This window comes from Mustela nivalis, assembly GCF_964662115.1.
Source record: "Mustela nivalis genome assembly, chromosome: 13".
NCBI lineage: Eukaryota > Metazoa > Chordata > Mammalia > Carnivora > Mustelidae > Mustela > Mustela nivalis.
This window is the reverse complement of record NC_139032.1, coordinates 3,550,326-3,621,356: the sequence shown is the minus strand read 5'-3', so window position 1 is coordinate 3,621,356 and position 71,031 is coordinate 3,550,326. Positions and strand designations below refer to the sequence as shown.

The 71,031-nt window shown below is 46.8% G+C and overlaps 1 protein-coding gene across 20 annotated transcripts; it reads left to right on the top strand.

The window, feature by feature from the left end:
* The first annotated feature begins 12,587 nt into the window (after positions 1-12,587).
* PTPDC1 (protein tyrosine phosphatase domain containing 1) lies at positions 12,588-66,035 on the top strand. 20 transcript variants are annotated; one of them, XM_082695132.1, is made up of 10 exons: positions 12,588-12,714; positions 36,494-36,581; positions 49,041-49,212; positions 51,208-51,288; positions 51,506-51,624; positions 52,650-52,787; positions 55,072-56,312; positions 59,367-59,481; positions 61,550-61,660; positions 64,203-66,035. In XM_082695132.1, exons 2-9 carry the CDS (start codon positions 36,500-36,502, stop codon positions 61,645-61,647), a joined length of 2,046 nt encoding a protein of 681 aa, XP_082551258.1. In that variant the 5' UTR covers positions 12,588-12,714; positions 36,494-36,499; the 3' UTR covers positions 61,648-61,660; positions 64,203-66,035. The 20 variants fall into 20 exon arrangements, 17 of the variants coding, with proteins under 17 accessions (XP_082551258.1, XP_082551254.1, XP_082551252.1 ...); XM_082695128.1 differs by having other exon boundaries at positions 59,296-59,481; XM_082695126.1 differs by having other exon boundaries at positions 59,296-59,481; positions 64,200-66,035.
* Positions 66,036-71,031: the final 4,996 nt, after the last annotated feature.

The window sequence follows — 71,031 nt, the reverse complement described above, 5'->3', positions numbered from 1 at the left end:
CCTTCTGGGATGCTGGCGGTAGAGTCCTGCGGGTTCAGTGGCTGGACGTTGTTCAAGACTCCAAGTTCTGTGCTCGCTTCGGCAGCACATATACTAAAAAAAAAAAAAAAAAAAAAAAAAAAAAAAGACTCCAAGTTCTACACTTTGACGAGCGCATATGATTCCTGTAAGTTATGCCACAATAAGGCTATTTTTAAAAAGTTAGCGGGAAAGGATGGCCTCAGGAAAAGCAAGACTCCTAGGAATGCAAACTATCCGATCAGGGGGCGCGGATCCCACCCCGAGGGCCGGCTGACAGCAGAGAACATGCCCGGGGCGGCGGGAGCTGACAGATGCTGACTCTGGCTTCGGGACCAGCCGTTCAAACGAACACCGTCAACGCACACCTCTTGGTGGCTTTCCTTCTGGGGCGGGGTGTGTAAACCGAGTTGTCCTCCTCCTACTGTTTACTCGGCAATTTTGGCTGTGATGAATTTCCATGACTTTTGGAGGGGAGTCACAAAATTTCCAGCTAGGACTTTGAGCTAGAACAGGAATGAGCCTCCAGACGTTATTATGGGGAGTAATGGGGCTTTGTGCGTCCCCTCCTGGGCGTGAGAAGGGAGAGTCCCCCACAAAGCGTGACCATGTCCTGTTGGAAAAGTGTGAGGCTTCTATTCTTTGTGGATCACAATTTGGACACAGGTGGTGGGTGGTCACGATGCTGTCACTGTGGCCCACCCCTGCGTCCTGACGGAGGTTGCTCTGCAGGGCGAGGGGCATCGCCGTGCTCCCAGGACCCCAGGGAGGGCAGGGCAACTCTGCATCCCAGCACCTGTCCGGAGAGTGGATGGTGGTCCCAGAGCAGGAGCGATGGCGACCCCTGGGGTCCTGGTTATCGCTTCTTCCTTTTTGCTCTTCTAGACCTTCTACCTCACTGGTAACCAATTCTCTGTATGAATGTTTCTGTGTAAACTCCTGCTGGGGTTTCTGTTTTCTTGATAAGACTGTGGCAAATACAGCGTCAAAAACAGTGGTCCTACATTACAGGGCCGGGTGGAGATGCGCTGATGACCTGATACCATTTAAATGGGTGGTTTTAAAGTATTTGTTCAACACTTACTTAGCAGGAAGGCTGAGCATGCTAACTAAATGAAGGCAGGGCCCAGAAGGAAGAAAGGCTCCAGGTGGGGCCCCTCCAGCCTGTCCCCGCCTCCAGAGAATTCATTTTTGGCCCCGAATCTGCAGTCTCTCCTTAGTAAAGAAAGCCCTGCGAGGAAGGGCAGCACCCTCTCTGGAGGTGACCTTCTCCTCCCCTGCTCTCCCCTGAGGGCAGATCTGGAAAAGATGCTGTCTCTGCCTTGCTGCCGTCTTCCCTGACTTGGGCTGCTCTGCCCTGGCTAAAAGGAAACATGGTTTTTCCTAAGTGAAAGGGGTGGCTTGGCCCTGCATGTCCCTCGCACCACTCCTGACCCCCCGCCCCCGACGTCCCCATCGTAACCATTTAGGCCGTGACACAGAAGGCACACAGAAGTTGGAAAAGAGCAGAAACAAAGGATTTGAATAAGAACCAGCGTCTTGGAACATATTCATTTGTTCAGAGTATAATAGAAAACCACCAGTTCAACCAAGAGCCAGGCAAATCTCGACGTCATTGAGAAAAGACAGTGAACAGAATCCAACGCTGAGCGGACACAGATGCTGGAATTATCCAGCAAGGGTTTTAAAGGAGCCATTGCAGAAATGCTCCAGGGAGCAAGTAGGAACCTGCTAGCGACCAATGCAAAAAACAGAAAGTCTAAGTAAAGAGGTGGAAGGTGTAAAGAAGAATCAGAGGAGACATTTAGGCGTGAAACCTACAAATGAACGACTCAGCGGACGGACAGTGGCAGGTGGACAGGAGAGCACGGAGGAAAGGGTCAGTGAGGTCAGAGGTGGAAGGACAAATTTCCTGGCCCCAACGATGAGAAAATGGATCGGAGAAACACATGAACAGAGGCCCCAGCGGAACGATGACAAAAGTCGCCCAGGGACATACTGGCATCTCACCTGGAGAAGGAAGGTGGGCTGAAAGATGCTCAAGGAAATCCTTGCTAAAATTCCCCCAATTTAGCAAAAAACGTTAACCTGCAGGTGGGGGAAGTTGAGGATAATACAGGATAACCTCAGTGAAACCCACACCAGAACCCGTCACCATCAGACGGAAAACAGAAGCAGAAATCTCAGGCGGCCGGAGAAAGGAGACCTCGTCTGCAGAGTGAGCAGGCCGCCTGCCGGCTGACTCGCTGCCAGAAACAGCAGCCGCTGGGGGATGCGGCGCGTCTCCCCGTGAGCGGGGACAGAAGACAGCTGGGGGCCCGGAATCCTGCCCCACCCCTTGTGGGGACACCTGTCAGGAACCAAGAGGACAGTGAGACGGGCTCCGAAACAAGGAAGACCCAAGTCAGTCCCCAGCAGATTGCTCTGAAAGATCTTCTCGAGACTGAAATGACAAAGAAGGATCTTGGAAACAGCGGGAAGGAGCCAGAGAGACACAAACGGTGAAGGTTTGGGCAGATCCAGCGTCTTCGCTTCTCCCCTCGAGCCCTCTCAGTCATGCTTGGTGGTTGAGGCAGGTCGGTGTTGGGTGGACCGGGGAGCAGGAGCAGCCAGGCGAGTGGTGCCTGGCCCTCGAGTGGCTTGCATGTGCGACGTGGCCCAGCGTCCCCAGCAACGCCTGATGCTCTAGGAAGCAGCGCGGGTCGGTAGCTAAAGCAGGAGATGTGAGAACACAGCACAAAGCCAACAGAAGGCCATCCACTGGCAAAAAAGATTAAATCCTCCTGTTTTCTCCCATAAATGTGGCAGCAAAGTACAGGGAGGAAGGGCTTCGTGGTCAGGAAGAAATCCGTCCAGTGCTTCTGTTCTCAAGCGGCCAGAGTCAAGGTGGTTGGGAAACCTTCAGGGAGGGGCGGGTTCTTCCTGGCCTTCCCCCTCTGCCCTCCATCACCCGCCGGGTCAGAGCTCCAGCGTCTAGCAAGATTTTCTCCCCATCACCCCATTTTCTGTCCTGAACACACTTTGACCCAAGCTCCCACTTTGGAACATCAGGAAAAGGCTCTGTTTGCTGCCTTTTTCATCTGTTAACACTAATTATGTTGTGAGCAACGTAATCAACAAAGTCACTGGTTAATTGGCTTTCATTTCTTCCAGAAATGTCAGGAGAAATGACATTTTTCAGAGCATCAAATGCATTCCTCAAATGGGGAATGAAATCTGGGTCTGGGCCACAGAAGAAGGTTTTTCTGCTGAGGTCACCTGGTGGCTGTCATTGAGCCTTTGGCTCATGTCATGATCCCAGTGTCCCGGGATCGAGCCCCGCATCAGGCTGTCTGGTGGGCCAAGCCTGCTTCTTCCTCTCCCCCCATTTGTGCTCCCTCTCTCGCTCGCTCTCTGTCAAATAAATAAAATCTTAAAAAAAAAAAAGATTTCCTGCTGGGCCAGGTGAGAGTAAATTGGACAGACCGGGGTGAGAGCCGGTCAAGAAAGAAGCTGTCTCTTACGGCCCCATTTCCTTGATGGGGTCTGTTTCACAGCGGGGAGGGGACAAGTCTGCGCTGGGAGACCTGTCACTAACGAGCTGTGGAACCGTGGGCAGGTCAACTCCCTGAGCTTGCCCACACGGTGGGTACAAATCCACCCGATCTTGCCTTTGCAAAGAAGTAAAAGTATACAGTCAGCTGCAACGCACTACAACGATACCTTCCTTTTCAGAGGCTGGAGCACGCGCACAAGTGCAGAGGTCCAGTCACGGAGCTGAATCACGAAGCAGGAAAGGAGAGGGGACGTCTTTGGCTTGGAGAGCAGCACGGCGAAGGTGAGGAGGGGCAGCGCGCACCTGGAAGACCGCCTGGAGTTGGCACGGCCAGGTCTGAGGGCACAAGGGAATGGGCAGGAGGGGAGAGGGTGCTGGCATGGGCAGGCCAAGGCCACGAAGCCCTTCTCGTGTTGCCTGGGAGCAGCAAGGGCTTGGAGATGTGATCCACGCATCTGAAGAAGGCAAGGACCACATCAGAAAGTGGCTGAAAACCCTGTCCCCAGGAGGAGGTCCCGGTGTTCTGATGCGCTAAAGTAACTGGAGGGCGGGTCAGGGGACTTCTGTGCAGGCCCCCAGCTTCAGTCTGGCTCAAATCGCTCATGCACGGGCGTGTCTGGGGGAACACTTGGCCTTGTGTCTCCCTGGGAGCTGCTCGTGCTGCAGAGCAGACCCGTTCTTTCCCTGCTCTGGTCCCTCCTCCTCGGCCCTCACAAGACACCCTGGTCAACTCCTGGGATCACTGCCTTCCAGCTGGTGCGGCGAGGCTCTCCGTCCAGGGCTCCCCGAACTGCCCGCCCTCATGTCTCAGGATTTCTTTATAAAAGAAAACGAAAGAGGAACATCAACATCAAAAGCACATTTTAGACAGTTTAAATCTTCATCTTGCATGGTTCCGTTTGAAAACTCTGATTCCCAACCATCCGTCCCAAGGATTCTACTGCCCCCGTATGCTTTTCCGGGCCGGGGGTCCTCGGTCACGTGTCCCACGCCCCCCAAGGCTTGCAGGCCAGGATTTCCATCCACATCGAACCCGCCGTCTCTTTAGTCTGGCGAAGCCTGTTGCTTCTGGTTCTTGTCTTGATTAGCAACCGATGAATTTCTTGCCATAAGATGACATAATAATAGTTCATAGCTTTAAAGTGTGTTGGACTCTTTCAGACATCGATACAAAATTTAAGGTGTAGTTGTGAAGGTGTTTCCAAATCTCAGCCAGCAACGCCCTTCTTTCTGGGTTTCCCTGCCCCTCAATGAGGGACCGAGTACTCGGAGTGGCCCAGCAGGTCCAGCCTTGTGCTCCCGCCTCCCCTCAGCCACTCCTCGCTACCCCCCTCCCACCCCGGGCTGCGCTGCACTTCTGGGGGGCGTGGGGCCTGATTTCTGTGAACTGCTTCTGTATAATGACAACAAATAAGCTGACATCCATTTTAAAGATCCAGGGCAGAAGTGGGGTCCCAACCTTTCTCTCGGGTCTTGGTTCCTCCGTCCACAACGCTGGACTGGACTGGAGTTGGGCCCCAAGATCGGGACCCGGGATTCCCAGGGAGCCTCGGAGATGGGAGCAGTTGGCAAACGGCACACAGCACGGCCGGGGGAGGGACTGGCCCTGCGCCCCGGGCTCGCGTTTCCTTAGTTACACCTGAAGGAGCGGCTACTCTACCTGTTGGGCCATTTCCACGTTCAGAAGGAGAAATTGTCCACAGACGTGAGATGGGGTTCTACAAGCAGAGCTGGGGTTCTGCGAGGCCGAATAGAACCAAAGCCATGTTTCTCTGCTTTTAAATGGAATTCTGTCGATTTAATAATGTGACCGAATCATCCAGGCAACAGGGCCGAGAAAGGAAAAAGAAGTGTACTCTGGCCTTACAGATACCTTTCAACACATGGCCCATCCCGGGAGGTGGACACCGGTGCACATTCTTCTGCTGAAGATGGAAGCCAGTGGAGGAAGCTCAGGAAATACTGAACTCGAAGAAAACCCGCACGCAGTGTGCGCACACCATGGTCACGGCCCTCAGTGCTCCCGTGCTCCTGCCTTCACTCAGAGCGCTCATTTCCTTTAAAAACTTCAGTCTTGGTCGTTCTCTGTATTAAGGATGAGCTTACATGTGTGCGGTGAATCCTTTGACCTGGAGGCACCCCCAGCCTCCCCGCGATCACTCACATTAGTAAGAAAACCAGTGAGCCCCACCCAGACCTCCCACTCCCCATCCACTGCTCTTTCTAGTACATTCTGTTTCCCCCGTATTGGCTGGTGGCCTTTTGAACAGATTTAATAAGGATCAGGCTCTGGCTAAATTCGAGAGTGCCAGCACCCACAGCCACTCGGAATCCCAAGCTAGCCTGTCAAGTTCACGCCGTGTCTGGAAGCAGCCACGGGGCCGAGAAGGAAGCAGCCCACCGAGCCTGTGCGGTCCACCCTCGCCAGCCGCCGAGCTGAAGGAACGCGGAAGAGTAAGGAGCTCTTGCTGGCTCACGGGGTCTCGCACCATCTGTGGGTGTGGGTCTTGTCCATTCTGGAACGTGAACACCCTCCTGAAATGCCTCAGGTGTGCCCACGGCTGAATGATGGCCGGAGTTTCCCGGCCACAGTGATTTGTGAACTTTCCAGAGGCTATAAGGGAGCGTCGGGAAACCGAGTGGGCTTTGTAATCAGACCATCCCAGGTTTTAGACCTTGATTCCTCCACTTAATCGGATAACTCGGTTCCTCTGGAAGCTTCATCTGTCTGTGTAAAAGGGAGCGATCCTAGTATTCTTATCTCGTGGGGCCTGAACGGATGAAGTGTGCAGAGCACTTACTCAAGGAGCAAGCACTCCACAAATGGGCTCCTTTGATTGTTGGAATGCCACTAAGCTCCCTCTTGAAATACCTACACATTGATTTCCTCAACCCATCAATCACTTATTCCATAAACATTCACTAAGTGCCTAAGAACACGCCAGTCGCGGAGCTGCGAGCCAGGGGCTGAGACCGGCAGGAGGATGGGGCGGGGGGACCTCACACGGCGCTAAGTGCTGAGGGTCCCGGAAGATAAGCCCCAGCATCAGACTTTTGTATTCGCTTTCCTCCTTCTTTTCACACATTCATGCATCTAAGAGGCAGCAAGGCTCACAGGAGCTCTTGCTGCTTTCTGGTCTCCAGAATTTCTTATAGAATCAGGGTTCTCAGGAGAGTGGCCCCCGGGAGACCTGCTCTGTTCTGCAGCCTCCCCCCCGCAGAGAGAAATAACCGTGTTCGCGGACAGTCTCAGTAGTACCGAAAGCGGTAGTGCTGTGGCAAGATCATCCTGGCCTCTTATGGAAAGGCTGCTGTGGTTTGGTACTTGTCCCCGGTCGTCCTGATCTGTCATGTTGGTTTATTCCTGTTGTCAGTCCTGTCAACAAGTGTGTCCTCATGCCTCATGTTATTACAGCAGAAGTGACACACATAAAATTTCAGGGAAAAGTGCGTATTACTGGAAATCAAATTACTCAGAGACCACAAGTTGGAGACATTCCACCGCGCTAATTTGTTCTGTTTTCCCACAAATCTGCAGCCACGAGTGACTCATCTTCAGAACAGCTCTGGAGTTGCTCATCTGGAATAACTCGAGAAAAAAAAAACCCAAACCTTGTCATGGTCATCACTGAAGCAATCGATCTTACGGCACAATCATCCCAGGACAGTTAAAACTTAAAATGTGACATGAAACCAGAAGAATTTTAGAATCACAAGGTGTGAAGATTTTTACACTTCTGATGTGGAAAAGGTATTTCTAAGCATGACGTCAATGGCAAAAAGCATTAAGAAAATGACTAATAGAACTGGTTTCTGAGAAAATCTTAAAACTTTTAAAAAAGATTTCATTTATTGGAGATAGAGCACGAGCAGGGGGAGCAGCAGAGAGAGAGGAGGAAGCAGGCTCCCCGCTGAGCAGGGGGTGCAATGCAGGACTCGATTCCAGGACCCTAGGATCACGACCCAAGCCAAAGGCAGAGGCTTCACTGACTGAGCCCCCCGAGGCATCCCAATCTTAAAACTTTTCTATGACCAATGATTCCCCCAAATAGTGACGTAAATTAGGAAATAAACAAAGTGCTTTCACAATTGCAAAATGAACAAGTCATTTAAGGACAGTTCATAAAGCAATGTCCAATAAGCATAAACATGTTTGACCTCACCAACCAAAGAAATACAAATGAAAATGATGAGATATAATTTTTTACCATTAAAATGGCAAAGCTTACATTTATGGATAAGGCCGCTGTTGGCAAGTTTGTGCACAAACCTGCACTCTCGCCCATTCTTAGGGGAAATATAATGGGAGTAACTTTCTGGATGGCTATTTTCTAAATATAAAGAAATTTTATTTATTTTTAAAATTGCACTTAAGTTTGAGTCAATTCATGGAAAAAACGTCTTGGATGATATAAACTTCTATGTGTATTCCCCATGCTCTTCTGCCTTTCTTGAAATTTCTTTATTTACTTAATAAAGATTTAATTTATGAGAGAGAGAAAAAAACACTCTTGAGGACACACAGTGCAAGCAGGCAGGGGGGGTGTGGGGGAAGGAGTAGAGGGGGAAGGGCAGAGGGAGAAGCAGACTCCTCACTGAGTGCAGAGCCCAACATGGGGCTCCGTCCCAGGACCCCCAAGATCATGACCCAAGCCTAAATCAAGAGTCAGACGCTTAACTGGCTGGGCCACTCAGATGCCCCCACATTTGTTTTTTTCAATGAACATGTATTTTATAATTGAAGATAGATGTATTCCTACTTTTAAAGAAAAACTATATTCAAGAGCTTGGAGCAGAGTTTACCTATTATGGTGTCATTTTTGTGTCATGATGATATAACTTTTTTTTTTTTTTGCCTTGGAACATATTGACATTCATGTATTTAAAGATAATGTGACATATTTGTGTTCGTTAAGGTAGTCTGTCGATAGAGTTAAACATGAATGCCCATCGTATATAAAGAAATAAAATGAAAAAAATTGCAATCAGAGCTTTTGCACTGCTAAAAATTGCTCATATTAAATTGAGGAAATTGCGTTATGGCTATTTCAAACACAATTGCAATGACTATAAGGAAACGAAATCACAGCTTGGATGACTGCTGTGCCAGAACATTCATTCCACCTAAAAAAGGACATTGGAGCTGAGCTAACAGTCATCTGCTTCAATACAAGCCCTCTGTTTGTTCAAGAGTGATTGTCCCTTCATCTTCCCCCATTGCACTGGGGAGATGCAGAGAGGCGGGGAAGCAGTGAGTACAGTATATACTTCAGAAGAACATAACTGGAGATGATGCTATGCAATAAGCGGTTTTCATATTTTTTAAAGATTTTATTTATTTGAGTGAGAGAGAGAGAGATCATGAGCAGGGGTAGGTCAGTGGGGCAGGGGCAGACTCCCCACTGAGCAAGAAGCCTGACATGGGGCTCGATCCCAGGACCCTGGGATCATGACCTAAGCCAAAGGCAGAGGCTTCACCGACTGAGCCACCCAAGTGCCCCTAAACTGCTTTAATATTAACCAAAGAATGCATATGGTGGAAGGTTGCAAATATGGCTTAAAGATTCATACTTACATCAGAATTTTCTTATTAATGCTGTAATTCATCCACCAGGCTACTGACTTACTCCAGCCAATCACTAATTTTCAAAGATTCACATCTGGAAAGCAACAACAGCAACAACAACAAAACCCAAACAGCAGAAGTGGGGATTAAAATAAATGGAAATGCTAAAAAAATGATCATTTTAATGTAATCTAATTTGCAACTTTTTTGATGCCCTAAGAAAAAGCATTATTTTGAAGGTGTCACCGGAGACACAGTATCACATATCAAAGCCAAATTAAAGAGTTTCCTTGCAAGTGGCTCTAATTAGTGGCCCTCCTGGAACTTAACCGAGCTGTGTCTTCATTCCGTACCACCCACGCTGTCGTCTTATCTCAACTTTACTGCTCTTTATCCGAGAGCACTGATAGGGCTCCCGTGTTTCAAAGTGAATACCCATTTGTCTGGGCAGGGTTTCCTCTTACAGAAGAATAATTAAGAAGCTTCACTGATGGATCATTAAGTCATTTTCACGCACACCAGGAAGTTGCTAGAGAGATGAGAAATAACCTTTTCATCTGCATCCTCAGAATTCTGTGTGTGATAGGCTTCTCACAAAGATACTTTTACTCTAGGGTAGCAGGGAAAAGGTAAGAAAGTGTATGTTAATGCATGTCAGTTCTAATCGACATTCACCATCAGAAAATGCATCTGCGCATAAAATCTACAACTTTATTTGCTGGGAAAGAATGACTCAGGCTCATGGGACTACATTGAGTTGATAACTAATTCTCTGATTGTGTTTTTCTTCCTTTATCAGTGTTTTGACTAGAAAGCCGGTATTATTTGCTGAGAAATGTCAAAGTGCTTATAATCAGGGTTTGTATGTGGTAACCTATTATCTCACTTTTTAAAAAGTAGAATGTGCCTTGAATTTTAAGGCATCATAAGTGAAGTGCATGGACTCCAGCCTAGTTTCTGCGCCCACAGTCTCACTGGGGAGGACAAAGGACAGAGTGAGATCTTGCCATCCCTCTTCCAGCCCACTGAGGGGCGTCTTGGTGTGGTAGCCAAAGTGACCAGGCACGCACGGTTTCCGGTCCATCGTCCTGGCTGCAGCTGTGGAAACTACTTCCCACATCCTCTCAAAGCTAGGTTCTCAGTGTAAATTAGGATTATGGGATTTGGAGGAGAAGAGAGCCTGGAGCACAGCTACCAGCTGTGTCTTGGAATCACAACCCTAGTGTGTCTCCAAGGTCGTTCTCCTGGACAGTTAGTTCTATTTCCTTCTGGGTGGGAGGCTGCAACCGTTTTAAGCCCTTAGAAATTTACAAACCTAAAGAATTTGTGGGTCATGTAAATAATGCAGTAGCCATGTTTCCACTAGAGAAACTTGCTTTTCCGTCGAAACCCGGGAAAAGTTGTCCAGAGAACATAGAATGAGGGTGAAATTGGATGGGGCATTTGCACATATTGGTCAAAGAAAATTTTTGGTGGAACACCCCATCCGAATTGTCACAGAGAAATGATGTCTATGTAGTCCAGACTTTCCCTAACAGTGCTGATTTAAAATACTAAGTATTTAATTTTGGGTTGCAAAACATGATCAAAGTAAGTACATCTTTCCAAGGACTAAAAATATAGTCTTCATAGCCAGTCCTGAGATGTGAAAATGAACTGAGACTACAGGTTACTACTGAGTGGGCTGAAGAAACAGCCCACACGATGCCTTACCCTCTGTGGTGCTCTCCATCCCAGTTTGTACACTTTTCATGAACCCATAAGGCAGCCCCCTCGCCTGCTCTCCAGTGGGGATGTTTCAACCCCTGACTCCCCATCCCACTACTTCCCCCTCTCACTTCTGGTCGACCATCCAACTAGCTTACCTTGAGTCAACTGCCCATCCATTGGCTGGGAGAGCAGAGAGTATCTCAATTAAGAATGCCACTAAGACTGCACACAAGGTAGAGTAACTCCCCCCAAAGCAAGGAGGGACCTACACTGGTGGCCATAGGAGGCAAACCCCTTAGCATACATGACCCATCATGACAGGGCACCATCTGACGCTTCAGGATGCCCTTCTAGTCCTCTGTTCATACCCAGCTGTCATATATGCGACACCCTTTCCCCTACATACTTTTGTACTATCATTCCCTACACTTAGCCTGTCCCCTCCGGTTCATTTTCAAGAACCCCATTCAGTTATCACCTCTTGCGGCCTTCTCTGATAACTCCCTCCTTGTCTCCCCTCTAGGATGGACACGTTCCCACACCATTCAGGGTTATCCTGATCAGTTCAGGTCCTCTGTGCTCCTAACTTTCTCCCCATAGACTGTGGGCTCCCTACAGGCAGGATAATGTCCAGCTTCCCCGACTAACCGCCAATGCTTACTGCAGCATCAAGTAGCGGAGAGCCATGGAAACCAGTCCTCTTGCTTATTAATAAACCCAGTATGGGTACTCTCCCTTGGACAGTGCTGAGAAAAAGCAAGCTCAGCCGCTCAACTCTCCTTCAGACCCTACTGTTTGTCCAAGACCATTCCTTTCACAATGTTACTATATTGTTTAGCCGTTGACCATATTTGTGAGGTCTGCTTCTTGAGCTAGAAGAGTGGCCTTGGCCTCATCTTGTTACCGTTGTCAGCCCTAGAGCTGCGTGGCCCTCCTCTATAATTATATTCCTTAGTCCCTGTGCTTGTGACGCTGCACAGCAGCGGATACCGGGTCCCTGGGTAGATGTCAGAGCCCTCTGCGTTCTGGTTTGCCACCAGGTGTCTGCACCGCGGGGCTGGTAATGCCTGTCGCGGGCGTGTTGGGAGTTCATCAGGAAAACACACGTAAAGCAGCTAGTACGGGGTCAGCCCCAGAACATGCCCTCGCCCAGGACGGAATCCAGCACGTGCCGGAGAAGGGCTTGTGCGTGCTGAGCTGCGAGATCCGGGACCGAACAAGCTGCCCCACGAGACCCAGCGACCCGCTGCTCGTCTGTCCACCGCATCCTTCCCTGCTTTTCTGGAAGATCTCCCTGGGGACAGACACGTGCTCGGACCCCCTTTCCCAGCTAAGTGGAGGCTGCCAGGCGGGGCTTCCGCAAGGCCGAGCTCCCAAGTCTCGCCCCCGATCCGCGGTGGGAAGCGCAGCCGCGAGGCCCGCGCGGAGACAGCCCGGGGCCCCGGGTCCCGGGTCCCGGGGTCCCGGGCTGACCCTTCCTCTCAGGAGGGAGAGAGGCCGCCTTGCGGTAAGGCTCGGGCCGGGCGTCCCCGGGTTCTGTGACACGGTCCCGCGTGTCGGCAGCAGGTGCGGGGCCGAAGCCCGGACCCCCGCCCCTTCCTTTCGGCCGCCGCCCCGCCGCCGCCGGCTTTGAAAGCGCGCAGAGTCGCTGGCGGCCTCCCGGGCCGCCTTGGGCTGCCATTGGCTGGTGCGTGTCACGTGCGGCGGCGCGCGGCGGCGATTGGCTCGGGGCGGCGGCGAGGGCGGGGCGGCGAGCGCGGCCCGGGAGCGACTCTCGGCCCTGGCGCCGGCGGCCGCGCGGGCGGGAGCGGGCGGTTGAGGGGGGAGCTGGGGGCGCGGCGCGGGGCGGCGGCGCCGGCGGCTGCGGAAGCGTCCTCTCTGCGCGGTGAGTGCGGCAGGGCGCGGAGGGAGGGCGGGTGGGCCTGGCGGGTCTCGGGAGAGATGGAGGTCGGCGCTGTGCCGCCCCAGCCGGGATCCCGCCGCGTCCGCCGCGGGTGGAAAGCGGGTGAGGGGCAGGGGGGCCTGACGTGCGGCGGGGGTCGTTCCGCCATCGGCTCCCGGCGAGCTGACGCCGGGATGGAAACCCAAGCCCGCCGTCTGCCGCCCCGGAGCCCCCTGCGCGCGACCCCGCCGCGGGCGCCTTGGGACCGCGCCGCCCCTCGGCCCTGGTGCTGGGGCCTCACGTGCAGGGGCTCCCAGGTGTGCGTGTCCTCAGGTGCGGGGGTCTCCGGTACGGAGGCCCCCAGGTATGGATGTCCCCAGGTGTGGGTGTTCCCAGGTGCGGAGACCCCCAGGTGTGGGTGTCCTCAGGTGCGGGGACTCTCCCCCTCGAGGGTCCCCAGGTGCAAGGCACCCCAGAAGCGGGGACCTCCAGGTGCCCGGCCGGGGTGCCAGGCCGGCGCTCAGGGGCGGCATCTGTCCCCTGGCCTGGCGGGGACGCCGCTGCGGGCCTCGCGGGGGACCTGAGTAGGCGCGCGAGGTCTGGGAAAGCGCTCTCGGGGTGCTCCCCGCCTCCCTTCCCTCCAGGGTGCGTGGCGCCTCCTCCCACGCTCCTCTGACCCTCACAGAAAAATCCAGGCCCCAGGCGGCTCTCTCCAAGTTCGCGTCGGACCGCAGCCCTGGAAGCCACTGCTCACCCCGAGGCCGCCCGTCTGGCTCAGACATTTGCGCGCCCTGCCGCGTCGCTCTGCTGTAACGAAGTCGCCTTCAGGGTCCCAGGAAAGTGTCAGCCAGAAATCTGGAAATGGGGGCGCCTGCCTGGCTGAGTGGGTTGAGCCTCTGCCTTTGGCTCAGGTCATGACCTCAGGGTCCTGCGCGGAGCCTGCTTCCCCCTCTGCCTGCCTCTCTCCTACTTGTCATCTCTGTCAAATAAATGAATAAAATCTGAAAAGAAAAGAAAAGAAATTTGGAAATTATCCTGAGGACAGACCCTAAATTACGGTTTTCTTTAAGGCACATCTCATCCTTTTTGCCAACGAAAAATGCCTCAGAATCGGAAGCTTTTCTTTAGCTTTGAAGTAAGCTGTACAGTAGGTGTGAAAATGTACACGTTGGGGTGTCTCTTCTCTAGTGACTTCAGCTGTTCTTTCTCACATCGCTTCAGTCTTACCAACAGATATATTGAATCATTTACTCACCTTTCCTAAAAAGTTGAATAATCAAAATTTTTCTTTGCAGATATAAACTCTGTCTGTTAATGCGCTTAATGTGTTGTTACTGGAAAAAAAAACAATAGGTTATTTTTTTCTGGTTCCTGTGAGGCAGCACGGAGTAGAGGAAATAATGCGGGTTTGGGTTTAAGGAAGAACTGATCTTCTCATCTCAGTTCCAACACTTGCTTGACTTTGGGCCCTGGAATTGCTGGAGGATTCTCACTTTGCTCATCTTGAAGATGGGGCAGTGTCTCCAGGGTTTTATCTGAGACAGTGGGTAGAAAACCCTTGGAGAATACTAAGACGACTGTTTTTCTACTGTTCTCTTTCTCCTTCACTGTTTTTAGGGCAGATTTGTGAGTTCCAATCGTGCTATAATATTCAATGTCATTTTCATTTTCAAAAAATATGCAAGTTATTTTTGAGAATCTGCTCTGTGTGAGGCAGTAAAAAAATCCATAAAAATAATAAGGAGCCACCTTTTATATTTTTCATAAATTAGAGGGCATGGACTATTAAACTCCTAATCGCTTTCCTTTCTATGACTAAAATCACCCATTTGTTAGTAAATACATAGGAACACTTTTTAGTATCTGGTCTTATGTTAAGTGGAGGGGATATATGGATGAGGAAGGCAAAGAAGGTCCCTGATCTTACAGAAATAGGGGGGGAAAACCAATAAAACAAGGTAATTGCAGATTGAACAATAAAACTGTACAGCCTCTGAATGTTAACATGAGGAGGAACCGTGTTTCTCACTGAGTTTAATTTGTAACAAAATAGTGGTTGGAAAATTCTAAAAACTCTTGAATCTCAATTAAGGTTGTAACAAGTACTTTGTGTGGGATGCCTGGGTGGCTCAGATGGTTAAATGTCTGCCTTAGGCTCAGGTCATGATCTCAGGATCTGGGATCTAGCCCCACGCTGGGCTCCCTGCTCAGAGGGGAGTCTGCTTCTCCCTCTCCCTCTGCCTCTCCCCTTGCCTTGTGCTCTCTCTGTCTCTCTTTCTCTCTCAAATGAATAAAGTTTTAAAAATCTTTTTTAAAAATTGCAATTAAAAACATAAAAGTAGTTTTTGTGTTAGAAAATAGGAAACTCTAGGAAAATAAATGAGCACAACTGAAGATTTTTAGGTCTGAAGTATTTTTACAGTTGATCTAAGAGACGTAACTTATGCTTGTTCCATAAAAATGTCAATGCTTTGATAGTTCTTTGGCTTAATTTCTAAGAAGTTATAATGTTATTCTCTCTTGGAAATCATTTCCTTTAATGTCCATTAGAATGGACACCTAGAAAATTGTAACCCCAAAAATCTATCTTTGTGGTCTCTAAAATTATCTTTTTTAAAAAATATATTTTATTTGTTTATTTAACAGAGATCGCAAGTAAGCAGAGATGCAGGCAGGCAGAGAGGAGGAAGCAGGCTCCCTGCTGAACAGAGAGCCCGATGCGGGGCTCCATCCCAGGACCCTGAGATCATGACCCGAGCCGAAGGCAGAGGCTTTAACCCACTGAGCCACCCAGGCGCCCTTCTAAAATTATCTTGTTAGAGGTTTATTTATTTATTTTAGAGAGCATGTGAGCAAGGGGAGGGGCAGAAGGAAAGGGAGAGAAGCAGGGTCTCTGGATCTTTTTACTGGAGAATGGTATTAAAATCCAGGATTTGCTCTGATGTGCTCATTGCTACTGGGCTGTCATTGTTTTTAGATCCTATGAGTGAGAAGAGCTAGGAAATAAACATATGTATATTTATTTACCTGTGTGTGCATACATTTCTATTATTTTTACTTTTACTCATCAGTTTCTGTAGTAAGCTAAATAGAAGTTTCCAATGATGTCTCAGACTCTCATTCAGAACTCCACAGTTCATTCTAGCCTTTGCCCCTTTACTTACTGGTTATCTGTAACCTCCTACTCCCAGCAGTGAAAAACCTGGCTTTTGCCATTCACCATGTTTTTACTTATTTTTTCAGCCCCATTATATGTGTTCACTATCAAAATCATTAACCAGCACCTCCATGAGAAACAGTGTTTCCAACTCTAGTGGGAAGGTATAGTTCCTTTTGTTTTGTCTTTCAGTTTCCAGTCTTTTCCAAACTACACAGGTCCCTTTCTCCTGTGGGTTTATGTCATATATTTATATATTTGAAATACAATTAAATTCTTTTTTTTAAAAAAGATGTATTCATTTATTTGAGAGAGAGAGAAAGCGAGCATGTGCACACATGAGCAGGGGAGGGCAGGGCTGGAGAGAGAGAATCTGAAGCAGTCTCCACGCTGCATATGGAGCCTGACTCAAGTTCAATCCCGTGGCCCTGAGACTGGCCTGAGCTGAAATCAGGAGCTGAACACTTAACTGACTGAGCCACCCGAGTGTCCCATAATACAATGAAATTCTTTTGTCATAGTCTGCCTCCCCCTTCTCTTCACTCCCCAGTTGATTTTTTAATTTGCATTTTAAAATATTGCATTAAAGGGCGCCTGGGTGGCTCAGTGGGTTAAGCCGCTGCCTTTGGCTCAGGTCATGATCTCAGGGTCCTGGGATCGAGTCCCGCATCGGGCTCTCTGCTCAGCAGGGAGCCTGCTTCCCTCTCTCTCTCTCTCTGCCTGCCTCTCCATCTACTTGTGATTTCTCTGTCAAATAAATAAATAAAATCTTAAAAAAAAAATAAAAATAAAATAAAATATTGCATTAAAGTTTATTCTTCATGCTCTAAAATAGTTCTGGGGGTTTTGACAGATGGATAGCATCACGTATCCATCACTGTAGCTGCCTTCCGAATGGTACTACCGGGCCGCACTCATTCCCACCAGCAGGGAAAGAGGGTTCCTGTGGCTCTCCATCATGACAGCATTTGATATTGCTGGTTTTCTTGAGTTTTTGTTTTTTGTTATTCTAGTAGATGTATAACGGTATATCATTATGTTTTTAACTAGCTTCCCCGAAATGAGAATCTTTTTATATGCTTATTTTCATCTGTAGATCTTTAATAAGGTATCTGTTCAGGTCTTTTGCCCATTTTTTTTTGTTTCAGTAAAATAAAATAACAAGGTTTTATTTTTAATTTCAAAGTAAAGCTCAAACAATACAGAAGTGTATAAAGGAATAAAATAAGACACACACTTGCTTTCTTGGTCCAAATGTAAATCTTTTAAAACTGGTGTTAGCCGATTGACCCGTGTGCTGCCAGTTTCGCCCTATGTTTCTAATTCACAAATGCATTTTTCTATCATTTTGAAAATTTTTAGAGATAAATGTAGCTAGACTAAAATTATTACCCTGCATTTGCTTTTGTTTTTTAACTTATCACTGTATTACAGTCAATTTTCCAGCTCAGTACATGTAAACCTAACTTGGTGGAAACGTAACTGGTTTGTATTCCATGAGAAATATTAGAATGTGTTAGAATTTGCACAACCATTTCTTACTCTCAAAAGAATTCAAATTAATACCAGTTTGTTTTCTATAAGAAAAATACTACAGCAACCACAATTTATAAACACTGATGGCCTTTCAGGTTTTTGTCTTAAATAGAAATACTATATGTAGATACCTATAATATCTCTAATTACCCAACCAATATATGAGCAGGAAACAGTAGTAGTTAGTCCTCCTGCAAATGTTAAATTCATCTTCTCTCTATCCTGGAACCTGTCCTTCCTGCCACCATGTTCTCCTTCCCACCCCCGCCCTCTCCCCTTACCCTCTCTCTCATTGTGCCAATTTGGAAAAATTGAGTTTTCTTATTATTCAGCCTTAAAAGTTCTTGAAATATGCACTGGGTGCATGTCCTTTATCAAATGTGGGATTTGCAGATATTTTCTCCCAGTGTGTCTTCTCATCCTCTTCAGTGGCTTTCACAGAGTTCAGGGTTTTCATTTTAATTAAATCCAACTTGAAAGTTTCTTTGTTCATAAATTTGCTTTTGCTTTGTACTTAAAACTCATCATCAAACCCAAGATCATGCAGATTTCCCCCTGTGTTTTCTTCTAGAAATTTTATAGTGTCTGCATTTTACATATAGGTCAGTGATCTGTTTCGAGTTAATATTTGTGTGAGGTTTAGTTTCTTGCCTATGTACTTCCAGTGTCTGGCATCAATTGTTGAATGGCTGTTTTTTCTCTATTGATTTGTCTTGGCACCTTTGTCAAAATGGACTGTTTTTGTGGGTCTGTTTCTAAGCTCTGTTATGTACCGTTGATGGATGAGTCCATTCTTTTGCCCCTTTGTGGTCATTGCTTTATGTAAGTCCTGAAATCAGGTAGTATGAGTCCTCCAGCTTGGTTCTCCTTTTCTAGAATTGACTTGGCTGTTCTCATACCTTTACTTGTTCATATAAATGTTAGAATAAGGTTAAGTATGTTTCCAAAAAGCTGGCTGAGACTTCAGTAGGAATTGCATGAAGCTAAGGGAGAATTGACATCTTTAGTATGTTGGGTCTTCCGATTCAAGAACGCTGATTCTGTAAATTATTTTGTTACCTCTGCACCTAGGAACTTCATTTTGGGGACTGCTATTATAAATGTGTTGTTTTTTAAAATTCATATTCCGGGGCACCTGGGTGGCTCAGTGGGTTAAGCCGCTGCCTTTGGCTCAGGTCATGATCCCAGGGTCCTGGGATCGAGCCCCACATCGGGCTTTCTGCTCTGCAGGTAGCCTGCTTCCTCCTCTCTCTCTGCCTGCCTCTCTGCCTACTTGTGATCTCTGTCAGATAAATAAAGAAAAAATCTTTAAAAAATAAATAAATAAATAAATAAATAAATAAATAAAATAAAATAAAATTCATATTCCAAGTATTCATTGCTGGCATATAGAAAAGCAGTTGACTTTTAGATCACGATCATGTACTTTTCAACTTGGCTAAATTCACAGGAATTATTTGGTAGATTCTTTGGGGTTTTCTGCATAGACAGTTATGTTGTTTGTGAATAAAGACAGTTGTATTTCTTTTGTGTACCTCTTATTTTTTTTTCCTTGTGTGATTATACTAGCTAGGACTTTTATTATGAAGTTGAATTAGAAGTGGTGAAAGAGGACATCCTTGCCTCATTTAGGGAGAAAACTTAACCTCACTATTTAGTATGATGTTAGCTGTGATTTTTAAAAATAGTCTTAATATATTAAGGAAGTTCCCTTCTAAGTTTTTTGAGAGTTTTTATCATGAATGGGTTTTGAACTTTCTGCTGCATATATTAATATAATCCTATCTTTTTTATTTTTTAATTTTATTATTATTATTTTTAAAGATTTGATTTATTTGACAGAGAGCAGGAGAAAGCACAAGCAGGGGGAGGTGTGTGGGGGGCAGCGGGGAGGCACGCTCCCCAGGTCATGAGCTAAAGGCAGACACTTAACTGACTGAGCCGCAGAATCCCAATCCTGTCTTTTTTTCATTGAGTCCATTAATATGATGAATCACATTGATTGCTTTACAATGTTGAATCAGCCTTGCATTGGAATTAACCCCATGTGATCATGATGTTTTACCCTTTTCATGTAGTCAGTTTGTTGGATTCAGCCTGAGCCAAAGGCACATGCTTAACCGACTGAGTCACCCAGGTGCCCCTCATTTCCCTCTTTTCATCGACATCTTTCCCCCAAAGCAGCGCTGGTTCCGAGTCAGGTTTTCTGTATTTAGTGGCTTTGTCCCTTGGTGCCAGGGAGGACTTTCCCTGGTTGTCCTGTCCTATATCAGAGGGAAGGTGCTTAGCATTTGGAAAGCACTTAAGGCCATAGTTGAGTAACAAGGAAGGTGAGGAGGGAGAAACTCTCAGGTATTTCCCATCTAAATTCTGTCTTCTCAAGGTTGTAAGTATTGGAAATCATCTTGAAGCTTGAGCTAGTGTCACCTTATTGGGCACATCGTTTTTGCAAAAGTTTAACAGGCAATAAAAGGCAAAACTTGGGGCACCTGGCTCAGTTGGTGGAAGGTCCAACACTTGATCTCAGGACCTGATTTCAGGTTTGTGAGTTCAAGCCCTCATGTTGCATGTGGAACCTATTTTAAAAAATGCAAAACTTAAAAATAATTATACACAACAGAAAAAGTAATATGGCAACTACAAATTATATTATGGTCTCCACACATGTTCCCAGCGGAGACTCCATGACACCATCAGTGAGTGCAACAAACTCTGAGCACTGAGGATGGTGGACACAGGGCAAGTGTCATAGCGCCCGCCGACAAGGCAGATCTGCCGAAGCTCCTGCCCAATAAAAGAGGTTCCCTGATGCGGGGACATTGGAGAGGGGTCCCCAGGTAGGGATTCTCTTTCTCACGGAATTTTAGCCACACGAGAAGCAGTGGCCTGTCTACAAGGGAACGTTTTGGTCCGGTGACCAAACATACAGACCACAACGGAAATGTCTGTCTGTTGCTGAGATAGGGAGGCTATAGGGGATCCCCTTGGCAAACTGGAGTGGCCCAGCAGGTGGTCCAGAGTCTGGGAGCAGAGCAGTTTCCCCCGAACTGGGCTCGGAATGGGTGGGACAAGCAAAGTAGGCACTTTCTGTGGCCCTATTAGCTCTTCCCTCCCCAGTACTGGTTCGTGAATGCTGTTACGGTGTCAGGAGATCAGTGGTTTAAAGCATGTACAGTGGTAAGTACTGGGAATTTTGGAACTTCTGGTGGACAGATTGTTATTTGGCCCAAACCAGAGTTCTCCCTTTTAATCAAACCAACAATTATTAGATTTACAATATTGTTTTTCCTTTTCTGGGGCCAATTTTTGAGATCTTGGGTTAGTTTTTCCAAATTATCATTTGGGAGACTATTCCTTTGGCCCATGATAGAGGTCTGGCTGTTGGTTTCCTTGAGAGCAGCTCCCCCTCACCCAAAATACCAGTGAGGTGGTTTCCTTTGGCCTCCAGGGAGTCATATGCAGAATGTCCAGGAATATTAATAATGGCCAGAGCAGCCAGTGGAAATATGTCATGTAATAAATTTTGGATATAGCCATTTAAAATTTTATCTCCATTGAAGGTAAACCTCACTGTTTCTATAGTATTTCAAAGTCAAGAGTTGCTGGAAAGCATACCAGCTCTTGATGTAAATGCTTGTTATTTTACCCTTGGCTAGGGTATCAAGTCAGGGGGTATAATTCAGCCTGTTTGGCTGAAGTAGCCAAAGGTAAACGTGCTGCCTCAGTGACTTCAAAGGGAGTTCCCCTGGCCGACCCAGCACGATATTTAACAGTTTCCCTTTAAATAAGAACCATCAGTAACCCATTAAAAATCTGCATTTGATCTGCAGAGAAATTCCTGTAAATTGTCACAGGGTGTCAAAAGGTGATCTGTCAGCATTAAGCAGTCACGAGGGAGGGGAGAAGTGTAACAGGATTAAGTCTATGCAGTGAGGAAGAGTAACATGGGCAGCATTTAGCAGGAGGATGTCAGGAGGCGAGGTGACGGGCTGAAAATCACTGAGTGTGAGGAGAATTCAGGAGGGCTTCTACTGCATGGGGCAGGGATGGTTAGAGGGGACCCTGTGACTGTTTCTGCAGTGGCCTTGACTACGAGGGCAGCGGCAGGAATGGCTGGGAGGCGAGGGGGGTTATACTCGAGCCATAGTCAGGGAGCCATAGTCAGGGTCCCGTTGTTGGCTGTAATGCCCTACAGGGCGATGAGGGTCCCCAGTGGGGTGAGCGCTCCAGGGGGCATTCCTTCCTTCTCACAGACAAAGAGGAGAAAGGGAAGTTGATGGTTAAGATGTCCAAAGGCAGGGGCCTTATTAGGCTTTTCCTTGAAGTCGCAAAAGCTCTGTCATTCTGATCTTTCCAAATAACAGGGTCAGGTTTGTTGATTTTTCAGTAAAGCAATAGAGGTTGAGCTGTAGGAGAAAGTTTGGGATCCAGTGTCGACGGCAGTCAGCTAGTCCAAGAAAACCTCGTCATTGGGGTTCAGTTTTAGGTTTAGGCATGTTCAGGAAGCCTCGAGGTCTCCCTGGATCCAAATCTAGTCCTGGTCCCGAGATCAGGGGCCCTGAGTATCCAACCTGAGTTTGAACACACTGCAGTTTTTCTTCAGAGGTTTTATGTCCCTTTAAAGGCAAAAGTTTTAACAGATGAACATTCCCTTCCTGTGAAGAGTCTGAGAAGCAGAGCAGAAGAGCTGATCATTTCCATACTGGAACAAAGTAGAGCCTGCAGAAAACCTTCTGTCGTCCGAATCAGCTTTTAAGGTTTATAACAGTAAGAAGGACTCTGAGAAGTCCCAGGGCATAACTGTCCAGATGGATCTTAATTCTTCCTAAGTGAAAGCAAAAAGATTTTGGTTATCCTTATCTACTAGAATACTAAAAAAAATGCACTGCATAGATCAGTTACAGTGAACAATTTGGTTTCAGTGGGGTTGGGTGTCAGTATGTGAGGTATTAGAACAGCAGGGTGCTGAGGGATACCGGTGGTATTTGTTGCTCAGGTTCCTGACAGAGCTTCATCCTCAGCCACTGAGTGTTCTTACAGGTGAGCTAGAGATACTACAGGGTCTGGTGCCGGAGATAATGAGGCCCTGATCCTCGTGATCTTCTATGATGGACTTGATAACTTGAAGGGCTGCTTTACTTATGCAGTATTGGCTGGTTCTGGGGAGAGATTCGGAAGAAAGTGCACTGTGGATTCTGCCAATATCTGTTGGAGATTTTGCCTGTAAGGAGAATGGCAGCTGATCTAATCGGGACAAATGGTTAGTATCTTTGGAATCAGTTCCAATTAGCTCAGCGATGGAGCAGAGAAGAGATGCTGAAGGGGCATTTGATTTACTTCATGTAAATGGAGTTACCTGCATGTACTGTTCTCTGTCTGCCTTGTTTTCTTTAGTAATTTATTTTATCTTGCTTTTGCATCTTTGTCAAAAATCAGTTGTCCTGCAGGTGTGGGTGTATTTTTGGAGCTTCTTTTTTGTCCCATTGCTCCATTTATCTGGCTTTAAGCTCCTACTTCACTGTTTTTATTACTGCTGTTGGAAGTTAAGTAGTGTTAGATGGACAACTTTTTCTTCTTTTTCAGTGGTGTTTTGGCTACAGGGGATCCTTTGTATTTCCATATGTTTCGTGATTGGCTTTCAATTTCTACAAAAAGCTTTATGGGATTTTGGTTGGGATTGTGATGGCTCTCTTGGTCATTAGGGAGAAAACTGGTATCTTAACTAGTCTTCTGAACTATGAACACGGTAGATCGAGCCCCTCCCCACCCATTTTTCTTAGTAGTGCTTTATCGTTTTCAGTATACAAGCTTATCTCTTTTTTCGGATATATCCCTAAATACTTCATATTTTTCCAGCTAATGTGTGTTTTTAATTTTAATTTTGTTATTTGTCCTCATTGCATAAGAATGTGATCAATTTTTATATATTGATATGTATACCATAGCCCTGCTAAATTGGCTTACTATTTTTTTTTTTTTAAAGATTTTATTTGTTTATTTGACAGACAGAGATCACAAGTAGGCAGAGAGGCAGGCAGAGAGAGAGGGGGGAAAGCAGGCTCCCTGCTGAGCAGAGAGCCCGATGCGGGACTCGATCCCATGACCCTGAGATCATGACCTGAGCCGAAGGCAGAGGTTTTAACCTACTGAGCCACCCAGGTGCCCCTTGGCTTACTATTTCTAATAGGTTTTTTTGTGGATTGCATCAGATGTTCTATGTAGATAATATGTCATCCTTGAATAAACATAATTTTACTTTTTCCTTTCCAGTATGAAAGTCCTTTACTTCTTTTTCTCGTATTATTGCTCTGGCCTCCATAGTGTGTTAAATAAAAGTGACAAGACTGGATGTGCTTGTCTTGGGGAAGATACATTGAGTTGAACAAAATCTCAACATATCAAAAATTTGTGGGCCTGGGGCGCCTGGGTGGCTCAGTGGGTTAATAAGCCTCTGCTTTCAGCTCAGGTCATGGTCTCAGGGTCCTGGGATTGAGCCCCGCACCGGGCTCTCTGCTCAGCAGGGAGCCTGCTTCCCCCCACCTCTCTGCCTACTTGTCATCTCTGTCAAATAAATAAATAAATAAATCTTTAAAAAAAATCTGTGGGCCCTCTAAAGCAGTGCTAAGAGAAGGTACGAGGATGGTTCAATATTTAAAAATCATTCAGAGTATCCACTGTGTCAACAGGTTAGAGACAAAAATCATATATGTATATCAATTGATGAAGAAAAGCATTTGGCACAAGCAGTGATACATTATTAAAAACTCTCAGAAAATTAGGAGTAGAGGGAACTGATTCAACTTGAAAAGAGCATAAAACTATACTTTAATTCAAGCTACAGAAATAAAATTGTGTTTATGTATCAATCTTCTATCTTGCCAACTTGCTGAACCTGCTTATCAGTTCTGTATTTTTTTTCGTCAGTTCCTTAGAACTTTCTAAATACAACATCCTATCTACAAGTAGAAATAGTTTTACTTGTCAGTACAGAAGTCTTTCACTCCTTGTTCTTCCATTATCGCACTGACTGAAGCCTCCATTACAATGTTCAGTAGATATGGTCAGAGTGCATATCCTTACCTTATTCATGATCTTGGGAAAAAGCCCTCCATCTTTCTGTGAATCATGATGTTAGTGGTGGATTTTTCATAGGTGCCCTTTATCAAGTTGAGGAAATTCCCCTCCTACTGCTAGTTTATTGAATATTTTTACTGTGAGAGAATGTTGGATTTTGTCAGGTGATTTTTCTGTCTGTTGAGATGATTGCATGGATTTTGTTTTTATTATTGATACATTACATTGATCTTAATATTGATATGTTACATTGATTTTTTTTTTTAAAGATTTTATTTATTTTATTTGACAGAGAGAGAGATCACAAGTAGGCAGAGAGGCAGGCAGAGACAGAGGGGGAAGCAGGCTCCCCGCTGAGCAGAGAGCCCGATGCGGGGCTCGATCCCAGGACCCTGAGATCATGACCTGAGCCGAAGGCAGCGGCTTAATCCACTGAGCCACCCAGGCGCCCCATGTTACATTGATTTTTGAATGTTAAACTAACCTTGCATTCCTGAGATAAATTCCACTTGCTCATGGTGTGTATATATACTTTTCTATATGCTGTTGGATTCAGTTTGCTAACACTGAGGATTTTGCCTCTGTATTTAAAAGAGACATTGGTCAACAATTTCTTTTCCTGTGATAGCTTTCTCATTTTAGTATCAGTGTAATACTGTACTCATAAAATGAATTATGACATGTTCCCTCCTCTTCTATATTTTGGAAGAGTTTGAAAAGTGTTGGTATTAATTCTTTTTTAAATGTTTGGTAGAACTCACCAGTAAAACCTTCTGGGCTTGGTTTTTCTTTGTGTGAAGTTTTTGAAATTATTTAATTTCTTTACTTGTTATAGATCTGTTCAGATTTTTCTATTTCTTATTTTTTGAAGGGCACCCTGATGGCTCAGTCGTAGAGCGTGTGACTCTTGGTCTTATTTTTTGGTAGTTTCTGTTTATGTAGTAATTTATTTCATCTTATGTATTTTTTTTTTGCATAGTTTTCTTCATAGTATTTTCTTATCCTTTTTATCTCTATAAGGTTAGTTATAGTGTCCCTTTCTACTCTTTTTTTTTTAAAATTTTTATTTATTTATTTGACAGAGAGAGATCACAAGTAGGCAGAGAGGCAGGCAGAGAGAGAGAGAGGAGGAAGCAAGCTCCCTGCTGAGCAGAGAGCCTGATGCGGGACTCGATCCCAGGACCCTGAGATCATGACCCGAGCCGAAGGCAGCGGCTTAACCCACTGAGCCACCCAGGCACCCCAATGTCCCTTTCTACTCTTTAATAATGTGAGTTTCTTCTTGGTTAGTCTAGCTAAAAATTTGCCAATTTTCTTGATCTATATTAAAAAACCAAATTTTGTTTTTTTAATAGATTTTACTTATTTGAGAGAGACTGAGCAAAAGAGAGAGAGAGAAGGAAGAGGGTGAGGGACAGAAGAGTAGGGAGAAGCAGACTCACTGTTGAGCAGGGAACCCAGCAAGGGGCTGGATCCCTGAACTCCAGGGTCATGACTTTAGCCAAAGGCAAGCACTGAGCCACCCAGGCACTCCTGGGAAGAATCAAATTTTGGGTTTGTTGATTGGCTCCATTATTTTTTGTCCTCTTTCTTTTATTTATTTCCTCTCTACTCTTTTTCATTTCCTACTTTCTGCTTACTTGGGTTCATTTTATTCTCTTTTTCCCGTTACTTAGGGTGAAATGGTAGATTATTGATTTAAGTTTTCTTCTTTCTTTCTAAGAAGGTACTTTGTATGTTTTAGTTCTTTTTAATTTGTCGAGGTTTGTTTTATGACTTAGCATATGGTCCACTATGAAGAATATTCTTTTTTTAAAAAAATACATACATATATAATTTTTTATAAACATATAATGTATTTTTATCCCCAGGGGTACAGGTCTGTGAATCGCCAGGTTTACACACTTAAACAACACTCACCATAGCACATACCCTCCCCAGTTGTCCATAACCCCACCCCCCTCTCCCAAACCCCCTCCCCCCAGCAACCCTCAGTTTGTTTTGTGAGATTAAGATGAAGAATATTCTTTGTGCACTTGAGAAGAATGTGTATTCTGCTCTTGTTGGGCTTAAAGTGTTCTGTAGATGTCTGCTACAACGAGGTAGTTTATAGTATCCTTTAAGTCTTCTGTTTATTTGCTGGTCTGTTTGTTATTGAAAGTGGAATGCTGAAGTCTCCAGCTATTGCTGTTGCTCTGTGTATTGCTGTCTTCAGGTTTTCAGTTCTACTGTGTGTATTTTGGGGTTCTGTTCTTTTTCTTTTAAGGTTTTATTTGTTTGAGAGAAAGAGAAAGCACGAACGGGGGAAGGGGCAGAGGGAGAGGGAGAAGCGGACTCCCGGCTGAGCGGGGAGCCCAACACAGGCCTCCATCCCAGGACCCTGGGATCATGACCTGAGCTGAAGGTAGATGCTTAACCGACTGAGCCACCCAGGCGCCCTGGAGTTCTGTTCTTAGGTGTATGGATATTTAGTCATTATATCCCACTGGTGAATTGATTTCTAACCATTGTAAAATGTCCTTATTGTGTCTATAGTAACAATTTTTGTCTTACTCTATTCTATACAGTATATAGCCATCTTGGCTCTATTTAGGTTACTGCTTACTTGGTATCTATTTTGACACCTTTTTTTCTTTCAGCCTGTGTCATTGACTCTAAAGTGTGGTTTTGTAGACAGCATATATTCAGGTCATTTTTAGATTCAAATGGAATCCAATTTATATTTTTCTTTATGCTTTTGTGTCCATTTTTAAAAAGTCTTTATTTTTTTAGGGAAGTTTTAAGTTTACAGCAAACTAGAGAGGAAGGGACGGACATTACCCATATATCCCCTGCCCACACACATGCACATGTGATCAACCTCACGCACCAGAATGGTTCCTTCGTTACCAATGATGAACCTACATTGACACCTCATGGTTACCCAGACTGCTTACCTTAGAGATCACTCTTAATGTTCTGTGGATTTGGACATCCTGTAGATTTGGACAAATACATAATGACTTTATCCATCATTATAATACTAAGAACATTTTCACTGCCCTAAAAATCTGTGCTCTACCTATTAATCGCTCCCTCCTTCCCCCAGCCCCACTGATCTTTTTATTGCCTCTGTAGTTTTGCCTCTTTCGGAATGTCATATATTTAAGTCATATATCATGTAGCCTTTCAGATTGGCTTCTTTTACTTAGTGACAGGTTTTGAAGATTTCTCTGTCTTTTCATGGCTTGGTAGCTCACTTTTTTTAGTGCTGAATAATATTGTATTATTTTAACGTACCATAGTTTATCTATTCACCCATTGAAGAGAATCTTAGCTGCTTCCAAGTTTTATGAATAAAGCTGCTGTGAACATCTATGTGCAAGTTTGTGTGGACATAGTTTTCAACTCCTTTGGAAAAATAGAAATGCAATTGCTGGATTGTAGAGTATATTTAGTTTTCTAAGAAACCACCAAACTGCCTTCCAAAGTGACTGTACCAGTCTGCATTCTCACCCACAGTGTATGAGAATTCCTGTCGGCTCCACATCCTCATCAGCATTTGGTGTTGTCTTTGCTCCACAGTTTTGTTGTTCCAGTAGGTGTGAAGCTGTATCTCAGTGTTTTCATTTGCATCCTGGTGGCATATTATGTGAAGCATCTTTTCACATGCTTATTTTCCATCTGTATATCTTCTTTGGTGAGGTGTCTGTTACGGTCTTGGGCCCATTTCTGCAATTAGGTTGTTTGTTCTCTTACTGTTGAATTTTAAGAGGGTTTTTTTTGTATATTTTGGATAACAAGTCATTATCAGATTTGTCTTTTGCAAATATTTTCTCCCAGTCTCTGGCTTATCTTCTCATTCTCTTGACATTGTCTTTGCAGAGCAGAATTTTTAAATCAAGTCCAGCTTATTAATTATTTTCTTCATAGGTTGTGCCTTTGGTGTTGTATCTAAATGGGCATCACTACACCCAGGCTCATCACGGTTTCTCCTGGGTTACCTTCTAGGACATTTGCAGTCTTACATTTTATGGTTATGTCTGCCATCCATTTGAGTTAATTTTCATCAAAAGCGTAAGGTCTGTGTCTAGTTTATTTTTTATGTGGGTGTCCAGTTGTTCCAGCACCATTTGTTGAAGAGACTGTCTTTGCTCCATTGTGTTGCTTTTGTCTTTGATCATTTGACTTTGTTTATGCGGGTTTATTTCTGGGCTGTCTGTTCTACAAACGTATATTTTTGTGCTTTGGCCAATTCTACACTTGGTTACTGTAGTTTTGTAGTAAGTCTTTTTTTTTTTTTTTTAAATATTTTATTTATTTATTTGACAGAGAGATCACAAGGAGGCAGAGAGGCAGACAGAGAGAGAGAGAGGAGGAAGCAGGCTCCCGGGTGAGGAGAGAGCCCGATGTGGGGCTCGATCCCAGGACCCTGAGACCATGACCCGATCTGAAGGCAGAGGCTTTAACCCACTGAGCCACCCAGGTGCCCCAGTTTTGTAGTAAGTCTTGAAGTTGGTTAGTGTCAGTCCTCCAGCTTTGTTCTCCTGAAGTATCGTGTTGGCCGTTCTAGGTCTTTCCCCTCTCCATATGAATTTCAGAATCATTTTAATGATGCCTATAAAAGAACTTGAACTACCTGTAATTGAAAAAATTTTTTAAATAATATGTCATGGAAATGTATTTAAATGTGAACATAATTATGTATCCACAATATTTATATACTTAGTAAAAGGAATAATTAACAAATATTTGTTGGTTGAGATTCCAAATTATGCTGTCCAAAATGGTGTGGTATCTGGTGCTTGACCCAAAAGTAGCTGCTGTAGGGAGTCTTTCTTCCTGCTGATCCCACCTGCAGAGCAGTGACCTGATTCCAGGTGATCACTTGGTCCAAAATAGGATTTGGGGAGCAACATTAGTACCCAGGTCTCACCCAGGAATATGAAGCTTTTTCTAGGTTTGATTGATGATGTGGGGCTTCTTAATGCATTCTGGGATTTTGTGAGGATCGACTAAGGAATTGTAAAAGGCAGGTTTTATTATTTGCCAGCTGAAGAGAACCCAGGAGACACACCTTCACAGTGACCTGTACGAACACTGGCTGTTAGTTAAATGCAAATGGCTTGCCTAATACAGCAGTTCTCAAAGCATCACTGGAAAGCAGGTAGAAATGCAGATTCTCAGCCCCACCTAGACCTACTAAGTGGAAATTCTGTGAGTAAGGCCCAGCAGTCTGGTTTTTTAAGAAAACCCTTTTGTTGAATCAGTAACTGCTGACATCTTGATGAGTTCGAAGGATCTGTGGTGGTGACACTGATGTGGGGTGGGTTCAGACCTGTAGGAATGAGCCTCGGTGGCTGTGGGGAGAGCACAGGGATGGTGGAAACCTTGCTTGCAAAAATCTGCTACCCCTACTGTTAACATTTTACCCATTTGTTCTATCATAATGTGTTTTCTGAAGACTCTGAACCAAACAGCACGTTTCTTTAAATGATGAAAAAGAAGATCCTGCTCTGGTGTTGTTTTTCCCTGATCTGTGATGAGTCTCCTGAGAGCCCAGGGGCCTTCCCTGAGGTGCATTCAAGGTGTGAGATCACAGAAGCGGGTGAAGTTCATAGCAAACTGTCAGACATCAGTATATAGAAGGCAGCCCTTAGTCCTTTCTGTGAGGACTTAGCTTGCTAGAAAGGCTGGAGTGATGTCAAGAAAGAAAAAGCATTTTTAAAAAATATTGCCTGCCTGCCCCCAGGGGTGATTTCAGGAGGAAAAGAATTTTATCTGGTTTCCTCATTTATTTTTGAGGTGCAGATTCAGAAGGGAGGATGTTTCCATTTAAAAGATATTTGCGGGGGGAGGGGGGTTTGCCTGGGTGGATCAGTTGGTTAAGCATCTGCCTTCAGCTTAGTTCTTGGTCCCAGGGTCCTGGGGTCGAGCCCTGTGTCGGGTCCCTGCTCAGGAGGGGTGTTAGCTTCTTCCTCTCCCTCTGCCTCTGCTCATGTGCTCTCCGGCTTACTCTTTCTCTCAAGTAAATAAATAAAATCTTAAAAAAAGAAAAAAATTTTTAAAAAAGAAAAATTGGGATTTTTGTTTGTTTATTTTTTTATTATTTTTTTAAAAGATTTTATTTATGTATTTGACAGACAGAGATCACAAGTAGGCAGAGAGGCAGGCAGAGAGAGAGGAGGAAGCAGGCTCCCCGCTGAACAGAGAGCCCGATGCGAGGCTCTATCCCAGGACCCTGAGATCATGACCTGAGCCGAAGGTAGAGGCTTTAACCACCCAGGAGCCCTGTTTTTTTATTACATGTGGAATCGTAAAGATTCCTTAAGGACAAAAAACCTAGTGTGTTATCAGGAAGCTAGGTTTTATAACACCGGAGCCACTAGGTAAATCTTTAGTCAGCCCTACGTGATAAGGGGATGTAAGAGAATGGATAATTGGTATTAGGAAAGCCATCCTAAAGCAGAGAAAATCTGGGCAGAGTTGAAATTAAACAGACCCACCCCTCAGTGAATTAGAAGGAGCACACGTCTGTCAGGTTGAAGACCTGCAAGAAGTTGGAGATACACATATGATCAGAAACATTAAGATAAGGAACGTACCACTCCTTGCCTTCGCATGGTGGTGCCGTCGTGTCATTCCGTGGTCTCAGCAATAGCCTTGGCATAGGGAAGGCATGCTTACTGCTTCCCCTTTGCAGATGAAAAGGCTGAGGTTTGGTGAGATTAAACAGTGGGTGGTAGCGGCAGCTGCCTGGACTGAACAGGAATTTGTGCATTCCTTCCGCACCTCTTTACTGAGGACCTGCCGTGTGCCAGGCCCTGTTTTATACAGAAGCTGACAAAGTAGACAAAACTCTATGCCTTCCTGGAGCTGACCTTCTGGTCATGGAAGGCAGACAATAAAAGGGATAAATCAGTAAATTATGTGCCATGTTAGATGTGTTTTCTTCAAAAGTCCTGAGGGGCACAATGAAACAGGGAAGGGGAGCTGGTTTGAATTAGAAACAGGGTGGGTAGATGGGTTTCGAAGAGAGGGGAGCATGACCTGGCTGCAGTTAACAAGGAGACTCTGGCTGCTCTGTAGAGGAGGGACTGAATTCCATTACGGTCAGGCCCAGAATGAGTCTGTGCGCGGACTTGCAGGTCACCTTTGCAATGACTGTGGGCAGATGTGAGGCTCGGAGATGTTGGCAAATGTGCTTAAGATCATAGAGCTGGTAAGTGCCAACTGCTCTGTCCATGCGTGTGTGGATTCATGACCATACAGTCGGACCAGCTGCATTTCTGTTAGAAGGAGGAGGCCAAAATGTGTAAAGGGAGTTTGTTCTTGACTCTTGTCTTTGGGGCAGCAGTGACTTAAGATTTGGATAAAGGATTAACAAAGTGCACAAAGCAGAACAAATTTGAAAATCTTGCTGTGGATAGAGAGGCCTGAAAAGTTTCTTGCAAGCTAAGGAATTATCAGTGTAGCAGAGTTAAAATGCATACAGTGATACTGAAATTTCTTTTATCCAGTTTGAGTCTTTCCTGTTGAGAGGCTGTGTGTGTGGTGGTGGAGAGCACAGATTCCGGAGTGAATGGTGTGAATTCAGAGCCCAGCTCTGCTATCTAACAGCTGTGTGACTGTAGGCAAATTATCTAACTTCTCTTTGCCTTCATTTTCTAATCCGTAAAATGGGAATAATGTATGAAACTAACCACATTTTTAGCACATGGTTCAGCAGTCATACTCCGTGGTGTTCCCGTAAGAGCTGAAAGACCTATGCACACGACACCCGCACGTGAGTATGCATGGCAGCTTCATTCACAACTGCAAAGCCTTGGAAGCAAGTTTGATGTCTTTCAGCAAGTGACTGGTAACTAAACTGTGATTCCTCTAGATAATAGACTATTATCCAGCACTAAGAAGAAATTGACTGCCAGGCCATGAAGATGTGTAGAAACCTTAAATGTATATCACTAAGTGAAAGGTGCTAATCTGAAAAGGTGACATGCCATGATGCCGCTAATTTGACATTCTGGAAAAGGCCAATCTGTGGAGACAGTGAACAGATCAGGAGTTGTTGGCTTGGGACAGAGAAGGGGGTGACTGAGCAGCAGAAATTCTCTGTGTGATCCTGTGATGGCAGGTGCATGTCCTTATACATTTATCCACATCCCATAGAGTTCCAGCACCAAGAGTGCTCCCTAAGGTGAACTGCGGACTGTGGGTGATGACAAATGTGTCTGTGTGGGCTCATCCGCTGTGTCCAGTGTGCTGGCGGGTGCGGGGGTTGATGGTGAGGGGGTCTGTGCGTGTTGGGGTGGGACAAAGGGTACAGAGGAATCCTCTGTACTTTCCACTTAGTTTTGCTATGAACCTAAAACTGCTCTAAAAATACACTGTCTGTTTTCTTTTTTAATTGGAATAATAGTAGTACTCCCCACACGGCGGTGTGGTGAGGATTGAGTAAGGCAGAGAAGGGACTTGGAACACTGCCTGGCATGGAGTAAGCTTATGTGTTTTAGTTATTATTAATGTATTATTTGTGGACATAAAAGTATATAGCTTTCGTAAGTTCACTCACATACTTGGAGATCTCTATTTTTGCCCACACAAACTTAAATTTTTCAACCTCAAATTCTTCTACCACGATTGCCATGGAGAAAGCAATCCCGTTGGACTGTATCTTTAATGTGGGCAGAGGGCCTCTTGCAGCGGGAGGAGGTGGAGGGTAGGTTGACTCCTTCCCAGATGTCCCACTCAGACATCTTGAGCCTGATGGCCGCGGAGCGCAAGTGATCTGCGGAAGGAGGCTGCTGCGCGCCTCCCTGCAGGCACGTCTAGCACGGTCCCCACCCACTACGCCCAAAAGTACACGTGCAGGCTTTTTGTCTGGAAGGGGGAAGGGAAGGCAGTGTCCTCAGAACTCTTCAGGTCACTGCAAAGCCTGTCTCTCGTGTGAAATGGCTTTTTTATGAAGGAGAACATTCTTTTTGTCAGACTCTTACTTCGTGATGACTCTACAGTATGAGTGATCGTCCATTCCTGTTCTGAGTTTTAAGTATTGGGTACTAATTAGTGAGCCTGTGATTAATCCTAAATGTTGAGTCATTTTGAGGAACATCTTGGGATGAAAGCAAATTGTAGGATAGAGCGAGCAAAATATCTGTCATTAGCAGCAGGAAATGAAATTAAAGATGATCGTGCAGTGAAATGACAGGATTACTGTTCAAACCCCGTTTCTCCTGACTCTGCAACCAGGCACATGAAATGAATTCAGTTGTGAATGAAGTTGATGTTTCATAAATCTTCTTGAGAAAGTCAACCATTACTACCAGCAGGACTGTTTTCTAGGTAGTCAAGGGACTACTTTACAGTCTTACAAAATACTCTGATGCTGGTTTGCAAATTAAAATAACAGTAATATATTGGATACGTGTATGCCAGAAATACACACGCAATTGTTCTTTATCCTCACAAGAAGCTGAGAAGGATACGATAATCCTCATTTTACAGAAAAGAAAATTGAAAGCTCAAAATGGTTCATACCGCTGGCAATGAACAGAGTCAAGGTTTAAACGCAGAACTTCTGACTGTACGATACGGCTCTAGCCTAGCGGAACCACGTGTACTCGGTCCGTTACCCACAGCTGGGCGACACATCCCTGCTTTCACGCAGAGTCCATGCGCAGAGAACACTCGCAGACTTCCTGTGGATGCCAGTTATGCAGAGGCGGCCAAGGGGGTTTCTGCTTCCAACCACAGGGAAATCGCAGAGACCAGGGTTACACTTTTGCCTTAAACAACTAGAAAACCAGATAAAATATATAAAAATGGGGTTTTGCACAGTGGAAAGCAGGCAACTTAGGACAGTGATCCCTGAGAGGAGAGAAAAGACGTGGTGAGCCCCAGACTGCACTGTCTGCCTCCCTGGAAGCAGTTTGCACTGCCGCGTGGGAGGACACCTAGAAGGAGCCTCAGATGCGCCGAGAGCCAGGGTGAGATGAAGGGCACCGGGGAGAAGAGGGTGGCACCGGAGGGCCGTGGACACACGCAGAGGGCCTGCAGTCTCCGCCGGCCTTGGAGTTTGACTGAGGGCTGGTCTGTCACACTACTCAAGCCGGGGACAGACGCAGGGAAGAGTGCACAGTCCCATTCTCAGGGCTCTCAGAGGGGTGGGAGTGGCTCATGTTCCCACCAGCCAGAGAAGAAAGGCCTCGTGGTCCGCAGAGAGGCAGGTAGAAGCCTCGGAAAGATGTCACGTTAGTGATGGGACTAAATCAGCTTACAGGGAAGGCTGCTGTCGAGCTGCCGTGCCACACTGGCCACAGAATTAGTCTGAGGAGACAAGGGAGAGAGTCAGTGGTCGAGGTCTGCTGGCTGAGGAGTGGGGGTTTCCCGGAGGAAGCTGGAACGGGCCGCGGGACAGGAGTGGGGACTGGCGCTTGGTCAAAGCGGAGGGCTGTTTACTGTGTCGGGCAGCGGAGCTGGGGGGCTGCGACACTGTTTAGATCAAAGCCGGTGGTGACACCTGCAAGGAGTAGGAAGAGGAGCCCGCACTGATGCTTTCGAGTTGTTGTTTTAACTCGGAGACTTTGAAAGGTCTGGAAGTCCCGTTTCCCAAACCGATGTTTATGAGATGTCACAGATCTTTGAAAATGAATAGTTTAACTCTAAGCATATATTAACTCTCAGGTAATTAGACCATTAAAGAAAACTCCATTTTTCCACTGTTTTCTTAGTGTAGAAGAATTACTGTTTCATAAAAAGCATGTATTCGTGTTATTTTATTAAATTAAAATTTAATATTTAAACAATACAAATGTAAATGCTTTACAAATAAACATAGCTTTTACTATTTTTAAGATGACTTTTATAGTAGTATAGTCACATTTGGATACATGTGATTTTTTTTTAAGATTTTATTTATTTATTTGACAGAGAGAGATCACAAGCAGGCAGTCAGGCAGAGGGAGAAAGAGAGGGAAGCGGGCTCCCTGCTGAGCAGAGAGCCTGATGTGGGGCTCGATCTCAGTACCCTGAGATCATGACCTGAGCCGAAGGCAGCGGCTTAACCCACTGAGCCACCCAGGCTCCTCTACATATGATATTCTTTGAAGATGGGCCATCTTTAATTTTGTAGATTAACTATTATGTTTTAGCAATACTGTCAGCCTGCAACAAAGGGATGGCATTTATCTATTACCTATTATTAAATTGGGATTTACATGTTACTTTGGAGAAACTCTCCTTTTTTAAAAAAATATATTTTTTTTATTTTTATTTTATTTTTAAAAAGATTTTATTTATTTGACACAGAGAGAGAGAGATCACAAGTAGGCAGAGAGGCAGGCAGAGAGAGGGGGGGAAGCAGGGTCCCCACTGAGCAGACAGCCCAATGCCGGGCTCGATCCCAGAACCTCGAGATCATGACCTGAGCCCGAAGGCAGAGGCTTAACCCACTGAGCCACCTAGGCACCCCTCCTTTTTTTTTTTTTTTTTTTTAAAGATTTTATTTATTTGTCAAAGTGAGAACAAGCAGGGGGAGTGGCAGGCAGAAGCAGGCTCCCCACTGAGCAATGAGCCCGATGTGGGACTCGATCCCAGGACCCTGACTGTGATCATGACCTGAGCTAAAGGCAGACACTTAACTGACTGAGCCACCAGGTGCCCTAGTAAGTTTTAAATTTTAATTCCAATAGTTAACACATAGTGTTATATTAGTTTCAAGTGTACAATACAGTGATTCAACACTTCCATGCATCACCCAGTGCTCATCATGACAAGGGCAGTCCTTACTCCCCATCACCTGTTACCCCATCCCTCCCCCATGTCCCCTCGGTACCACCAGCGTGATGTCTGTAGGTAAGAGACTGTTTCTTGGTTTGTCTCTCTCTTTTTCTTTGCTCTTTGTTTCTTAATTTCGGCACAAGATTGCATTCTTTTTAATGGCTGGATAGTACTCCACTGTGTGTGTGTGTGTGTTCATAAATGAACATCCCATAGGCAAACTCTCAGAAGCTACTCTTTTTTTTTTTCCCCCAACAGACTACCATGCCTGCAGGAATCGTACCTGGAAATGAAGAACCGTATTCCACTTTAGTGAGTAGCAGTGCATATGCTGCAAACATGAAAGGTGAGAGTGCTTTGACACACTTGTTGCCTCTTTGTGCAAAGCGCCATCTAATACAATGGTGTGAGTAGACATGACAGAAGGCTCGAGGCCTTATACTGGGAACCCAAGTGCAGCTGCTGTTTATGGCTTTTGTTTATTTCTGCCTCCCTGTTTTGACCTGTTGGAATTCCTTTTCAAAATCTGGAATAACGGGTCTCTTGAGAAGGAATGTTGCAAACAGTGTCTCCTGCATCGTCCTCTCAGACTGAAATGATCTGTTCCTGTCATCCAGCACCTCATTGTGAGTCACGCTTTCCTTTCTTTCCTCTCTCCTTCCTCGCAAATGTCACTAGACGCCCATGCAGAGGCGTGGAACCCTGTGCCTCCCGGTCTGTTTTCTCTCCTCTGCCCCATCCTGGGGTTTTGGTCTTTTCATGGTAGCCCCGGGAAGGGAGGGTGCTGACTGGGGCTCTTGCTGCCACACGTGCCCTCACTCCTTCGCGCTGCCACAGGTGCTAAACTGGGGGCACACCCTGACTTCCTGCCACGTTGGCCCCGCTGGTCCTGCTGCTACCACCAGCAGTGAGCCAGATGTTGAGTCATTTTTCTTGGCAGTGCCCTTTGCATGATTTTCCTGCTGCCTCCTCTAGGTTTTCGCTGTTCACTTCAGTGTTCCTGTGCAGGGAACTTTGACGGACTGACCCCCGAAGTGGCATTAGATGATGTGAGGATCTGAAGATAGTAACTGGCGCTGGGTGGCTTGTGCTCTTGTAAAAATCCAGCCACGCCACCAGGGGGAGCTGTCGTTTTACCAGGAAAAGGAGTGTCTCCTGAGACCTTGCCCAAATGCCAGGTCCTCGCAGGTCCTCCTTCATCTGTCCCTGCTGTGCCTGACTCTGGGGGCACCAGGGCGACTGTTGACTGCCTTTTGTGGACAGCGTCTGTGTGCCAGACTTACCGTGTGTCAGCTTCCGTGGTTTGAGAAGGAAGCACTGTCTAAAACCAGTGCAGGAACAGTGCCGACTTGCTGCTTCCTTTGTAGAGTGATGTGTTTTCTTCTAAGGGACTCTCCAGCTAGCGAGCCTAACAGTCAGACAAACCTTTCCGCCTCTCCCTTCTTCTGTTGAAATGTCCCCTCTTAGCCGGGGTTTCCCACCAGGGATTCTCTTGGCTTCTGAAGCAGGGAAGTCTTCAGTGTACAGGAGAGCGCCGGGTGCAGCAGACCGCATCCCTGCATCCCCCGTGGCATCCAGTCGTGCCCCAGACTGCAGTGACCGCCAGTGAGCCTGACACGCTTCCAGATGCCCAGGGAGGGCTGTACTGCCTGGGTGCGGTCCTCTCACTGAGCCGTTTTACCTTTCCTAAAACCGTCTTTGTCATTGAAATTTTTCCCATTGTATTCATGTAGCAAATTTTTAATTAGGAAAAATCTGAAAAAATAAGAAACTTTACATCTAACTTTTTTTTTTTTTTTAAGATTTTATTTGTTTATTTGACAGACAGAAATCACAAGTAGGCAGACAGGCAGGCGGGGGCGGGGGAGGAGCAAGCTCCCCGCCGAGCAGAGAGCCCAATGCAGGGCTGGATCCCAGGAGCCCAGGAGCATGACCTGAGCTGAAGGCAGAGGCTTAACCCACTGAGCCACCCAGGCACCCCTGCATCTAACTTTTTTAGAGTGAGTCTCCTCTATAAAGGTAGTCAGTTATACTCTATTGGGTTAACATTGGGATGGGAAGTATTTTGTTATTATTGGCTAATGAATCTTGGAGAAATTAGGGGATATGTAAGTAAAGTTTTTAAATTATTTGTAAAGGAAAGTGGAAAACTCAGCAGGAACTATCTTTGGAATGAGACAAACCTAGATTTAAATCTTGGTTCTACTTTTCGAAAAAAAAATTGTGGGGAGGCAGAATTTCAAACATGAAACTATATAGAATACTATATGTGGAGGTCCTGATCTTTTTGGAGGTACCACCCCCACACGTGGGTGCCATCCCCCATGGAGATGCCACCCTGCCACCGAGGTCCCCTTCCCTCCCATGTGCCGTCTCCCAGCTTTAACATTTCTGCTCACTCACTTCTTCCCCTCCTTTCCCGACTTCCTATTACTTCATTTCATTCCTTAACCATATCACCATTACCATAATTTTAAAAATTTAGCACTTGCTTAGCATTATCAGTATCTAAACATTGCGCAAATTTCTCTCTCATAGATGTGTGTGGTTTTGTTCACTTCAGACCCCAATAGAAGTCAGTATTTTAGAATTGGTTGGTATGTATCTTACATCTCTCTTGCATGAGGGTTTCTCATTCTTTCCTTTAATTTATTTGTTAAAGAAACCAGGGGTTTTTTGCCCTATGGAGTTTGCCGCAGTCTGTATTTTGTTGATTATATTCACACGTTGTTTCCTATAAACTGAACCGGCAGAGGGACATAGAGTCCAATCAAGTTTTCTTTACTTACAACCATATTTGATGAAAGGTCTATATTCTTCCATCAGAATGCCCGTGGTGTCTGGTTGTCTCTCTTGTGACGTTAGTTCTTTTGAAATAGTTTCAAAATCACAGAAAAGCATAAAAAAATTTCCCATATACTGTTTACCCAGAGACCCTCATTCAAGTTTTATAAACTGTCCCAATAATATCCTTTAATAGCAAGAGGACACTTGTCATGTGTTTTCAGTTCCTTGCAGTGATCGGATGCTGCTGGTTCTCTCTGGACCTTCAGGAAAATTCCAGGCCAGTTCTGTTGCGGTATGTTGCTCACTTGGCGTTTGTTGGCTCTTACACTGTAGTAACATTAAGATCATACATTTTTGGCAGAAGCATCCCAGAAGTGATCTCGCTGCATCCCATCGGGAGACCCAGACAGTCCCTGGAGGCGTTAAGTTTGATCACTCAGAACAGTGGCGTCTGCTGAGATTTATGCGTTATGAATCGTGCTTTTTCGCTCACAGCTCCTATTTTGTGGCAAGGTCTTGGAGAGTGTCACCACCCCGCTTTGTCCAGCTCTTGCTCGGCGCTTTGAGGCTCCTCCTGAATTAACCATCCTGATGGTAGATAATGAAGTGGGGCGTTCCTGATTCTGGCATTGCTTCTGTGTGTCTCGGGCGGCACTTTCCTGTAGGGAGGAACTTTGTCCTCCCCTCTCTGGGTCCGGTTGTTTCTCCATTGCAGTGTGGATTTGTGTTCTGGTCAGGGAAATGGATCAGTTACTGTCGTTTGTTTTCACGTTCAGCTGTACCACACTTGGCCCGGAAGAGCCCCTCCCGGCAGAGCCGTCTCTGCGTGCCTGCTTCCTGGCCCAGCTCCCTGTCCTTTCCCTGTCCTAGCCCTGAAGTCACCTCTATCTGCAAGGAGCTCTGGTCCTTTCAGTGGGGAAACCCAAAATTTGCTCACTGCTGCAAGGACGTTGTAGTTGCTGTGCTCCCTGGCGGACAGAGCTAGGAAGTGTGCGTTGGTGAGTGTGCACAGATGTCTGCCTGCTTTTACATGTGTATTTGTTTGCATGTGGTGGAAACTCTGAGTTCGTTCTGGTACTTCCCATTCTCTTCCGACACTATACCATCATCCTAGCCTTTCCCATTAGTAAGTTTATAACTCCCTTCTTCAGGAATGAGAAACCTCATTGTCATTAGCCCCAGCTTCCTTCTTACCTCAGGCCTCCTTCTCTTGAGCAGTCTCCCAGCCCTGGATGGCCTGCCATGGCTTGCCTCAGCTCGCCCGCACAGTCTGCAGCCCGCCAGGCTGCGTGCCGTACTCTGCGGCGGTTGACCCTTGGGCACATGGGGGTGGGGAGCACTGACTGCAGCGCGGAGGCAAAGCCACAGATAGCTTCTGGCGGCCCAAGAACTTACCTACTAACAGCTGCCTGCTGACTGGGAGCCTTACTGATAACCACTGATTAACACACATTTTGTGTATCACATACTGTATTTTTACAATAAAGTGGAGAAAAAATATTAAGGAAATCACAGGGAAGAGAAAATACATTTACGACACTGCACTGTATTTACCCATAGACGTGCGTATAGGTGGACATGTGCAGTTCACACCTGAATCGCACAAGGGTCGCCTGTAGTTACCTTCCTTGTGTTGGGGCTGCCCTCTGGTACATGACCCTCACTTAGGCCTGCCTCAGAGCTGTTTTTGTTTTGACTATGTATACACTTTTAATTAAAATTTTGAGATAATGGTACAGTCACATGCAATTGTCAGTCATAGTAAAGACCCTTCACTCAGTTCCCACGACTAGTAACATCTTACAGATCTCTAGTGCCATATCACAGCCAGGATGTCGATGTTATTTCAGTGAAGATACAGGACAGCACTTTGGGGGGCCCAGTCAGTTACGTGTCTGATTCTTGGTTTCAGCTCAGGTCATGGGATCGAACCCCATGTCGGGCTCTGTGCTGGGCATGGAACCTGCTTGCAATTCTTTATCCCTCTCCCTCTGCCCCTGCTCACTCATCACTCAGACATTCTCCCTCCCTGTCTTTAAAAAAAAAAAAAAAAGAAAAAAGGATGCAACAGAACTGTTGATACAAGGAGCCCTCCTGTTGCCCTTTTATTGCCGGACCCATTTCTGCCTGTGAGTCAGGCCCCTAACAAGTACTGTGACAGCAAAAGTACAATCAACACAAGAAAGAAAGAGATAAATCAGACTTCATCAAAATCTAAAACTTTTCTGCATCAAGAGATGCCATCAGCAGAAAGGAAAGTCATTCTGCAGAATGGGAGAAACTGTTTGCAAGTCACATATCCATCTAATTAGGGGCTAATTTCCAGAATATAAAAACAATCCTAGAACGCAGTGAGCAAACACAACCTGATCCAGAAATGACCGGAGTAGATGCTTCTCTGAAAGGACCCAGAGAGGTCCAATATGGACCTGAGAAGCTTATTTTAACCATTGTAGACATGCAGACCAAAACCACGATAAGATTCCACTGCCTACCCGTTTGGATGGCTGTTACCAAACAACCAGACCAGAAAGAACAATGTTGGGAAGTAGGTGGAGAAACCAGAGTCCTAGTATGTTGCTTGGCATAAATGATGCAGCCACTGTGGAAAACAATATGGCAGTTTCTCAAAAAATTTAATAAAGAATTACTCCGGGTATGCCTGGGTGGCTCAGTCGGTTAAGTGTCTGCCTTTAGTTCCAGTCATCCCAGGATCCTGGGATCAAGCCCCGCGTTGGGCTCCTTGCTGCACAGGAAGCCTGTTTCTCCTTCTGCCTGCCTCTTCCCCTGGTTCTGCTCTCTCTCCCCACCCTTGCTGACAAATAAAATCTTAGAAAGAAAGAAAGAAAGAAAGAAAGAAAGGAAGGGAGAGAAAGAAAACAAAAAAATAATTACTCCATGACCCAGCGGTTCTACTTCTGGGTATATACCGTAGGACAGAAAGTGGGGACACATGCCAGTGTCTGTGCACCCACATTCATAGCAGCATTCGCAATAGCCGAAAGTGGGAACCAGTGCACAGAGGTGGGCACATACATGCAGTGGTTGGGATTCAGCTCAAAGAAGCCGGACGCCTGCTTCACGTGGAGGGACCTTGAGGACACTACGCCGAGTGAGATTAGCCAGACACAAAAGGATAAATACTACATGAGCCCACGTCTGTGAGGGACCCAAACGGTCAGATTCATAGGGACAGAAAGTGAAGGAGTGGGTGCCAGGTACTGGGTCGGGGAGAGATGGAGAGTTAGTATTTAATGGGGCCAGAGTTTGGGTTTAGGAAGATGAAAAAGTTCTGGAGATGGACGGTGGGGATGTACTCATAATGCCAGTTAAAGTACTGTACACTTAAACTTGGCTAAAATGGCCTATTTTAAGTCATATATATTTTACCACAATTAACAAAAGGGAAAAGGAAGGCGCTTTCTCATCCTTTTCTTTTCCCTTTCTTTCCTGAACAAGTCAGTCCCAGGCCACGGGCAGGGCCACAGGAAGTAGGCGCGCACACCAGTGGGTGAGCGAGGCTACAGTGCTGGAGGCCGGCAGAGTGAGTGGGACAGCCGTCATGAGGCCGCACGGGACAGCGGGTGTGCAAGGCTGATCCCACTCGGGTGTTAGAGCCCTCAGGGTATCGGAACACAGGCAGGGCATCCACACAGGTCGTGGCAACAGCAGCCTGGCTGGGCTGTTAGAGCCCACATTGGGAGGGAATCCCTATGGAGGAGGGGGCAACAGCAGTGTGGGGACATCAGTCACATAGAGGGGCCCAGGTAAAGGTGACAGTAGCAGGGTTCTCACCATTAGAAAAAGATGGGGGACCCGTGTTTGTTGGGTTGGAATTGGTAGTGTAGGGTGAACTCTTGGTTTTCTGTTTGTATGTATATGCATGCATGTAGAAATAAACATGGACGTGAACATGTGGAATGTGCATGTGCGTGTCTACGGCGCACATGTCCTTTAGCTGTGTCTGCTGAGGAGGGCTCCCGGCAGCAGCGTGCTCAGAGCCACGAGCACACCTGGTTCCCAGACTTCCTTCCCCGGGGCCATTCGGCCACGAACACCTGGGCTTCTTGGGTCTCATCATGCGGAAACAGATACATTCTGCAAAATAACGGGCCTGCACCCTTCAGGAGTCCAGGGAAGACCGAAGAGCTTGCTCTGGAGTGAATGAGTGAGACACGAGGCACCCAGTACAACATGTGGCTCTGACGGTGTGGCACGATTCACCAGGAGGAGCTCTGAGACCATCAGGGAAGCTCGAGCGAGGGCTGAGGGACAGAAGAGACTGGTCACTATCAGCCATCGTCTTCTGATTTGGGGGAGTCTAGAGGATGTCTTTATGGGAAATAAATGTTAAATTATTTGAAGTTAACAGGGCAGCGTGTCTGCATCTTATTCTCAGATGGTTCAAGAAAAAATATCTTTTTCTGTAAGTTTGAGATAGCTTCAAAATAGAGGGTAAATTCTTTTCCAAAAATTTTTTTAAACTAGACCAAATTGTCTAACCATGTTGCATGCTGCTAAGTGGTCCACCAAAACAGAAACTCTCCGGAGGCCATCAGAGATCATGGAGCAGTTGCCGGTGGGTGATGGAGGCAAGGACACAGGTTGGGCCGAGACAGGTGAGGTGCCAGTGGCCACTGCCGTCGCTGTTCAGAGGTGTTGCTGTGAAGGGGGACCAAGGGCTCTCTGAAGCAGGGACTGAGGTGAGGGGCGTGGAGACAATGGTGTATGCAGGAATGCTTGGACAGTTAAGAAGCTATAGCCCAGGGGCTCCTGGGTGGCTCAGTGGGTTAAAGCCTCTGCCTTTGGCTCAGGTCATGATCCCATTGTCCTGGGATTGAGCCCCACATCCGACTCTCTGCACAGCGGGGAGCCTCCTTCCCCCCTCTCTCTGCCTGCCTCTCTGCCTACTTGTGATCTCTCTCTCTCTGTCAAATAAATAAAAATAAAATCTTTAAAAAAAAGAAGAAGAAGAAGAAGCTATAGCCCAAGTAGGGCGAGTTGTGGAGAAGTTCTGTCTTCAGATATTTGAAGATCTTGCAAAGTCAAAGAGATGCTTCGGTTTAGTTTTCGGAGGAAAGAAGAGCCAGTGTCTACAGAGCAAGGGGCTCTGACTAACGCGTTGAGCCATCCAGCAACGGAGTGGTTGGTGGCCTTGCATGAAATGAACTCCTGTCACAATCAGTGGCAAGCAGAAGCTGCTCCTGGAAGGGACTCCTCTGGTGACTTAGGGTTGAGGCCAGGTGGACCTCCAGCTCCCTCTGCACGCTTGGGCCCATGGTCACGGTCACCTGAGTTTGTTCAAATAGGAAGTTCCCAGCCCTTTTCAAAATCTTGAGTCTAAGCGGAAATGACCGGTCCTTGGGGTTCTACATCTGCTCTTACCACTGCGTGTGGGGCTTAAGGAGGAAAAGACTGAGCTGTTGGCGTCCTCTCAGTGGATTTCTTTGTTGCTTGCTGCGCTTACCACAGGGGTGGACAGTCTCACGCTTGCAGTGACCAGGGAACCCCTTGGATCCTTAAACATGATTTTGAATTGGGGAAGGTCCAATTGCTGCCTGCAGTCAGGCCAGTGGCCATGAAGGTGTCAGGGCATGGAAGCCGGAGCACAGTCAGGCCAGTGGCCATGAAGGTGTCAGGACATGGAAGCCAGAGCACAGTGCCCTTCTCCTTTGTGCTTCCAGGGGCCCTTTGTGTGTTGTTGGTGACAGGATTGGTCACAAGGATTATCCTTTGTATTATTTTCCTGCCTTTTCTTGGAGCCTGGTTTCTTTGTAGAGACCGTATATTTGGAAGTGAGAAGGGTAAGCACAGTAGCAGGGTAGCGCACCCCTGAGTTTGCGTTCGTGGGACAGAGAAAGCGGGCATTTGTCTTCTTATGTATCTCGAAGACTGTGTTGTCAGAGGAGTGAGAAACAGTTGAGTTATTAGCAGGTAAGTGGGAAGATAGTAGTGTGGATTTGTGTGGACCACAGATAAATTTATAACTGTGGAGGGACAAGGAATTTAGGAAACTGACGTTCTTTCTGTAGCTGCCAGAAAAAATACTCTACCTTTTAAGTGTCTGCAAAAGCATGACCCTTCACAAAATTACTCTAACTCTGGAACACTCCATTTTATGTTTCACAATATCACATGAGATAGGAATTAAAATAGTATTGTGGCTCCTGTTTATCTGAAGAGAAGGCCTCTACTTTTTTTATCCTGCTGGTAATTTACGTATTAAAATATTACTTGTAAGAGTCTGAACAACTCATCATTAGCAACCTGTAACTCATCCCAACTTAAATTTTATAGTGGATTTTTAGGTTGTTCTACAAATTTGCTTTCTTAATGAATACAGAAAGACCAGTTTGGTACAAATATAATATCTTCTTTTCTGAGAATTTGAAAATAATCTCTTTATTTAAAGTTATTTCATGATTGTTTTCTGGCAACATTCTGTGAACAAAAACATGGTTTTCGAAGGCCACAAACTGAGGAGATGTGAGATTTTGGAGGTCAGGGAGGTTGAAACAAAGCTTCTTGCCGATAGCTTTTCTCAATCTTTATTTTAATGCTATATTTCTCTATGAACTCAGGAAAAAAACCTGTGTTGAGTTTTTTAAAATATTACCTCTTTTAGCGTCTTCGTACATAGTTGTTGAAACCTGTAAAGACTCACCGCTATGAAAATATGAGATTTGAAAATTCTGCTTGCAGCCACCTCAGCCCTAGGAATTTGCTGAAGAAGAAATGTGGATATGAAGATTTGGGTTCTGAGATGTTTAATGTCTTTTTTTTTTTAAGATTTTTTTTTTTTTTTTTATTTGACAGAGATCACAAGTGGGCAGAGAGGCAGTCAGAGAGAGAGAGAGGAGGAAGCAGGCTCCCTGCTGAGCAGAGAGTCCAACACGGGGCTCGATCCCAGGATCCTGGGATCATGACCTGACCTGAAGGCAGAGAGGCTTTAACCCACTGAGCCACCCAGGCGCCCCTAATGTCTTATTTTTAAATAAGCTCATGTTTTATGGCTTAAATGTCCAATAGCAAGGGAATGAGGACACAAGTTTAGGTGCACCCGCTTATGCGTGAGGATCCTCGTGCATCCATTAGAGGAGAATTGTGAGACACAGAGCAAACGGGAAGGTGTGGCATCTGCTTAGAAAAGCAGGAAGACATGTTCACAGAAAGTCCACATGTCTGCAGACAGAAGCAGGAAGAGAGGTCAGTGCCGTCTTAGGGGTGGGACTAAAGGCACGCTTCTCTGTTGGAAAGCCACTTAGCATCAGTGAAAACTGGCTTTCAGAGGTGGATTTGGTCATGATTCGGGCATTTTGCCAGTGAGTAGTCTGGAGCCTAAGACTGGGTGACAGTCCTGCCATGGCTGGGGGAAGGAGGCGTCCATCCCGCCTGTCGTGCCCACACCCGCAGGTGGACAGGGCTCCTCTTGAGCAGCAGGTGTGCCCCCGCACTCTCGAGTCAGGGGTGAGCACTCGAGGGAGGGTACAGCTGCCTTTCAGACTCCTGTCCGCCTTTGGCGCCACTTCCCTGAAGACCTGCACTCGGGGTCCCTAAGCGTCCAGTGATGGAGTCCACGGAGTGGTTCTAGGTGTATGGGAGGTCAGCCCCGTGTTTAAGATTCTACAGCAGAAATTGTTCTTGAGATGATACATAGCCAGCCCCTCCTCAGCATCAGCACACAAGGCTGACTGCCATCAAATTTATTTTAATTCTTGGAGCCTTTGAGAGCAATGCCACTTGGGCCCTGGGCCATGGACGTCCTTAGAGCTGCGGTCGTGGGGCATCTCCCACTCGCTGGTGGAGACTTTCCGGCCGCTGCCTTACATGCTTCTCAGCTCCGCTGGAGCTCGCCTGCCGGGTTTCTCCACGGGCTGTGTGAACCAGCTTCAGACAGCTTGTTAGCACCCTGGCTGCCATCTGTCCACTCCTGCACTGTCTCACACCTCGATTAAATCCATTCACACCGGCACTGTCCCAGCAGGCCCCGGTCCCTGGCTCCCAGCCCATGAGCCGCCGCTCAGAGACTTGCTTGGAACTCCTGCCCCACATAGCAGATGCGGACCCCCGAGTTGGAGTACTCAGGGCCGTTGGCCTCCAGGCACCTGCTTGCCCTTGGTGCGCATCTTCTACTCCTCTCTCTCCTGTGAAGCTCTGTGGAAGCTTGGCTTTCTGGATTGTAACATCAAACAAAATGTTTTCCATCACAGTATGTGAACAAGGACATGCCCCAGGGCTCAGGTAGGAATTTAGGCACCAAATGAGCTTCTCTGTCTGTCTTATCTGACAGAGCCTATTCAGTTGGGATTGCATTTTAAATGTAGCGTTACTGATGATTAAAATAAAACTGAGCAGACAAAAACGAGCCGTACCTGTGGCAGGAGGTTGTTTCTGTCTGCACATGGCTGAAACACTGTTTGGAGAGACTGAGAGAGACATGGAGACATAGAGACGGGGTGGGGCGAGCCTGACATTCTCGAGGGAGGAGGCGGACGTCAGTGTTAGATTTTCCGTGTTCTTTGTGTCCTTTATCCTCGAGTCGCAGCCGCCTCCTCATCCAGCTCCTGAGAAGAATGTGACACTTAGTGCATTTTTTCCACATGCCTCCACTAAGACATTCCTGAAGCTTCGTTTCCCCCACAGGCAGTGACAAAAGGCACAGAATTGCATCTTTGAGTGAGAGGCACGGCCGGAATCTGTGTTTTCACACTCTGAAGGCAAAAGTATGGAAGCCCGTGTCTTCTGATTGGATCAGCCCTCCAGATGTCTTTATGTGTTCTGTCCAAGTATTTTTTTAGAATAGTTCTGTCGGGAAAATCATAGGGGACTTTCTGGTTTTGAAGAGCTGAGTGGTGTTTTAATACTGTTATGAGGTGTGCTACACATTCTGCTTCCTTACAGTTCACTTCCTGTCCACCCTGGTCCAGGGAGGAGTAGAAAGAGAAGTTTTTTCGGACTGTTCAGAGAATAGATATGAAAGGAATAACAATTGAAACCTTTCAACATGTGTATAAAAGACACAAAATGTGTCATAAACACATTTTTCTAAATTCATTACAGTGCGTTACGTGTCATTCTTTGAGCTGGCAGATCTTTCAGCTGTGTATGAGAAACATAACAGAGTAGTTGCAATTTAGTATAATCTGTTTAAAATACATGTTCCTCCCTCTCTTTGAACAATCTGTCCAAAATGCAATCCATTCATGTGGGATTTTGCCTGTACAGCCCTGAGTGGGAATCAGTAGTTTCTTTGTTCGTCACTATGGAAACAAGTCAGCCTATCCCCGACGGCTGTCAGATCTCGCAGGCTGCCGCTGCCATCCACTCGGCCACAGCTCTTCCCGCTGGGAGCCCAGCCATGCAGGACCTGCCCCGGCGGTGCTCGGCCCTGCCCTTCCTCAGCGCCTTCTTCCAGGGCCGCCGGCACTCATCCTCGGACCCCATCCCGCAGCAGGGCCGGCGCGGCTCGGCCGCCCAGACGCTCTCCTCGGCCTCCCTCCAGGTGATGGTGGCAGTGGCCTCTGTCAGCTGTGCCGAAAGAAACCCAACTTGCCTCCAGAGAAAAAGTAAAAGCCTTTTTCCTCCTTAAAGATTCCTGCAGCTTTGAGTTTAAATTCAGGCTATTGACAGTTCATTCTACATCCTACTTTTTACTGTCTGTTATACTAAGAGCTCCAGTGGACATGTTATAGGAGATAAAGTGATTGAATGTTTTGTGCTTTTGCATTGAAAATGTAATTTTTGAAAAAACTCATTTCGTTGTAAAAGATGTGCTTTTATAGTTTCTTCTTCTACACCACCTGTATGACATGTAGAGATTACTGTGCATGAAAGCCTTTTCTGTATTAAGAGATCATGCACTCAGATGAGAAGGAAAGAGTTTTATTTCTGACAAAATGAAGCGAATGTAGCACCAGCTCGTCCTCTACAGTCCTGAGAGAATATGGAAGCTGTTTCTCATGTTATTATTCCACACGGAGAGTGGAATTTTGAATCCTCCCGTCCTCGTGTGTTCTAGGAAATTCAGGACGTCCGACACCGAAGTATACAAAAGTCGGAGAGCGTTTGCGGCATGTGATTCCTGGACACATGGCCTGCTCCATGGCGTGCGGCGGCAGAGCGTGCAAGTATGAAAACCCGGCCCGCTGGAGTGAGCAGGAGCAGGCCATTAAGGGGGTCTACTCGTCATGGTAAGTGCCATTAAGGGGGTCTACTCGTCATGGTCAGTGAGTCCGCGGCAGGGAGTGGCTGTGGAGGAGGGAGTGTGGGGGGCTGCAGTCCCACCCAGGACCCCACACCCCGCACCCGGCCTTGTGGTTTGATGAGCTCACGCAGGTACTCAGACCCTCATCTGTAAAGTGGAAATAACAAAACCAATCCACAGGGGTTTTTTAATTAAGTGAAATGATTACGTAGAGTACCTTAAAGAAATGGTGGTGAGATAGCTCTTAAATATCAGCAGTCACCAGAAATAATCTAAGAAGGCAGGAGGTTCATACGTGGTTTGTCAGCGTCACACAGGTACACGTCAGCCTCATTTTTCTGTTCCCGTCTTGTGTATGAAAGGGCACGCTTCCCCGCAGATACACCGCCCGCGTGCCTCAGTAGAGAGCCGTGCGCGTTGTTGGCTCAGCAGACAGCATAAGGTGCCTGCGTGGTTGGTGGGACACAGATGTGACTCCTGTGGTGAATCCTTCTGCTTCTTGTTATTCGTAGTAAACTGTCAAGTAGACCTCTTTTGATGCAGTGATATCTCTGATGAATTCTGATAATCAAGCTAAATCACCTTTGTTTGTTTTGTTTTTTCAAGATTTTTCATTTTTTCAAGATGGCACAAGTGGTGGGGAGGGGGGAGGAGCAGAGAGAGAGGGAGGAGCAGACTCCCTACTGAGCAAGAAGCCCAATGTGGGGCTCAATGCGGGGCTCCGTCCCAGGACCCTGAGATCATGGCCTGAGCTGAAGGCAGAGGCTTAACCGACTGAACCACCTGGGCATCCTCCCAAATCACCTTGGAAACCCACAAAGTGGAATTCATGGTTTGAAGAACTCTAGTAGTGAATCATTTTCTGTAGCAAGAATCCATTTCCAAGCTAGACTTTTGTCGACCGGCCTACCTAACTTGAAGCCTGTGCGTGGTGTTAGAGTTGGGGTCTGTGGTCCCAGCCATTCCCCATAGATCGTATTCTAGTCTAAAGAGTATTGTGCGAAATCAAGCAGTAGGCCTGAGGTGTGGTCAGACTGTAAATTACGTATAATATAGCTTGAGATCACAATAATATGTTTGGTTTATTGTTGACCAAACATCTGAGTCTTTTTCATCTGTCATGGTTTCATGGTACTTCTCTCCTCATCTTATGCTAAGTACTACTGAATCTGGGGGAGTCCCCAGCGGGGGGCGTGATATCTTTGGATTGTGCTCTGCTCAGCTGATGTCTCTGTTACTCGTCAGGCTCATGTGACCCATAGCTCCTGACAGACTGCCTGACATGTCTTTCACCAGACTCCTGAGGAGGGGCAGCTGTCTGTTGGGGGGCCTCTGTCCATTTGTCCTCAGGCCAGGCACTGTGCTAGACACTGTCAAATTATTATGTCATCTTCATAAAGCTCCTGGAAAGCAGACGTGGTTTATGTCATCTGTTGATGAAGGAATTGAGGTCCAGAGAGACTAAGTAACCTACTATCCAGCTAGAAGTAGAAAAGCCAATATTTGAAACCAGTAATGATTCCAAAGCCCATATGTTTTGCCGAATTAGAATAACTCAGCATTTATTCATCACCATATGCCAGGATTTGTGCTAAAGGCTTACACCCACATTGTGTTGAATTCTCATGCCAGCCCTGTGAGGAAGGCGTTACCCCTACTTGACATAATAGGTAACTGAGGGGCAGAATTACCTTTGGTGCCCAACGAGGTTCCTCCACCATACCCACTAGAGTCTCTTGAGAGTCCTTGAAATCACACTGCCAGAGTCCATGAATACTTTATATCCTGGAATTTTTCCCAGAGATTCAGGAGCCTTAGAGCCCTCATGATGCAAAATTGAAGCCAGAATCTGTATAAGAAAATTGTGTCCAGAATTGTTAAAATCAAAGAAAAAGTAGGGACTTGATATCTCATTCTCTTAGTTTTTAGAACTGGAACATTCCAAGTTTTATGCATCTCACCAGCCCCTCCCCCCTCCTAGGGTCACTGAGAATATCCTGGCCATGGCTCGCCCGTCCACAGAGCTCCTCGAGAAGTATGGCCTCATTGAGCAGTTCCAAAGGTAAATGCCATGTCGTTGACACACTCGCTAAGCCAGTTCTTGTTTTCTAGTCCGTTGCTTTTGACTCCAAATAGTCGAACAATAGGCAGTGGAGAGCTTATTTCAGTTAGGAAATTGAGGTTTTAAGAGTGATTAATAATGTTTATTAATGCCAAAAATGCTTGATTTTTTTAAAATGTGCTCTCAGTATGATGACTTTTTTCTTTTCTCCTGTAAGTCATGGCATAAAAACAGTCATCAACCTGCAGCGCCCTGGCGAGCATGCCAGCTGTGGGAACCCTCTGGAACAAGAGAGTGGCTTCACATACCTTCCTGAAGCTTTCATGGAGGCTGGCAGTAAGTCCCTCCACCTCCCCTCCATGAGGTACCGAGAAGGGCCCCCAGACTTGTCGGCTCAGCTCTTTCATCACAGGGTGATAGAATGACCACTTTTGGGGGCTGGGAGGGCACAGTGGGGGCGGCGGGCTCCCTCCAGGGAAGATGAGCTGACTGATTCTAGATAATGCCACCGTTCTTCTCGTTCTTCTCGGGTGGTGCTGCTCAAAGTACAGGATTTCTTTTGTCCTGGGAGAGGGATCTCGGGAGGAGCCCCATAGAAACAATGCCCGCATTAGTTACCATAACAGGACACTGGCCCTGCTGCTCGGGCCCCCCCACCTCCAGGAGTCCCTGTTTTTGCTTCACATATGGGCCTCGCATGCTTAGCGAGTTCCCACTTGTCCGGGTCACACAGCGTACACCCAGCAGCAGGATTGGAACACAGGACTCACTCGTGCTTTCCCTGCTGCCCAGCTCTGATTCTGGGCAGAACACGGGGACTTTTCATGCAGCAGCCCCAGAAGTCCCTGTCTTGGGAGCCTGGGACCGAGCCACCGAACGTGTGCCATTCAGAACCAGGCTGGGAGGGACCAACCCTGGCCGCTTTTGCAACTTGTTTTTAAGAACTGTGTGTTTAGCTCTTTTTGTCTCTGCTGGTGGGAAGTCTGAGTGTACCCACCTTGTGCCATTTATCAGTCCTTTGAACGCATTTCCATGCTTGAACAAAGTGCCATGCTTTCTCTCTGTAGCTGAGTCATTTGGGCCAAGGTCATGGACTTTATTAATTTGCAATCCTGTTTCACCTTAATTCTTTCTGGCTGAGTTTTAGCAGGAAATATCTTAAGTAATATAGAGTGTGCTTTGTAAGAAATGTTAACAATGAACTTACTGGAAATATAAAAACCCTATTATTTTAGGCCTCTGCAACTAGTCTTACAGCTTTACACTTTTCATGAATTCACTCACCTTCTTCAGATGGCTATGCAAGTACTTTTCCTGTATGTTCATTGTTTTTTCCTGTTTTCTTTTTTTTCATTGCCCAGTTTATTTCTACAATTTTGGATGGAAGGATTATGGTGTAGCATCACTCACCACCATCTTGGATATGGTGAAGGTGATGACATTTGCCTTACAAGAAGGAAAAGTAGCGGTCCATTGTCATGCAGGGCTTGGTCGAACAGGTAAATAAATTCTAGGAAGTAGATGTATTATCTTGTAGAATATTTAAACATGTAAAGAATAGTATTTCATAATTCTAGAGGATAATATTTTTCAGAATCCTATCAAAGTTTTGGAGCCAAATGGTAGAAGCCACTGAAAAAAATTGGAAATATCTTAAATAAGTAGTTGCAGTGATCCTTTATTTGTGAGAGTGTTTTTGAGAGACTTAAGCCAGAAAAGTCGTCATATTTACTGAACAGATGGGTTTTTACAGCCTCACCAAGTGACCACCCTGGTTTTTCTTCTTCGAAGGAAACAACCCTAACGCTTTATTTATACTAGGTAATGTCTTATAAAAATGTAATTTTCCTTAACCAAAATAATGAAAATAGAAAGCATTGTTTTAGTTGTTGTGTTCTAAGCACTTTACACTCGCTGGTTTTTTTTTTAAGTCTTTAACAACGTGAGTTTTGAAGGAGGTTAAGTAATTTGCTACATTGAGTAAGTGACAGAGCCAAGATTTAAATTCACGGCTGGAAGGATTTTATTTGTGGAGGGAATCTCTCTGTGCCTAAAATTCTATATAAAAATCAATGAGTTTACTTACAAATACAGCACGTCTCAATGCAGTGCTGATACAGGGACAAAAATAAATATCATAAGGTTAGAATATAAATTGTCATCGGGTGCAGCCAGACTCCTGAGCTCAACACTGCCCACAGTGTACCTGTGTACCTGCTTCCAGGCCTCCCACCTGCTTGGGAGTGTGTTTGGGGCGGGGGCTCAGTTCTGCCCGAGAACAACAGCTCTTAGGGTCCAGCGAAAACCTCACTATTCCTGGCGATTCCACATGACAGCACTGCGGATACTTCTTACACCAAAGTGCCAAGTCCTGGTGAGAAAGATTTGTGGCACGATGCCCCTGCTGGGAACCGTGCAGTTTGCAGAGGTCCTGATTTTCATGTGTAACGTGATGAACAAACTTGGTGAATCACACAGATGTCTGCTGATTTGCCTTTCATCTTGATATTAGTTAACTGTCAAAGTTGGGTTAATTGATTAATCATCACCATTATGTTATTCATTTTAATTTAATATTAATTAACAAGAATAATGTTTATAACATTAAGGTTGTCTCCTTTAGTAAAAAGTATTTATAGAATAAAGTTATATCTTGGTCTGGAGAAAAGCACTGTTAGTATAGATAAAAGTCCAGAAATAAACTTCAATATGAATAATCCCCAAAGAAAAAAATGCCTGAAAAGGAAGAATGCCAGGCTGGGAATGTGGCAACAATTCTGCAAAGATGGCAGAAGTGGAAAGTAAGTGTGCAGTCAGGGCCGGTAATGGAGTGAACTGTGCTCGGGCTCCTTGTCCTCTTTAGACCAACTTTAACAGGGATGAAAGCAAATCCTGCTCTATTTCCTGCTCTGAATTGCTTTTAAAATATTCCTTCCAGTCAATCCATACCTTCCCCTAACCCCCTTTCACTCCCTCAGGCCCTCACCACGCTTTCTGTCTCATCCCCTCACCACACTCCTTCCTTCAACACCTCACTACCTTCTCTCCCTCATCCCTTCACCACACTCTCTCCCTCAACTTCACCATACTCTCCCTCTTCCCCTCACCCCTGCTCACCCCTCATCCCCCTCACCACACTCTCTCCCTCACCACTCTCTCTCTCTCCCCCACCCCCTCACCTCCTCTTACTCCCTCATCCCCTCACCACACACTCACTCCCAGCCCCTCACCATACTCTCTCCCTCAACACTTCACCACACTCTCCCTCATCCCCCTTACCCACATTCATTTCCTCATCCCCTCTCCCCTGCTCACTCCCTCATCCCCCTCACTACTCTCCAATCCCTTCACCACACTCCCTCATCCCCCTCACCTTATTCCTTCCCTCATCCCCCCACACCCTCTCTCTCAACACTTCACCACACTCTCTCCCTCGTCCCCCTCAGCACACACTTCCTCATTCCCTCACCACTCTCTCCCTCATCCCCTCACCACACTACCATTGCCTCACCCCCTCTGACTCCCTCATCCCCCTCACTACTCTCGAATCCCTTCACCACACTCACTCCCTCTCAGGGTACAGAGATAACTGTGGGTTCTCGGGGGAGAAGGGACATATAGACAAGTGAATAAACACTTGTACAAGAAGTCAGTAAGTTATAATTGTCCTTAAAATGGTCCTTTATATGGTTTCCTAATGCATATTCAAAATTTAAATCTTAGAGAGTGGTAAATAAGTAAGTTATAACTTTTTCATACCAGTCTTCTCTTCTTCACCCCTAGGCGTTTTAATAGCATGTTACTTGGTTTTTGCAACAAGAATGACCGCTGACCAAGCAATTATATTTGTTCGGGCAAAGCGACCCAATTCCATACAAACTCGAGGACAGCTGCTCTGCGTCAGGGAGTTTACTCAGTTTCTGATTCCTCTTCGCAATATATTCTCTTGCTGCGACCCCAAAGCGCATGCCGTGACTTTAGCACAGTATCTTATTCGCCAGCGGCATCTGCTTCACGGGTATGAGGCCCGACTCCTGAAACACGTACCCAAAATTATCCACCTCGTCTGCAAATTGCTGCTGGACTTAGCCGAGAACAGGCCAGTGGTGACGGCAGAGGTGGCAGAAGTGCCCAGCCTGTCCGCTGAGATTGAGAAGACGGTTTCTGAGATGATCACCCTGCAGCTGGATAAGGAGTTGCTGAGGCAGGGCAGCGACGCATCCGACTGCTTCCCCGCCACCGCGGTGGCCACGGATTTTGAGAATCAGGATGTGATTCTTTCCAGCGAGCAAGGGATTGACCCTCTCTGGAAGAGGCGGAATGTCGAGTGCCTTCAGCCCCTGACTCACCTGAAGAGGCGACTCAGCTACAGTGACTCAGATTTAAAGAGGGCCGAGATGCTTCTGGAACACGGGGAGACTCCGTGGACGGGGCCTGCCCAGGCCTTGCTTGGCCGTAACCCCAGGCCGCAGAAGCCCGTAAGCCACTGTTACACCCCCCAGTCTCCACAGCTTGAGCCAAGTAAGGAAACGCTTGTCCGAAATACATTCTCTTTCTGGAATCAGGCGAAATTTGGAGGCCTGGAAGGACTCAAAGATGAGGAGTCACCGCTTTTCCATAGGGAGACTGTTGCAAAGGAAGTACAGCGGAGTCGAACCTTCTCTTCGGGTGTTTCAGGTTTATACAACCCTAGGGAGCCAGTTACAGCGAACCTTGCAGATACCCCGACGGAATCAGACAGTTCTCCCCAGCAAGTGCCCCGCTGTCAGTACGAAACTCCCGCTGGTTGCTGCTCCGACACGCCCCGCAGGCCCCTGGACTGTGGCTTCAGCCCCAAAGCACCCTTTTCTGGCGGACGCAGCCAAGCCCAGGACAGCAGAGATGTGTCCGCAGCTGCTGCACAGAGTGTTGTGCAGTCTGGACTGAGTGCCGAAGCCAGGAGAGTACTGGCAGCCAAAGCCCTGGCAAGCTTAGATGAGTTGGCAGAGAAGGAGGAGGTGAAGAGGAAGGTAGAAATGTGGCAGGTACTTGTATCTCATTTAATTATGCATGGGGGGTACTCATGTCAGAGCAAAAACGGAATACGTTTTACCAAATTGAAGGGTTGTGGGAATTTGAAGACCTGTTTCGGTAATACCTGACTTCGGAACCTCGGGTTTCTCAGTGTCTGTGTGAAAGAGAGCGCGCAGTGCTTGGCACTTAGCCGGGTCCTCCGAGCAGGGCACTGATGTCCAGGCCTGTGGCGGCTTCTTGCTTTCCTGCTGGCTTTGTGGGACAGACAGACCACAGCAGACAGCTTTAGGAACTGACTTGAGCATCTCTAACCTGGATCTGGGGTGGGGGACACACTTGGAGAATCACTGACAGAGAGACATGAGTAAAATCAGAGAAAACTCTTGTCCAAAGTCTCCCAAGCAAGTGTTGAGTAAGGTCAGGACGCGCGATGGCTGCTGTCCGCTCGGCTCCCCTTCCTGCAGACCTCCCGGCGCTCCCGTGTGGCCACGGTCAGATTCCACAAAGCACTGGGAGCGAGCCGCAGAGTACCTTTGTGTCGTTAGTTTTCTTAAAGAGATGTTATTTATTTATATAGCGCGAACGAGAGAGGTGTGGGGGCAGGGGCAGAGCGAGGGAAAGGGTCCCAGACTCCGCGCCACGCCTGACCTGGGGCTCCGTCTCATGAGCCTGAGCGCACAACCTGAGCCGAAATGGAGTCAGAAACTGAACTGTCTGAGCCACCCAGGCACCCCTGTGCCATTTGTTTTACCCAAAGTTGTGTCTTTGGGGTCCATTCCTGGGCTTTTACTTACATTAGAATGTACAGTTATAAATTTTAACCCCTCTTTATGGTGTATTTTCATTAGAAACAGTCTTAAATCAGTTGTGCTCTTCACCCTGAATGAACAACTGGTGTACACAAAAGGTCTTAACCACCTAGTTACCAGAAACCAGTCAACTGCCCACATGGTGGGGCTGACCTGGGCAGGCCTGGCTCAGTGAAATCTGGACTCGTCGGTCTGTAATGTCCTGCGAATTATCTATGTGGCTGCTCCTCTGTATTCTTCATTAATTAAGCAAGATGTGTACACTTTTTAGGAGGGTCAGAACCTTCCAGATGCAGAGATGGGAAAACTAGGCCAGAGCCTTGCACCCACCTACAGCTGTGGGACTGCAGAGCACGTGCACGTCTGTCGGAACTGCAGGTGTTTGCTGAGCAAAGACGTAGAGATACTGACTTCCCACAACGTGAAGTATTTTTTCTTATTCCAAACGGAACAGGACTTTGGGTCCTTCTGGCTGCTCAGTCTGCGAGCCCTTCCTTTGCAACCCCGTAGCCAGGAGAGCTAGTGGTCGGACCCCTCAGAGGTCAGCCTAGTGGGTGGGACTGTTGGAGCACAAAATACAAAAGCATTTTCCAGAGGTGAACATGACCCTTTTGTTTGGATAGGCTTGCCCTTTGCTACACTGTCTGGATTTTATTATGAGTCTTTCAGCAGTAAAACAACCTAGCTGAGTTCTGGAAGGAGTCCAGAGCTATGATTTGGGCGGCACCGCGCTGCCTGTGCCCCTGCTGGGACCTCTCTTGGCTGCTGCGTCACCTGCTCTCACGGTGACCTGGAGGGCAGAGGATACCCTAAGATTCTTCTTTAATCTTCACAACCCTTATGAATTAAGGATCACAGATAGGGAAGCTGAGGGTCACAGGGGTCAAGACACGTGCTCAGGATCATGTGGCCTGAATGTGGCTGGGCGGGGATGCAGCTCATGGGTTTAACGGTTTGCTCAGCCCCCTGGAGGATTTCAGAAAACAGAGTAACCAGCATTTTCCTGGGAGGGCCTTAGTTGTGCTGCTCTGCCAAGCTTCTGGTTACTGCAGAGCCGATCGGCTGTTGTGTGACCCATGGGGACCGGGGCCTCCACACAGCTAAACACAGTGGCTTCTTTATGAGAGAATAAAGAGGAACCAGAGGAACCCAGAGCCAGAGGACCCTGGCAGCAGAGCAGGACCATCACAACAGGGGTCAAGCAAAACCCAGGGAACGCCGCTGCACTGTGCTGCTTTGGGCTCCTGGCCAGGTACCCTCTTCCCTAGGCCCGCACTTCTGCCGTCAGGGCCCTGCTGCGGGTGCTGTAGGAATTGGATCGGCCGCCCGCTACAGGCTGTCCCGGTCTGAGTCTTATGAACGACCCAAAGCGTGAATGAATGAATGTGAAATTCTGATCCTTATTCCTGTAGCACACATACACTTTATTTAGAAGTTATTAGAAGAAGTTAGAATTCTTCCTGTTTGCTGCTCTCTGCGAGGTAAACTGTTAGGGCCTCCTGCTTTTAACTTGTCTCGAGCATTTGGGACATGGGCCAGACTCGCTCGTCCCCTCTGCTGTCCAGGCTCAGGGTGTGGGGCTGACTCTGTGTCCGAGCCTGCATGCGACTGTGGAAAGGAACGTGAGACAGGTGTGTCTGCCACAGTGGCAGACTTCAGCACTTTTCTGGGGCCCGTTTTGAAGGTTTAGTCAGCTTTTCCTCGTCCCAGGGTAATTTGTGAATGTTGCCGTATATATGCCTTCTCGTCTGCCGTTCTGCTTCCTCACAGTATGTCTGTTTTTGTTGCGAGGAACCTAAAAATGAAGGCTCCCTCTTCCTGAACAGTATCTGTGGTTTCAGAGTAGGGAGAAAGCTTAGCATTTAGGCCAGCTGAGCCCCCTCTCTGAGGGAGCTTTAATGCACACGTGGGGCTGGGGTCAGCTTCACAGAGGGAAACTGAGGCTTGGAGAGACTCAGCATCTCAGCCTATGTGCCACCTGGAGGTTGGGGGCACTGGGAGGGGTCCCTGTCCACGCTGAGCCTAAGACTGTCACTCGTGGACAGCCTGAGGGCCATCAAACCTCAAATGGTGCTGCCTCCCTGCCCCCCCCGCTCACCCCTCCCCCTTCTCCGTTCCCTCTCCCTCCTCCTTCCTCCATCTCCCCTCCCCGCTCCCGTTTTCCTTTTTCTTCCCTTCTTTGTAGAAAGAACTAAATTCCCGAGATGGAGCTTGGGAAAGAATATGTGGCGAAAGGGACCCTTTCGTCCTGTGCAGTCTCATGTGGTCCTGGGTGGAGCAGCTGAAGGAGCCCGTGATCACCAAACAGGACGTGGACACGCTGCTCGGCAGCCACGCGGACACCGCGGACGCGCTGTCTCTGCTAGAGAAGGTAAAGAGGCTGTGGGGCGGCTACCGTTAACCACGGGCCTTAGCATAGGCTTCGTGCACAGAAGTCCATTCTAAAGAAGGGGACTGGGGCGGAATCCCGGGTCTGGGCCTGATTTAGGTTCTTCCAAGGTAAGAAGAAATGCACGCCCAGCATCACATGTTGAAGATACAAAGCCAGATGAGAACACCCGTAAGCCCAGCGGCCCCACCGTGAACATCTGCAAGTCCTTTCTGTCAAACTTAGTGCATTTGTTACTATGGTCAAGGACAACCATATACTTCATTTTTTTTAATGATTTATTATTTTTTATTGACATATAATGTATTATTGGTCCCAGGGGTGCAGGTCTGTGAATCGCCAGGTTTACACACTTTACAGCACTCACCATAGCCCATACCCTCCCCAGTGTCCATAACCCCACCCCCCCTCCCTCCTCCTTCTGGCTACCCTCAGTTTGTTTTGTGAGATGAAGAGTCTCTGATGGGTTGTCTCCCTCCCCGATCCCATCTTGTTTCATTGATTCCTTTCCTACCTCCCCAAACCCCCATGTTGCCTCTCAACTTCCTCAGGGAAATTATATGATAATTGTAATTGTCTTTCTCTGACTTATTTCACTTAGCGTAATACTCTCTAGTTCCATCTAAGTCGTCGCAAATGGCAAGATTTCATTTCTTTTTTTTTTTTTTTAACATTTTTTTTATTTATTTGACAGAGAGAGATCACAAGTAGGCAGAGAGGCAGGCAGAGAGGAGGAAGCAGGCTCCCTACTGAGCAGAGCGCCCAATGCAGGGCTCAATCCCAGGATCCTGGGATCATGACCTGAGCTGAAAGCAGAGGCTTTTAACCCACCGAGCTACCCAGGCGCCCCAAGATTTCATTTCTTTTGATGGCTGCATAGTATTCCATTGTGTATATATATACCACATCTTCTTGATCCATTCATCTGTTGATGGACATCTAGGTTCTTTCCATAGTTTGGCTGTTGTGGACATTGCTGCTATAAACATTCGGGTGCACGTGCCCCTTCGGATCACTACATTTCATATACTTCATTTTTTAGACAGAGACACGGATGCTCGTACACAGGCGCGCGTGCCTTCACAGATGAGGATGCCCTGGATCCAGAGTCTGTTTCGTAGTCTGCCCTCTCGCCCCTGTGTGACGGAATGAGAGAGGTCACCCCTGGGGCAGCGGCCAGGCCCTCGTCGGGTCATAATTTCTGTTTTCCCTTCCGTTCATCTCCACGGCCCAGGATGAGGCCCTGTCTCTCAGGAAAGGCAGGCAGAGTGTGTGAGAGAAGGACTTGAACTCCGGTGGCTCTGCACACAGCTCACACCCGTCTGGCACAAGGCGCCCACCGCACCTTCCCCATCCTTTACCCCGACCCCCACACGTGGGGTGTTTTCATCATTTCAGCTTTTTACTCTGGTAGCCATCCCTGGAGTGACCGCTTGTGCTTGCAGGTTTTCTGCGTTTGCGGTTAGGCCCTCAGAGTAGATTCCCAGAAACATAGTCAGTGGCGCTTGGGCGAGTGTGCCAACACGTGGTGGCTCCAGAGGTGAAGGGTTTCTTCTGCTTCTCTAAATCAGCACGGGGAGTCGAGTCGGACACGTTCCTCGGGCACCTTTCCCTGAAGTTCTGTCCTCCCTCTGCAGCTCTTGCCATAGGCAGGGCGTGCCCGTACCGACGCTGGCCACCCGCCACTAGTCCGTGTACCACCGTGGCACGTCAGCATCCGTCAGCGGACCCAAAACAGTGTGTACAGAAACAAGTGGGTCCTCTCATCAGTTCACTGCAAGGAAGAAGTTTGGTTTGAGATTGCACTTGTGTTCATATCCAGTTATGCCTTATGTACCAACTCAGCAGCTTTGATTGTATCTCCCCGAAAGCTTTTCAGATTGTATGAACACGTAACAGGAAGCATTGGCGGAGCCCTTGGTAGAGAGTTTGGTGTTTGTGGTTACGCGTACTTGGTCGCACATCAGCTCCTGGCTATGCAGTTCCTTTGAGCTTATGTCTTGAGGCATTTTTCAAACCACTTGTTTGATTTTAATTTCTGCAAACACAGGGCCAGCACCAGACCATTCTCTGCGTGCTGCACTGCGTTGTGAGCCTGCAGGCGATCCCTGCCGACGTGGAGGAAGCCATCCTCACCCGCGCCATTAAAGCCTTCACCAAGGTGGGTCACATGCTGCTGTCGGCATAAGCACAAATCAGAATCCAGAGTCCCCTCACCTGCTCTAAAATAAAATTCAGTATGTTTTTCCATAATGGAAATGTGTTGGACACTTCTCAAACGTAGTCGTAGACATTGGCCAAAAAATAGTAGTTTCTCAACAGTGATATTAGAAAAAACTGAACTGTGGGGGTTTTGAAGGAGAACATTGAAACAAAGAGCTTTCATACAGAAACAAGTGGATGTGGAGAAAATGATTTGAAATCAGGTGCCAAGTAGGAGAGATTCTTTTCTGGGTGAGCCCATTCTACTTTGGGCCTAAACACATAACTGACCCCTGAGAACTCAGCATCAGTGACCCGGGACCCTGCCCTAGTTGGCAAATCAAAGCAGAAGGTAATAAAAGAGTTTCTTTTCTGTGCACACCTTTTGGCTTGCAGCAGTCCGTCCTGGCTGAAGCAAGAACCAGGGCTGTGCCGGGAGAAAAGGCTCTGGTCAGCCTTTCAGTCTGGTTCCTCTCATAGGGAACGTGACCCTGTCCTGAGGCCCAGAGCCCAGCTTCTCCCCGTCTGCGGTAAACAGGAGTGAGGCTGCCACTTACTGTTCGTGCAGCTGGCCGCGGCGCCCCCCAGCGCTCCAGAGCGTGCCCTTGCAGGCGTCCGGCAAGCGTCGGGGTCACTCTCGGGAGCTTTGCGGCTCCAGGTCTCTCCTCAGCAGTTTCCACAGCCAGCAGCTCAGTTGTCCTCTGCACCTTACCCGGATGTCGTCACAGACCGCGAGGCCACCAGCCCTTGGGGAGGGTTGCAGTTGGGTGCTTAGTAAAGTGAACGATTCACACCATTATTAATGTTAATGAGAGGTTTTTCAGGTAGGATAAACAATGTAGTGAAATTTCTGAATTTAAGTGAAAAACTCCTTAGTATTGGTTTCTCTGAATGTGGTAGGAATTCTTTTTCATTTCTGTTGGCCTTTTAGGGGGATCCTGATGGAAAGTTCAACCTAGCAGTTGTCCAAATCCAGCTTTGAAAAGGTTGGGAGACATTTATGGGCATTTGCCCTGTACACATCTTATGAACAGAGAGCCTGGCCACTCTCGTTCTGCGCCAGCTCTTCAAGGAGGCTGTACAGCAGCTGCTTCCAGTGTGACAAGGGTCCTGTTTCCCTTCAGCCAGAGCTTCCCAGGCCTGCGACCCCTCAACAAACACTGGGGTCACCTGCACTCAGAAAGACTAGCTAGGATGCAGAGCCCCTGCTTGTGTGGCCCACAACTCTTTGGGGGACAGGGGGCTTGGAGGGCGAGGACAACCGTGTGATTGTGACACACATGCTGTCTGGTGTCATAGAGTTTTTTGTCTCTGACCCGGCTGTCTTGTGTCCACAAACATGTTGGCCAGGCCCAGACCCTCTGCAGCACTGCCCAGGGAGCCACAGTTTCTGTTGGAGTGGGAGTGGGCAGACGAGTGGGAATTGCTCTGCTTCTCTGTCCTCCTGTCACTCGACCCTGCAGCCTGCTGAACTTGGGCCAACAGCCCAAATACAGGGACTCAGTGTGTCCCCACTCTAGAGCAAAGCAACGAACTTCCATGAAAGATCTCTTTGGCCAGCAAACATGTGAGCCTCTCATGTTCACAGCTCCCAGAAACGCCAAGGCGGTGGGCATTGTGATGTGCACGTCACAGAGGTTGGGTGTGAACCGGGCTGGCAGAAAGCAGGGCTCCGGGCGGGGGTTGCCACAGGGCAGCTCTTACAGCTGGCGAGTGTTGTTTTGATAGATGCCTTCCCTTGTGCCCGCGGCCGTTAGTCTCCAGACTCGACACTCTGCCCTCACAGCTGCCTGGCTTCATGACGACCTATGAGGACACATGTCCAGGCTGGGGGTTTCAGTTTTTGAGTTTTCGTTCATGAGTTTGGTATTGACATGATTGGCAGTTCTAATATAGTCTTTCAATTAGTGTTGATGTGTGAGCTGTGTTGTGTATGCTGTGCGTTGTATGTAATTGTGTTTGGAAGTCAGAGTTTTTCTCCACCTTCCTTTCTTTTTTTCTTTTTTTTTTTTTAATTTAAGATTTTATTTATTTATTTGAGAAAGAGCATGAGAAGAGAGAGGTCAGTGGAAGAAGCAGACACCCTGCCTAGCAGGGAGCCCGACGTGGGACTCGATCCCAGGACTCTAGGATCATGACCTGAGCCAAAGGCAGTCGCTTGACCCACTGAGCCACCCAGGCGCCCCTCCACCGTCCTTTCTCTTCTCCCCAAATCAGCTGATTAAAATTCTGCTACTGTGGGGCGCCTGGGTGGCTCAGTGGGTTAAGCCGTTGCCTTCGGCTCAGGTCATGATCCCAGGGTCCTGGGATCGAGTTCCGCATCGGGCTCTCTGCTCAGCAGGGAGCCTGCTTCCCCCACTCTCTCTCTCTCTCTCTCACTCTCTCTCGCTCTGCCTGCCTTTCCATCTGCTTGTGATATCTCTCTGTCAAATAAATAAATAAAATCTTAAAAAAAAAAAATCTGCTACTGTGTCCTGAGTCTATTCATTCTTTGTCAGCAGGTTAATTTTGACTCTGAAAATGGACCAGTAGTTTACAACACCCTAAAGAAAATATTTAAGCACACACTGGAAGAAAACAGGAAAATGATGAAAGCTGGCCCTCAGCCTGATGTTTAGTGACGCTTCCCGGCGCTTCCCTGGTGGCTGGCGGACACCTCAGACCCGGGGACCCAGATGGCTTTTCTGCGCACAGATGAGCAGGTTGGAGCCTGGAGCCACCTCGTCTCATAGCACTTTATCTCAGACGCGCTTGGTTTGGTTTGCGCTAAGGACACCCATTTCTGTTGGAAGCAACTATTTATTTTAAAATATCCTCAAGCTACATTTTTGTGCTGAAAAATTGCCGTAACGTTGGTGCCACTTTTTTATATTTATTTAACTGAATTAATATTGCTTTATTAATATGTAAGTATGTGGTGTTTACATCTTTATTCTTTTTGACATTTTGGAAACCGTTGTAACTCTTTTTTTCCAGAACAGTTATTTTGTCAATGTAATCCTTGCTGGAGCTTTTTACCAAATAGGTGATTCTGGTAGTAAAACCTCACTGTGGATCCATCCCCCTGATCCAGGACCTAAGGACGTCACAGAGTGTCTTAAGCTGTTTTGTATTTGTTAATAAGAAGGCTATTGATACGACATTTTTTAAGGATTTTTTTTTAATTTACAGATTTTTTGTTTTTTCTTTTTAAAAACACATCATAGGATTTCTCAGAGTGATTTAATGATTTAGTTTTGTGTTGAAGGTTGACTGAGGTGGTGGGATTTTTTACGACAGGAAGTAGACTTGCTCTTGGTTAGGCTTCCAGACTCCCGTGCCGACCCCCACTGTCACAGGAAGCAGGAGCGCCTCTGAGCACCTCCAGCCCGATGGCCACCAAACAGCATCTTCACAGAGGAACAGGGGCCACAGTGGGCGGTGTGGGCAGCTGCTTCGACTCCGCAGGGAGGACCAGTGGGCGGGGACAGGCTCAGTGCAGCAGCGTGACCACCAGCCCACACCTCCCACGTCTGCCCTTCAGGGACCCCGTGATCTCAGGGCCCTGTCTGCGGCCACTTGTCACTCGGAGAACTAAGAGTCTTAAACTAAATGTGGTACATGTAGACCGCACTCACCCTTGGGCCCAAGATAAGAAACAAGTGAACTAGTTACAGCCTAACTAGTTCTCTGTGGACTGAACCGTCTTTCAGCAGTGGAAGCTGTGATGAGTGTGTGCAGTGCCAGAGGTCAGGTCACAAGGAGGGCCCTCATTTTTCCCAGTAAATGTGATACTCATCTAACTGATTTCATACTAAGGCAATGACTTAATTTTAGAGACAGAATTTCGGGGGAAGCGAGCCTGACCACGGATGAGTCTGCCCACCTCCTGCACCTCCTAATCAGGCGCTGGCGCATCGGGAATATCGTCATCCTTGGCGGTCTTACGAACTCTGGTGGCAAGTGCTGTTGCCTCCCACACTGTTTCAGTTTTCTTAGGAAACCAGATCCAGTGAATTTTAATGAACCGGATACCCGTTCCTGAAATGTCTCATTTTTAAGTGCCTGAAAGGGAAAGGAAGAAAAGATTACATTTTATCCAAAGGTACATTACAAAAAGTGGGTTTTTTACCCAAAAAGATATTTACTGTCATTACTGTCAGTCTCACATGGGCAGGTGCCAGCACGGCTCATTGGACAAGTGGCTGTTGGCCTGTGTGTCTGAGATGGTCCCGTGCAGCCCCGATGTGACCATGGCATTGCGCCAGACTGAGGAAGAGAGCTGGTGGGAGAAGCGAATCGGCTGTCTGCAGGCTTTGTATGTATTGGAATAAAAGTGAAAAGAACAACCCACAGCCCTCGTATATCTTTAGCTTGGAGCTCCTGATGACACAGTTGTGGCTGGTGACGGGACGGTCCTGATGGGCGGACTGGGTCATGGGCTGGACGTCAGCCAGGCTCTGGTCGGTCCCAGCTCTGTTGTCCAGATGAGCAGGCGGGGACGGGAGGAGGGAGGAGAGCTCAGGAGGAGCGGGTGCGCGGAGTCTGTAAGGCCCGCAGGGTTCCTGCCTTCTACATTTGAGTGGGTGAGTTCTCTGCAGCCCAAAGGATAGTTCCACTGACCAGAAGAACTTCGGGATTCAGCTCAACAGAAGTGTGAAGGGTCAGGAGCACACACTCAGAACTGATGGCCATGGGCGTGCCTGTGCATTGTCTGGGTTCCTTCCGTACCGGCGAGAAGTATTGTTCATATGTGCCTGTTGAAGGAGTCCCAGACTGACGACTCCAGTCCTGCCTGTCTCCCTCCCAAGCCACCTGCCTGCCTCTAGTGCTCCCGACAGAGGGCCCAGCTGGGACAATGGGCCCTGTCACTCCTGGGCTCTGTGGTGGCTCCCTAGAGCATCATGTTCTTTGTCACTTAGTGAAAGTACCCATCTTCTCTGTCCTCTGGACCTGGCTGAGCTGCTGTGTTACTGTCGCATGATCTCAACCTGTCTCACTTAGGAAGTGCAGGACTTGAGGCCACTTACAGTTTTCCTTCTATCTGAGAGCTCGCCGATGCCCTCTGCGCCAAAGTGCTGCTGACTTTGAGGTTGCTTTATCTGTTTGCAGAGCTCAGAAACGCCCTGTGATATAGTTGGTCGTGTCTTCAGCCAGCTCCCCAGTCTTGTCTCGGGAAGTGCGTGTGCTTCCATCATGCCAGAGTCCATGCAAAACAACGTGTCATGCTTCAGAGAAGTTTCTGCTTTCTCGTAAATGGAGGACTCCTGCTCATGAGCTTGCCTGCGGTTTCAACCAGTTCTCTAGACATCTGAGGACATCTCTGGAGACGATATGCTGCAGAAAGAGTGCACACCCCAAGTTCCCAATATCTGAAGGTGATTTGGGGGATCGATTAAATCTGACAGTTTACTTAGGACATCTTTGTTCTTGCTTCACATGAACAAGGGTTGATATATTTTCAGTGCAAGTAAATCAAGAATGACATTCCCTTTGGTGCTTTTTATGAATATGGCTCAAGAGTATCACCTTCTCTAAAGGAACCTACTCGGGACGCCTGAGTGGCTCAGTCAGTCGTTAAGCGTCTGTGTTCAGCTCAGGTCATGACCCTGGAGTCCCAGGATCGAGCCCCGTGTCAGGCTTCCTGTTCATCAGGGAGTCTGCTGCTCCCTCTCCCTCTGCCCCGTCTATTTCTCTCTCTCTTGCTCACTCTCCCTCTCTCTTAAGTAGATAAATTTGAAAGAAAATAAAGGAGCCTTCTCAATGCTAGGTGGTTGAAAATTGTTTATAGATAATGTGGCAGGAGAAAAATTTAACAAATCCTGGGACACAGTTGTATGTTCTGTTTTAGTTATGCTTTTAGGCATGAGCTGGCCTCTGACTAGCGCAATACTGGCCGTAAAACTGACTTGTGAGCGATCATGATGGAGGCCTTGAGCAGCGTGGCTTGAGTAAACCTTAGCTGTCAGCCATCGCTGAAAACATCCAGTCGTGCAAGACCATGTCCAAACCAGACTTTACGATCATAAGGCCTTGTTGTGCACTGGAAATAAAAGTTTCCTGTGTCCACGGCAGCTCATATCACAACAAAAGGCTGGTATGTGCTTGCCTCCTGGCTTTGTTGATTAAACTGAAAAGACTTTTTTGACCCTTAAGAGTGCCTGTTTTGGGGAGAAGTTATATTTTTGGAATAGTTTTCTATTTACATGGCCATTTGATTACAGCCTGAAAATACTCCTTGGCTTTGATTGAGTGAGCTGCTTTCTCGTTTTCTTCCTTCTCTTAAAAATAAATTAAAATTACTCAGACATTGAATTAAACTGAACCATGTGAAATAACCTGCAGGTCAAAAATGATCAAATGTTGAAGGAGATCATATGATAGTTGTCTTTCTCTGCTTGACTTATTTCGCTAAGCATGATACGCTCTAGTTCCATCCATGTTGTCGCAAATGGCAAGATTCCCTTTCTTTTGATGGCTGCATAGTATTCCATTGTGTATATATACCACATTTTCTTGATCCATTCATCTGTGGACGGACATCTAGGTTCTTTCCAGAGTTTGGCTATTGTAGACATTGCTGCTATAAACATTCGGGTACACGTGCCCCTTTGGATCACTACGTTTGTATCTTTAGGGTAAATACCCAATAGTGCAATTGCTGGGTCATAGGGCAGTTCTATTTTCAACATTTTGAGGAACCTCCATGCTGTTTTCCAGAGTGTCTGCACCAGCTTGCATTCCCACCAAGAGTGTAGGAGGGTTCCCCTTTCTCCGCATCCTCACCAGCATCTGTCATTTCCTGACTTGTTGGTTTTAGCCATTCTGACTGGTGTGAGGTGATATCTCATTGTGGTTTTGATTTGTATTTCCCTGATGCCGAGTGATATGCAGCACTTTTTCATGTGTCTGTTGGCCATCTGGATGTCTTCTTTGCAGAAATGTCTGTTCATGTCCTCTGCCCATTTCTTGATTGGATTATTTGTTCTTTGAGTGTTGAGTTTGCTAAGTTCTTTATAGATTCTGGACACTAGTCCTTTGTCTGATATGTCGTTTGCAAATATCTTCTCCCATTCTGTCAGTTGTCTTTTGATTTTATTAACTGTTTCCTTTGCTATGCAAAAGATCGGGGGGCTTAAGTGGGTAGGAGAAGAATCAATGAAACAAGATGGGATTGGGAGGGAGACAAACCATAAGTGATGCTTGATCACACAAAACAAACTGAGGGTTGCTGGGGGGAGGGGGTTTGGGAGAAGGGGGTGGGATTATGGACATTGGGGAGGGTATGTGCTTTGGTGAGTGCTGTGAAGTGTGTAAACCTGGTGATTCACAGACCTGTACCCCTGGGGATAAAAATATATGTTTATAAAAAATAAAAAATTATTTTAAAAAAATGATCAAATGTGGCCATTTTCTGTGGCCCAACCTAATATTAAATTTAATGCTCCTGAGACAAGTAGGTGACAGTTCCTGAATTACTTTAACAAAGTTTTAATTAGGTGACCAGTTATTGTCTAACAATATTCTGTATGCTCATAGTGGGCTTCAAAACAAGTGGAAGAGACCAACACGAAATTCCTTTCAGCAGGCAAGGCCGTGCCTCCTCTGTGCGTGGTGCTCCACTGATGCTGGGACACACAGGGTCCTTTTTTCAGTCATTCATCCTCTGTCAGTACCCAAGTTTAGCACATGCTTAGAACTAGTACTGGAATCCTAATTCTCAACATTGTCACTCACTTAATTCTGAACACCCTTCAAAACTCATCTCTAATTCCTTGGAACAGAATGTGTTAATTGTAGTCAAATTCAGCTACTTGACATACAGCCCAAGGAGATAGAGGGGTATTACAGGCTGGATTAGGTCCTGCAATTCATGTTGAAGTTCTGACCTCTGATACCCTATAGTGTGACTATATTTGGAGATGGGGTCATTGCAGATGGAAGATGAGGTCACTAGGGTGGCCCTAATCCAGCATGACCAGTGTCCCTCTGAAGAAGAGGAGATGAGAACACAGACATGCACAGGACCATGACCACATGAGGACACAGGGAAGATGGCCATCTACCTGCCAGGAGAGAGGCCTCAGGGAAACCTCTCCTGCCCACACCTGGACCTCAGACTTCCCGTTTCCAGGGCCATGAGAACATAAATTTCTATTGGGTCAGCCTGGGCTGTGGTGGTTGTTAGAGCAGCCCGAGTGGACCAGCGCAGTCCTCAATGCTTCCGCCATCCCTTGTCTGTGTTTCTCTGCCACGTCACCTCAGACAGCACAGTGCTTGGGTTTGCATGTCTCTCAACGTCATACAGATTGCAGAACGCAGTGTGTGTTCTGTGACTTGCTCACATTTGTCCCTGTTGGATAACGTTTACCCCTCCCCGTCTCGTGCTCTGGGGACTAGGACACAGACCTAATGGAGCAGGGGGAAGGAGGGTGGCGTGATTCCACTCACCACAGCTACACATGAAAACTACAAAATATTTCCAAGAGAGACTTAAAAAGATGGAGAGATACACCTGTCCGTGAGTTGGAGGAGTCAAGATTGTTAATATGCCAGTTCCTTTCAGATTGATCTCTAGAGTCCATACAATCCTAATCAAAGTCCAAGCGAGTTTTTCTTGAAGAAACTGACAAACCGATTCTGAAATTCCGTATGGAGAGGCAAGTGACCTAGAACAGCCAAAAGAACTTCGAAAAAGAACAAAGTTGGCAGGGTAACACTACTTGATTTTGAGAATTATTATAAATCTGGACTAGCCAAAACTGTGTGATTCTAATACAACAATAAGCAGACACATCAGTGGCACAGGATAGTCCAGAGAGAGACCCCCACACACATGGACTCCTGAGTTTGGACAAAGGTTGAAAAGGCAATGAGGAGAAAGGACGGTCTTTCAACAAATGGTGCTGGAACAACTGGACAGTTATAAGCAAAATAATAATGGAAAATCCTTGGATCCATATGTTGCCTTATCTACAAAAGTCAACTTTTAAATGTAAAGTCTAAAATTATAAAATTTCTAAGAGAAAATATATGTGACCTTAAGTTAATCAGAAGTTTGTTGGATACAACACCAAAAGGACAGTCCATTAAAGAACAAGCTGATAATCTGAGCTATATCAGGATTAAAAACCTTCGCTCTTCAAAAGACACCGTGAAGAAAATGAAGGCAAGCCATAGACTAGGGGAGACTCTTTCTCAAAGCATGTGTCTGATAACAGACTATCTGAAACCTCTCAAAACTCAACAAGATAAAAGTAGCCCAAACTTACAAAACTGCCAAAGATCTGAATACCCACCAAAATTACAGGATTGGCAAATATATGAATGAAAAGATACTAAGCAATATTA

Excerpts from the sequence above, each read along its gene's own strand:
- PTPDC1 (XM_082695123.1), top strand. The coding sequence starts at position 48,285 with ATGGAAACAAGTCAGCCTATCCCCGACGGCTGTCAGATCTCGCAGGCT. Across the intron at positions 51,625-52,649 it reads AGCTTTCATGGAGGCTGGCA|TTTATTTCTACAATTTTGGA; the intron begins GTAAGTCCCTCC and ends TTCATTGCCCAG. Across the intron at positions 52,788-55,071 it reads TGCAGGGCTTGGTCGAACAG|GCGTTTTAATAGCATGTTAC; the intron begins GTAAATAAATTC and ends CTTCACCCCTAG.